The sequence below is a fragment of the Lactuca sativa genome, chromosome 4 (genome assembly GCF_002870075.4).
Source record: "Lactuca sativa cultivar Salinas chromosome 4, Lsat_Salinas_v11, whole genome shotgun sequence".
Taxonomy (NCBI): domain Eukaryota; kingdom Viridiplantae; phylum Streptophyta; class Magnoliopsida; order Asterales; family Asteraceae; genus Lactuca; species Lactuca sativa.
Window position 1 is genome coordinate 325,675,677 of NC_056626.2, and position 66,421 is coordinate 325,742,097.

The 66,421-nt window shown below is 39.9% G+C and overlaps 4 protein-coding genes across 5 annotated transcripts; 3 read left to right on the forward strand and 1 right to left on the reverse strand.

Moving 5' to 3' along the window:
• Positions 1-18,257: 18,257 nt before the first annotated feature.
• Positions 18,258-19,256, reverse strand: LOC111909151 (uncharacterized). Its single transcript, XM_023904940.1, has one exon. The coding sequence runs from the start codon at positions 19,254-19,256 to the stop codon at positions 18,258-18,260; it is 999 nt and encodes a 332-aa protein (XP_023760708.1).
• A 15,536-nt stretch (positions 19,257-34,792) lies between these two features.
• Positions 34,793-41,157, forward strand: LOC111909163 (uncharacterized). Its single transcript, XM_023904951.3, has 25 exons — positions 34,793-35,008; positions 35,101-35,262; positions 35,363-35,528; positions 35,617-35,733; positions 35,815-35,945; positions 36,038-36,197; positions 36,281-36,348; positions 36,468-36,566; positions 36,649-36,764; positions 36,845-37,019; positions 37,099-37,206; positions 37,311-37,386; positions 37,470-37,613; positions 37,710-37,820; positions 37,905-38,017; positions 38,109-38,191; positions 38,280-38,404; positions 38,512-38,632; positions 38,723-38,957; positions 39,043-39,168; positions 40,103-40,195; positions 40,286-40,391; positions 40,467-40,600; positions 40,683-40,769; positions 40,862-41,157. The coding sequence occupies exons 1-25, from the start codon at positions 34,850-34,852 to the stop codon at positions 40,982-40,984; spliced, it is 3,138 nt and encodes a 1,045-aa protein (XP_023760719.1). The 5' UTR covers positions 34,793-34,849; the 3' UTR covers positions 40,985-41,157.
• A 2,307-nt stretch (positions 41,158-43,464) lies between these two features.
• On the forward strand, positions 43,465-45,134 carry LOC111909162 (ADP-ribosylation factor-like protein 2). Of its 2 annotated transcripts, none has more exons than XM_023904949.2 (5): positions 43,465-43,752; positions 43,827-43,937; positions 44,358-44,520; positions 44,629-44,709; positions 44,846-45,134. In XM_023904949.2, exons 1-5 carry the CDS (start codon positions 43,688-43,690, stop codon positions 44,981-44,983), a joined length of 558 nt encoding a protein of 185 aa, XP_023760717.1. In that variant the 5' UTR covers positions 43,465-43,687; the 3' UTR covers positions 44,984-45,134. The 2 variants fall into 2 exon arrangements, with proteins under 2 accessions (XP_023760717.1, XP_023760718.1); XM_023904950.2 differs by having other exon boundaries at positions 44,878-45,134.
• Positions 45,135-47,458: 2,324 nt separating this feature from the next.
• Positions 47,459-48,706, forward strand: LOC111909150 (uncharacterized). The gene has a single exon (XM_023904938.2). It carries the CDS (start codon positions 47,459-47,461, stop codon positions 48,704-48,706), a length of 1,248 nt encoding a protein of 415 aa, XP_023760706.1.
• Positions 48,707-66,421: the final 17,715 nt, after the last annotated feature.

The following is a 66,421-nucleotide window of genomic DNA, read 5'->3' on the forward strand; positions in this document are numbered from 1 at the left end:
TGCATAAGCTAGATCTGGAATTGAAACTCCAGATCTGAGCTCTTTTTGGATCGAAAATGCAAAAAGCCATGTTAGTTGCTATGCAAAAGCCTTTCCCCATGAGTTGAGTTCCTCTCTAGCTTGTTTTTGGTATTATGAGGCAAGAAGCACGTAAAGTTAGCAACTTTATGTTGCTAATGGACTCTAGGAACCCATATCTATTGTTTGGAGCAAAGGAGAAGCTCTGTGACTCGAAATTATGGAAATGCACGTATGGACTCGGCGAGTCTGGGAGATGACTCGGCGAGTCAGGCTAGATATCTGTGACAACCCAAGTTAGTCCGTTACATTTCTCCGTTACCGTTAATGAAATATTCCAGTTATAAAAGTTCCGTTAATTAGAGGTCGTCAATTTAATAAACATTTCATTTGTTTATATTTAATAGGCCGTTAAGTCGTGATAAATGCGAATAAAAACACATAACACACATTTCCATTTAGTTGGAAAATGTTAAGTTTTATTATTACGACCACTAAATCGGGTGCGACCAAAAGCCCCGTCTGACGGCAGTATCGGGTAGAATTCCACTGAGCTCCAACTCCCACCCATATATAAAGGGGAGTAAACTCCATTTGGAGCTTTTCCACCCTCTCTCTCTATACTCTCTCTCTAGACCCGTTTTCGCCCCAAATCCGCAACCAAACGCTTCCAAATCGTAAGTCCACTTACCCTAGCTTATTCTAAACATATTGATTTGTGTTATAGCTAAAAATTCAGACTTAGAAGCTGTTAGAATGGAGTTTACGGCCTAAGCTCCTTCTTAGGCCGTAAACCCCTTAAACAAGGCCAAAAGACCCCAAACTTGTCCCTAATGGCTTGGAAATAAATTAGGGATTTAGCCTAGGAGTGTTTGATCAATTAAAGCAATCAATTTAGGGGGTAAAAGAGAGTTTACGGCCCAAGCACAAGCTTAGGCCGTAAACACCTCTAAATCTTGTTAAAAAGCCCCAAAAACACTCCCAAACCACCCTAGGGCTTAATACATAAATTAGGGGCTTAACATTTCGGGTTTAAACCATTTAAACACAATGAAATGAAAGGGAAAAAGGAGTTTACGGCCCAGGTATATACCAAGGGCGTAAACACCCCTAAATGTGCCAAAAATGTGGTTTTTGCCCCCCAAATGGCCTTAGACTATTTCTATAAAATGCTAGGAAGGTATTAAGGGCTTAAAATCAAAGAATGGTGGGTGTATGAGAGTTCACGGCCAAGCCATAGAGCTTATGGCCGTAAACTCTCAAGGATTGGTCTTTTGGACCATAAACCCTAAAGGAGTGCCCTTTTGGAACCCCAAACACCCCCCTATAGCCTTGAATAATTACTAGAAGTCAGTTAAGGGCTTAAAACTTCATTAAATCCATGATATGAGAGTTTATGGCCGTAAAATCCCTTGGGAGTTGTCCCTAGGCAGTAAAATCCAATATGATGCCCTTAGAAGCCTTAAACCCACTCATGCCTTTTTGGAAATGTACTTAGAAAAATCCCATGAACAAGCTAGAAGCCTTAAACACGCTAGATACCCTCACCATGAGTTTACGGCCGTAAACTCATGGTGAGATGTCCCTGGGCCGTAAACATAGCTTTGAGAGTTTACTCTTGGAGATTAAACTCCATTCCTTAGCCATACACACCTTTAGACGCTACCCGGGACACCCAAACACTTAACCAAAGTGTTTTCCGCTCCTTTGAGCGCATATATTTGTTTAATTAGTATTAAATATACTAATTGTATGTGAACATATGTTATCATATGTTAAATAGGTCATTGTGTGTGTTCGAGTCCTTACGTGACACCGAACGCCCAACCGGCACCTTCGTCGGACCTACTTACGCCAGGTGAGTTCATACCCCTGAATGAACCTTTTAATGTTTTTACATGTTTTATAGGGGGGATACAAGTTAAACATGTCAGTTATCATAACAATCACATGTGATTGATAACCCGCATGCACAAGATTTTACCACACTTTACACTGTTTTACCGAGTAGGACACTATAATGATTTTTAATTGTTTCAAAACTCTTACTTATACTGTTTTATCTAAATTCATTCTAAAACTGGTTTATGAAAGATTTCCAAAGGTTTTTAAACATATTTTACAAAAGAATACAAATTGTGATTTTCCCCGAGTATAAAGGTTTCATCAAAGTTCCCTTTCACGACGTATACTTTTACTTGCTAGATACCGTTGCTTCGCTTTCATGTATTTTAAACTCCTACTCGATAACGCTTTCACTTCGTGATGCGTTTATACACGTTATTGTCTCTATGTCGCTTATACCTGTTATTATCTCTATATCGCTTATACCTGTTATTGCTTCTATATCGCTTATACTTGGTACGCTTATACTTCACGACTCGATTTATCCACACTATATGAATTCACACCATAATGATATGTTTCCACTTAATACACACCCAGTCGTAGTTAGATGTATGTCTGTGCGTTTATAGATACATATAAGTAATGATTGAAAGACTTAGGAAGGCTCGTCCGCCTTATTTCCTTTTCTTCGTTGAGATGTGGTCTGGTGGGATCGGATGGCCGTCCGAAGGTCGTTTGATTTATTAGTTATATATTATGTATATGAGTATGGACATACAGGAATTCTCTAGGCAGTTCAGTTAAGAGACTCTACGTCTAGTCTACACTTACATTAGAAACACACTACCCACTATTTGGAAGTCTCTACCTCTAGTTCAGCACTTACACACTACCCACTATTTGGAAGTCTCTACCTCTAGTTCAGCACTTACACACTACCCACTATTTGGAAGTCTCTACCCACTATTTGGGATGCATCTTCAGGACACGGCCTTCTCCGTCGTCTAGTTGGTAACCAGAATCTCCTGTAGGGAGAGCGGACATTGTGTGTATAGATCTATACAGGATTGACAACCCCGCACCCAGACTGCTAGCTACAGTCCCGGCCTACCAAGCCAACGGGTGACAAATGTCATATTTTAGACGCTTGTAGGGCGTCTGGTACTCTAGTCAGTAGGGTTACGAGTATCCCGGGTTACCTTATAATTCTTTGGCCTTAAGGTAACGGCATCACACCGGCAATTTACACTGTATGTTGGTAACACTTTTTCAAAGTCACACTGTTTTGACCTTACAAGACGTATCTTTCATTTGATAATGTCTGGGGTCTGTTTTCTCTGTTTGACCTTACAAAACGTATCTTTCATTTGAAACTGTCTGGGGTCTGTTGTCTCTGTTTTGACCTTACAAGACGTATCTTTCATTTGATACTGTCTGGGGTCTGTCTTTCACTGTTTTCGACCTTACCAACTGTACCTTCCAATTGGTACCTTTTGGGGTCTGAGTCTCTATTTGTTAGACTGAACCAGGCGTGTCGTTTGTTCGATACTCTCCTGGAGTCTATGATCCCTTGCCTTAGTCAGCAGTCCTCACTGCTGAGGCATATGTTATTCCCTGATGTCATTTGCTTTCCTCAATAATCAAATTCAGTATTTTGATAATGATAGCAAGTTAGGGAAAATGACTTTTTACCACATAACACTGACCAGTCTTGGTAGAAGGCTGCTTTTATTAAAGAAAATATAGGATTTTCTGGGAAGAACTCTAATACACAGAAAACACTTAAACTACTACATATTAAAGTTATTTGATTAAAACGTCACTAAATGCTTATGAACTCACCAACATTTGTAAAAATGCTGATACTCGCTTTTCAAATAACTTGTATTCTCAGGTTAGCATTAGACAGGTACACCCTCGGAGCTGTTGATGAAGATAGTTTAGTACCACGTTGTATTTATTCTATTACTTGTATTACTTTGATGTATTGTAACGTAACCATGTAAAACTGTTACTATTAATGCAATGTTTTGTTGTACTTTGATTACTATAATGCATGTGTTGTGATACTTGACATGACGTCATCCACCCAGAACGTTTTCGCCGTTCCGGTTTTGGGGTGTGACAATATCAGACTTAAATCGCGTAGCAACTCGGCGAGTTGGATGGAGATAGGCAGGAACTCGACGAGTTAGAAGAACAACTCGGCGAGTTTGTTGAAGATTGCCTTGAACTCGACGAGCCTGTTCTTGGACTCGGCGAGTCAAGTCGCGAAACCCCAAACCCTTCAAGTTAAGACTCGGATCAGTGAGTTGAGTGGGGACCCAGTGAGTTGGACAGGTCAGGACTCGGAAATCAGTAGACTCGGCGAGTCATGGTCTGACTCGGCGAGTCGAGTCGAGAAGGGAGGAGGTTTCTGAGCTCATGAACTCGGCGAGTCAGTAGGCTGACTCGGCGAGTAGGGTCAGTCTGGAAGGTTGACTGTGACCAGGACTTTGACTTTGACTAGAGTTGACTTAGTTGACTTTTGGAGGACTGTCAAACTAAGTGTCATGTTGATATTGGTAGTTCAGAGAGCTAGAGGAGCAGCGGCTTAGAGGGTTGTCGGTTGGCAACCAGAGGGTTATCAGCAGAGCTCAGCAGTTAAGGTGAGTTTCCTTTCAGTAGGAACGGGTCTAAGGCCACAATGCCGACCCGTTTAGTTAGCAGTAGTTCCGGACTTCGGTCCGACGCAGTAGTTCAGTATGCTTGGTGTCTCTATGATTCAAGCATGTTTATGTGTTATATGTTCCGGACTTCAGTCCGATGCAGTATGCAGTATATGTGTTTATACTAGTTGATATGTGTTTATGCTATGCTATGATTAGTCAGTTCTGGACCTCGGTCCGATGCAGGGGACAAGGTCCCAGTTAGTCCGGGCTTCGGCCCGATGCAATTTCCGGACTTCGGTCCGATGCAGGGGACAAGGTCCCAGTTAGTCCGGGCTTCAGCCCGATGCAGTTTCCGGACTTCGGTCCGATGCAGGGGACAAGGTCCCAGTTAGTCCGGGTTCCGGCCCGATGCAGTTTCCGGACTTTGGTCCGATGCAAGGGGCAAGGCCCCAGTTAGTCCGGGCTTCGGCTCGATGCAGTTTCCGGACTTTGGTCCGATGCAGCGGGCAAGGCCCAGTATGTGTTTTATATGTTATTGTATGGTATGTGGTAGTTTGGGGGAGCTTACTAAGCTTCGTGCTTACAATTTCAGTTTTTGGTTTCAGGTACTCAGTTTTTAAAAGAGGAGCTCGGAGAGGTTGCAGTGCACACACCATAGTCAGTTAGCCTGTGAATGTTTTACTCTGATAATAAGTTATGTTTGGAATTAATATTATGAAATTATGTTATGACTTATGATACGGTCTTTATAAATGTGGTTTTAGTAATGTTTTTAAAAGAAAATTTTTAGTCGTGAAAATTGGGTCGTTACAATTATACATATATGTATAAACATAAATAATCATATATGATCATGGTTCTAAAAAATGCGCCTCAAGGCATGCCATGACACTAGGCGTGACCTAACCGTTACGAAAACGTCAAAGACGGGTTTGTTAAGCGTGACACCCAAATAATGTGTCAAGACGCGCCTTATCGCATTATGACGCGACTTTTTTTCAAGGCGTATGTTTTTGTTTTTTGATCGACCCTAAAATAATTTAGCTTTTGTTAACTTTTTGATACTAAATATTAATATAACACTTCAAAAACTTGATATATTTGATAAATTCAACAAATATATGATTTATCTTTTTTAATTTATATAAAATAGTCACGCCTTGAAAAATGTCATGGCTCGCTATTCGCCAAGGCATGTCATGACTTAATTTTGCCCTTGCCGCCAAGTCCACGCCTCACGTTATTTTGAACCTTATATATATGATTATACCTCTTTGTCATATAATCATTTATGATTAGGCATACCTCGTTGCTGCCGGTACGCTGAAGCGTTAGAGCGACAAATGAGAAATATGTGGATGATGTTGAATCTCAAGATCTTTTTTTTTTTAAATCTCAAATGAACCGTCCATATATATATATATATATATATATATATATATATATATATATATATATATATATATATATATATATATATATATATATATATATATATATATATGGTTGAGATCGGTTGATAACTCATAGTTTCCCAAGAACCCGAGAACTAAAAGTCGAGCGTTAAATCAAAATTAACTCATTAAGGGCATGATCATCATCTTACCGATCTCATTTAATGTTTATTATTATTATTTTTTTGTTATTGGAAATATTAATAAAATGTTCTAAAAATTAACATAATAAATCAAATTTTAAAATGTTTTTTTTTAATTTTTGTTTTTTTTAATGGAGATTTTTTTCTTTTTTCAGAAAACATGAATTTAAAAAAAATGATTTTTTTTAAACTGCAATTTTTTTTAAAAATAAACAACATTTAAAGAAAACTTAATTTTTTTTCCAAAAAACTACAATTTTTTCAAAAAAACTACATTTAAAAAAAAAACTGCAACTTTTTTCAGAAAAACTGTATTTTTTATAAAAAAACTGCATTTTTTGTTTTTTGATCGACCCTAAAATAATTGAGCTTTAGTTAACTTTTTGATACTAAATATTAATATAACACTTATAAAAACTTGATATATTTGATAAATTCAACAATTATATGGTTTATGTTTTTTAGTTTAGATAAAATAGTCACGCCTTAAAAAATGTCATGGCTCGCCATTCGCCAAGGCATGTCATGACTTAACTTTGCCCTTACCGCCAAGTCCATGCATCATGTTATTTAGAACCTTATATAATCATTTATGATTAGGCATACCTCGTTGTTGCCGGTACGCTGAAGCGTTAGAGCGACAAATGAGAAATATGTGGCAGAGGTTGAATCTCAAGATCTTTTTTTTTTAAATCTCAAATTAACCGTCCATATATATATATATATATATATATATATATATATATATATATATATATATATATATATATATATATATATATATACACACTAGTGGGGTACCCGTGCGATGCAGCAATGCAATATAGTTTTTTCGACGAACATATTCCTTTCATCGATTTATTTCCTCTTGGCTTAGATAGTTCCTTTCGGCCCTTTAGCAGACAATTTTATGTCAGATAGTTTCTTTCGGAATATAGTTTCTAATAGGTTCGCAGTATCGTGATTTAATGTGCGGTGAATAGTTTTCTTTCAATAGCTATTTATTGTTGTATTTGTTGGTATATTATTATTTGGTATGGATGTGCATAAAACAAAACCGAGAAAAATCAAAAAAAAAAGTTGGTTTTAAAAGGCGATGAATAGTTTTCTTTTCGGAGCTATTTATTGCTCTAATATATGTTTATTTGGTATGGATGTGCATATAATAAAATCAAAATAAATAAAATCAAAAAACAATTTGTTTTGAATAACCAACTATCTAAGTGTAACGACCCAAATTTTCACATCCAAAAATTTTGTTTAAAAACGTTACCTTAGAAAATATTAATAACTAAAAACATCGTTTGATCAACCATAACATAAAGTGAACCATGTCTGAAAACCAAAACATACAACCAATCAAAATATCAGAGTACAAATCCCAGTGAAGCTCGTAAATTGCGGAAACCAGAGAGTGTGTGTGTGTGACATGCTGCTACCGCGCCGACTCCTTTCCCCTAGCTGAGGAGGTACCTGAAACCAAAATTGAAAACTGTAAGCACAAAGCTTAGTGAGTTCCCCCATAATACCCCATACCATGCAAACATATAACAACCCATGTTCAGCTAGGAGTTACGGGCCTTGCCCACACTCGGGAAGATACGGGCCCTGCCCACACTTCGCTAGCCGGGAGATAGGGGCCTCGCCCACACTTGAGAAGATACGGGCCCTGCCTACACTTCGCTGTCTGGGAGATACGGGCCTAGCCCACACTCCAACCTCGGAGAGATACGGGCCCTGCCCACACTCAACCGCTAACCCATAACATACAAGTATCACGCAGACAACAAGTATAAGCAACTCTATCATATTATCACATATATCATACTTGACTAAACCCTGAGATACAGGCTCGGCCCACACTCTAGTACTAGCATCTCGTCTACACGGGTCGGCCTTGGTGCCTTAGACCCGTTCCTACTGGAAAGGAAACTCACCTCGAAATTGTTGCTGGTCTGTGTGGGAATTGATCACCTGCTACTGTTGCTGCTGCTCCGGAAACCCTCCGGCTGCAATTCCCACAACATACTCAATCAAACACTGTTCACTGACCTTTGGGTAAAATGGCCATTTTACCCCTGACCACGCCCTAAGTCAAAGTCAGAGTCAACTTTCAGTTGACCCGACTCGCCGAGTTGGCTTTCCAACTCGCCGAGTCCCTACCCAAACGACTGCCCTGAATCCCGATCCTACCCGTCGAGTTAGGCGATGACTCGACGGGTTCACCTTCTTAACCAATATTCAAGTCCTTCATCCTACTCGCCGAGTTGTATGAACAACTCGTTGAGTTCATCTTCATCCGATGAACACTTATGCTAAGACTCGCCGAGTTGTATGAACAACTCGTCGAGTCCATCTTCATCCGAAGAACACTTATGCTGCGACTCGCCGAGTTGTATGAACAACTCGCCGAGTCTGTTCTTGATCTAAGGAGATTGCCTTGAACTCGCCGGGTCAGGGCATTGACTCGCCGAGTACCTCCATAGATGAGTTAAGCTTCCGACTCACTGAGTCACACCCCGACACTACGAAAAGGGGACAAACTCGGAGACTCGCGAACAGACTCGCCGAGTCATAAGAACGACTCGCCGAGTCGTTGCCATGCACCCACTAAATACACGGATTTGCTCGATTCCAGTCCATGCCATTCACAAATCTGGACTTCTAGGACACGAATCACACGTAAAGTTTCCAACTTTACGTGTGGATATTCACCAATATGGACTTTAGGGCTCAAAATGCCTCAAAAGGGTAGATCTAGGGTGAACAAGCAACATGGGGCCATAAAGCTAACAGATCTGAGCTGCTGGAGCTCAATCTTGCCTAGATCTAAGGGCCAATCAGCCTATTACGAAATAATTTGCACATAAAAACTTGGGGTTTGGCTCAAGAATGACTTACATGAAGTAATAAGCATAGAAACAGGGGAAAAACATATTATACCTCAAAGGAACTGCTGAAAGAGTGCAAAGATGCCTGGATTCCTTTCCTTCCTCTTGATCTACTTCCCCTTTTTCCTCAAAACCTTCAAGAACACACACAATAGCCTCAAACTCTCAAGGAACAAGCTTAGAACGAGGGTTGGGAGCTCTAGGGAGAGAATGGGGGCTGGCCTGGGCGGATAAGTCCTTTAAATAGGGTGCAAACCCCTGAAACTTAGGGTTTCATCCAACAGCTGTGACTCGCCGAGTCCAGGATATGGACTCGCCGAGTCGCCAACTTAAACGTGTTCCGGGTCCCGCATCCACTCGGCGAGTCGGACCTATGACTCGCCGAGTCCAAGGCTAAAAGAAAGGAAATACTCAAATAACATTTACGTACCAGGAACCGGGTGCTACACTAAGTATTGTTTGTATTTAATGTTGGTTTACACCAAAGACATGTGGAATTTATTCATTTATATACAAAGACTTCATTTACATAATTTTAGAAATATTATGCTCATTGTTTCATTTTTCCAATTAAATTTCTTCCAAGTTTTTTGGATGAGCGAAAATCATGGTAATTTTAGGCTTAACCATTCATTTCGGTGATTTTTGTTTCGGGTGATGAATAGTTTTCTTTTAAACTATATCGGGTGGTCTCGGTTGATCTTTTCCATACCAGTCTTTTTTTTTATCTGGTTTTTTTTCTAAATTTTTTTTGTTTGGTTTCTTTCTAGCCCAGTTTAATCAAACGGTCTTTTTTGTTCGTCATTTTTTTCAAATTCAAGTTTTTTCTTGTGCCCATCAAAGAAAACTTTGTAAACCTAGAAAACCTTTTAACACTTATTTAATACTATGACTACTAAATATGTGCAAATATTAATATAAATTAGCTATGCACACATAATATTTGTTAAATTAATCATTAAATGCTTTAAATAGTTGATACAACACGTAGAAGGTTATTTCTCAAAATATATGAAAACAAAATTGAAATGTCTTGTAATCTTTTTTAAAATTTGTTTTCATTTAAATAAAAGAAAGTTCATTCATGTTTTGAAAAATGGATGTCTCTTTAGCCAACTTCTTCTTATTTCCTAGTCTAGTTTCGTGATTTATCTTTTTAGATTTTTTTTTTTTTTTTTGTCATAATAAATAAAGAAATATCAAAGAAAAAAATAGTTGATTGTACGGCTATAATAGCGCAACACAATAAACTACTACAATTATCTATGTTTATTTATTCTTTTTTACAATTATCTATGTTTATTTATTCTTTTTTATTATACCTTTTGTGATATGTAAAATGAAAATAATATGTATTTGAGTTTATTCATATTTTTACGTAATATAAATGAAAACATTTATAAATTTCAATCTAAAATAATCAAAATACATTTTCAAAAGGATAAATACAACATAAAAATATAATAATAATCAAAATAGTTTGTCCTTCCGTAAATCAAACAAAAAGAAAATTAGTTTTTAACCATAATCCATTTTCTATTCAATACTATTTCTTTTTGGTGTTAAGACTATTGCAATTATATACTCAAAAATTTGAAATTGATCGAAATTTCTTTTAAATATTATAGTGTTTGATATTTCAGATAAAATAATTACATAACACTTAGTTGCATTCTAAATGAACTAAAACATCTTAAGCATAAAACATAATTATACAACAAACATGCTTAGATTTCAATTTTTCAAATATTTTAAACATCTAGATGATAAAATGGTTCGAAAAAACATCCATGCTTTTGACATTAGTTTTTTTTTTTTTTTTTTCACTTATTATGTACCTTACTTATTGACCAAAATTATAAACTTATTCGTTTTTATAAATTATCTTACCAATTATCATATTTTTAGCTTGTGAACCAAAAATCTCGTATGCATCACTCACTTTGTATATAATCTATTTTTCTTATATAGACTTTAAATGAAAAACAAAATATCATACATCATTAATGAAAGATCAAAATTATTTTTCCTTCAAAACTTCGTAACTATAAAAAACTTGCAATCCTTTTAAACTCGTAAACGAACACGTACATTTAATTCAAAAAATAGATGTGTATCCAATATATTGGTTTTAACTCTACCGACAGACTTTGTATTTGCAAAAAATACATGTACCCAAACACTCAAACAACAAAAATCACACACAAACCGAAAAACGAACTAATATGTATCAACAAAAAATAACAGCCAAAAAAAAAATTCATTTTAATCATTCCAGATCTGAAAAAAAAAAATGGCATACACTCTTCCTGTTAATACAGAAGTACACAATCAACAAAGTAATGAAATAAAACAAACTAAATTCAGATATATTCAATATACAAGAATCAAATTTACAGAAAACATACTTGTTTGATGATTACATAGAAATATAACTACGAAATTGAAGAGATTGAGGTATGCTTTAGCAGTGTCATAAGACAGAAATTTTCCTGGGATGGGTCTGTCTTGAGGATACAACAATCCAATTCAAGAACAGATCTTGAATCTGTCGAAATTCACCATGATCCCTTTGGAAAGATAGATGATTTTTGAGAGAAAGATTGTGTGTTTATTAGCCTTCAAATTCTGTCTAGATCCTTTCATTTATAGGCTTCTAATGGTGGTTGTAAACCACCAACCGAAATTAACTGTCAAAAACTGTCTGCAGTTAATCCTTTATTTAACAGAATTTGTTTTTCACTGAATTAATAAAAAGATTAATTAAGGACTAATTAATTTCGGATTATATATTAAAAAATATTATTTAGTCAAGAAGAGCCCCAAGGCCCAAGGCCCTATCTTTGACCATTAATATTTAATAATCCAAGCTAGGGGTAAGCAAACCCAAACCAAGAAATCGAAAAACCGACTAAAACCGATGAAACCAAAACCGAAAAAACCAAAACCGAAGCAAAACCGACGGTTAGGATATGAATTTTCTAGAAACTGAAAAGTCGGGTTCGGTTTCGGTTTTTACCTAGAAACCGACCCATCTAACCCAAGAAACCGACCCATACTTAAAACCGACAAACCGCCCCAAGAAACCGATCCATCCAACCCAAGAAACCGACCCATACTTGATTGTCTTTTTGTTGTAATAGACTATTTGGGGCTTTGGTTGTAACTTATAATAGACTATTTGGTTATAAGACTCATGTTTCTTAAAGTATTTAACTTCAATTTGGTGTTTTTTGAAGTATTTAACTTCTTGCTTTATTTTTGGAAAATGGATTTGAACCCAAACCCCAGGGGTTTAAACCCAGAACCCGTCAGTGTATGGATTGAACCCAAGAAACCGAAAAACCGCCCAAATTGACCTCAGAACCCAAGAAACCGAACCGATCAGAAACCAATCCTATTGGATTCTGAAAACCAGAAACCGACCATTTATGGGTTGGGTTGGGTTTGGGTCCAAAACCGACCCAAACCGACCCATGCACAACCCTAATCCAAGCCTACTACTAGCCCAATTAGACTAGTCCAACACCACAACCCAAACCCACTTTGCTTAACCCATTACTTGGTCTATTTGAATAAATGAGTGGGACAAGCTTTATAAGGTGGGGAAAGGTTTCCTCTTCCACCAATGTAGGATAAGTCCCATATTGTAATTTTATAGAGAAAAGTTCCAACACTTCCAACCAATAGTCAAACTATTTGAAGTTTTCAACATAGAGCAGAAAAGACCAAGCTAATATACAAATACTTCACTACACGTTCCTTAATTTTCAAGCTCAAGACAAAGAAAAAAATGTGAAAACCGAAAAAAATAAGATGAGAGAAGTGGGATTAGATCATATATAATCAAATCTTGGAAGAGAGCACATCCCTACAACAGATATGTCATCATGATGGCGATGAAAATGACGAACCACCTTCTTATCTTGAATTTGACACATATCTGTTCCAAGAAAACCTATACCAATCTTTGGACCAAACCAAATCTGCCTACGTATATCAATGATGGTTTTTAGAAAGAGGCAGCGATAAGGGAAGAGAATAATACAATGACTACCGGTAATGGTTGATATTTCGGTATTGCTAAAGGATTTTTCACTAATGGGTTTTTAGATCCAAATACAATGACTACCGGTAATGGTTGATATTTCGGTATTGCTAAAGGATTTTTCACTAATGGGTTTTTAGATCCATAGCTTTTCGCAGTGGTAAGGAGAATGGTTGTTTGAGATCAAAGATGGATTTAACGGTTTAGGTGAATGTGGTCGTTGGGAGGACGGTGGAGGAGGAAGGTCATATTGGCGGCTAAACTTTTATAGTTTTTAGAGAGAGTATTGTAACATCCCCCTCTGGCACGTATCACAATATTGTCCGCTTTGGGCCACTCGGCACGAGGACTTCCCAGGGGGTCACCCATCATGGTACTACTCCCGCCCGAGCACGCTTAACTGCAGAGTTCTTATGGGATCTGCTGCCCTCACGGCTTTAAAACGCGTTGTGATAGGGAAGGTATCCACACCCCTTATAAGGAATGCTTAGTTCTCCTTCCCAGCCGATGTGGGATCAGATCTAACCCACTTTCACCCCCCATTATAGGGTTCGACGTCCCCGTCGAACACATCGACCCGTGTCCTAGCTCTGATACCATTTGTAACGCCCCAAATTTCAAATACCAAAATAACTTAACATAGTCCCAAAACTTCCAAAATTCAAGATTTAAATACTAACGTAATTATTAATAATAATAGCGGAAGCAAATAAAAATTTAATTAAACACTTGGTACGCTACGTCTTCCTCAAAACTTGTCGCCTTCTTCAAGTCTGAACTTTATCCTTTCCATTCCCGCTGCCACTTGCTACGTTATTTCCTGGGTTGTGTGCATTTAAAGATTCTAATGGGTAAGCCTAGGGCCTAGTGAGTTCGTGGTTTTCATGCATATTGACGTCAATAAAATAAAATAATGCAACAATTTATCAATATAAATCTTTTCATTTCTTTCCACCCTTGGTGACACATTAGGGAACTACTGTCACTTCCAGGGAACGAGTCCCTCCGCCGGGCACAACAAATATGCTTACGGCTAGATAAACAGAGCGTAAGCTCTCCGCCGCGTACTAACACCCCGTACGACGACTAATAATAAGACCGTGTAAATACACCTGTTCCCTATATGTCACCCACCACTTTCACCCTTTTATATGAAATAATTCACAAAATTTCACACAAATATTCATAGCAATAACAACAGTAACATATAATTACAAATAATTTAGAATCAACTTTTCATGCAAACAACCACAAAATTCACACGAAACTCACCTGGTTGGCGTTTAGGTCTTAACCAAAGCTTGACACGCTACACGCACCCTACATTCCACCAATAATTTTTCCTAAGATAACAATCCTAGAAAAACATCATATGCGATCATTTTGGTTCAACTGTCTACGTGTCTCATCCAACCAACTAATAGTTATAATTTTTTTATTATATATATTGCAATACTTTTTTAAATAATAATAATAATACTTTAATATGAAATAGAAAATAACTCCAAACTAAACTAAAATATTTTTATGGCACCATTCGGCAACTTTCAAAAAAAAATATTTTTAACTATGCAATATAAAGGTACATAAGATAAAAATAATCGAAATGCATTCATTTCCATAACTTCAATTTAATTAGGAATTTGTATAACTCACGGGGTAGATCTAAAATTCGTGTTTTCTTTGATGATAGCCAAAATTAAATAGGACTGAAAGTTAAGGGTTAAAAATATAATAATTGATATAATAAAACGTCAATAAAGGTATGAACAGTGACCTTCAACCATTCACCCATATTGCCCATTTGACTAATAAAGCATATTTGACTTTCAGTAAACGGATTGTACCAAGACCCGTAGTGCTTCTTCTTCACCCGAGAAAAACATTTTATTTTCTGCTACTTTTTAAATATACTGAAGTTTGATTTTTCTCAAAACGAAATTAAATAATTTAATAAAAACCACCATTATTTATCTCCAATTTTGGCTAACCATAACCCATAAACAATTATCTAATTTTCGCTCTATAACCCAATTGATTTAACAAATTATTGCACAAAAGTGTTCCTTATATTTTTTCCTTGATTTGACACCGATTGGAACGAATTGAGACACTGAGTTGAACCAAAATATTTTTAACACGCACATAAATCTATTTAAGCAACTAATCAAGCTTAAATTGAGTGCTCATACCTTAATTTCAAGAAACACTCCGGAAACCTTTAAGAAATTTCACACCCGATTTCTCCCTTGATTCTTCGTCTTTTTTCACAATTCCAGTGGGGTTTCCACTTGATTTTTCATGCTATATATAATGCCTAAGTCTATAACCTGCGAAACCCTTTCATTTGCTCGTATTTAACTAGCCTAATCAAGGTGACGGTTTTGATCATTAAGCCTCATAATTTGTATATAATTAACCCATTAATTGTGAACTAATCCTCTTTCTTTTAAATTGATATAAACAGATTATATATATTACATATATTTTATTTTGACACAAGTTATTACAAACTCCCCCCCTTAGAAAAATTTCGTCCTCGAAATTTTGAACTAATCAAATAAATAAGGGTATTTAGTCATCATATCTCGCTCGGTCTCCCATGTTGCATCTGAACCTTTATGATACTTCCACTGAACTTTCACTAGAGGTATCTCCACGTTCCTTAACTTTCTGACCTTTCGATCTATAATTGCAACAGGTTCTTTTGTATATCGTAGCTTCTCATCAACCTTAATTTCTTGAAGTGGCACTTCCATGGCGGCGTCCGCTAGACACTTCTTTAGATTAGAGACATGGAACGTGCTATGAATGCCCTGCATTTCCCTTGGTAACTCCAATCGATATGCTACTTCTCCAACTCGTTCCTTTATTATAAAGGGTCCAACGTAGCGAGGACTTAACTTCCCCCGCTTACCAAAACGAACAACGCCCTTCCATGGGGACACCTTTAACATAACTTTATCACCGACCTGAAACATTATTGGCTTTCTCCGCTTATCTGCATAATTTTTCTGCCGATCCTGAGCAACCTTACTGTTATCCCTAATCACCTGGATTTTGTCGGTAGTTTGCTGAACAAGTTCAGGTCCAGCCAACTGTTTCTCCCCCACCTCATTCCAACATAATGGAGTTCTACATTTCCTGCCATATAGAGCCTCATATGGTGCGACTTTTATACTTGCATGCTAGCTATTGTTGTAGGAAAACTCTATTAACAGCAAATGAGTTTCCCATGACCCTCCAAAATCAATAACACAAGACCTTAACATGTCTTCCAAGGTCTGTATTGTTCGTTCACTTTGCCCATCTGTTTGCGGGTGGTATGTCGTGCTCAATTTTACTCGAGTACCCATTTCTCGTTGGAAGCTACCCCAAAATGTCGACGTAAAACGACTATCCCGATCCGAAATAATAGATAATGGAACTCCATGCAGTTTCACTATCTCGTCAATGTATAATTTAGCTAGCCTTTCTAACGGGTACGTCTCCTTAATCGGAAGGAAGTGCGCCGATTTGGTTAATCTATCCACAACTACCCAAATCGCGTCATAACCTTTTGGTGTCCTTGGTAACTTAGTCACAAAGTCCATTGTGATGTGATCCCATTTCCACACTGGAATCTCCATTGACTGTAACTGACCGTATGGCCTTTGGTGTTCAGCCTTCACCTTCAAGCACATCAAACACCTTTCAACAAAATAGGCTATATCCTTTTTCATACCAGGCCACCAGTAAGATTTTCGTAAGTCTTGATACATCTTGTTTGTTCCCGGATGGATTGAGTACTTTGACATGTGCGCTTCCTTGAGAAGTAAGTTACGCACTTCACCCACTCGTGGTACCCAAACCCTTCCTTGGAAGCACTTCACCCATGATTTTTACAAGCTCGGCGGTCGACTGGGGTCAAGCGATTAATCGGTTTGACGGGGATTAATCGGGGACCATAAATTACTAATAAAACTATTTTAAAACTTAATATATCCTAAGAAAATATAGTATTTGAAAATTTAAAATTTTTAAATTTTGAATTTTTGAAATATTTGGTATAATATCTGAAATTTTGAATATTTAAAAATTTAAAATTTTGAAGTTTTGAAAATTTGAATTTTTTAAAATCTTCCCGCCAAGGACCGCCTAGCCCGAGTTTGACCGATATTGACCAATTTCCGCCTAGCACCCCTAATCGTAATCAGTTGCAGACCGCCTAGCGCCTAGGCGCCGCCTAGGCCTATATTTACAACACTGATATTTTCTATAAAAAAGTGAGAAGGATTAGGCTATGGGGGAGTGATCACACCCACCCCATCGGAAAAGTGCTGCCATCTATGCGACACGTCAGCTTCACACCCAACCCACCACCAACCCACTAAACCTTGGAAATGGTCACCACTAACAATATTTATTTTTTTAATTTTAAGACATTGGATTAAATTAAAAAAAAACATTATTGTAATTTGAATTAAATCATATAAAATGTGCATCCGGTTGTCTTCTTCGCTCGATTTCTCTGTAAAAGGGGTCCATCCCTTTCTTCTTCTTTTTTTTCGCTTTTTTCTAATTGGATGGATTAAAAGCAAAACACCGGAAATAAGGGGCAAAAAAGAAGCAACCAATAGGAAGCTCCGTCTTCTTCCCTCTTCCGATCCACGCCACACCAAGAACACCGGCATTAATTTTTTAAAACATAAAAAAATAAGAGCACATTTCATTAATTAAAACATAGAAATTTAAAACTTAAATTAGTAAAATTAAACATTACATTGTCTAAATAAAATAAAAACATAAAAAAACATAGAAAAATAACATTACATTGTCTAAATAAAATAAAAATTAAAAAACATTAAAAACATAGGAAAATTCTAATCGTCGTCGTTGTCGTCACCGGTATCATCCGCCTCGTCTCCACCATCGTCGTCTTCACTGTCATGTTGCCCTTGAAATTGTCGTTCCCATATGTATTCGGTCAAATCATGTCGTAGATTGTGATGTGTTTCACGGTTTTGTATTTCCAAAACCCTTGAGAAGTATGTCGGACTCCCAACTTGTATTATTGCGGGTGGGTTAAGTATATCGTTTGTGGTATATGAGCAAATAGCCCTACCCTCTTCTTCTATTATCATGTTATGTAAAATAAAACAAACAGTCAACACGGTCCTCAATTTTTCTCTGTCCCATGTTCGTGCCGGATGTTTGATTATGTGTCATCTTTGTTTGAGGACTCCAAACGTCCGTTCTACATCCTTCCTTGCAGATTCTTGTGCTAACTTGAACATTTTACGTTTATCGTCGGCCGGAAATGTGTATGACTTGACAAACGTAGCGTATTCTGGATATATCCCATCACCTAGGTAATACCCATATTTGTATTCATTTCCATTGACAACATATGGCATTTCTGGTGCTTTGCCCTGTAAAATATCGTTAAATATCGGAGACGCTTGGAGCACATTCAAGTCATTGTTTGACCCGGCCATACCAAAGAATGCATGCCAAAACCATAGGTCATTTGAAACCACCGCCTCCAAAATAACAATCGGCACCCCATGATCACCTCGCGCGAACTGGCCATGCCACACGTTCGGACAATTTTCCCACTCCCAATGTGTACAATCAATGCTACCAAGCATCCCTGGAAAACCATGTTTCGCTTGATGTACGACATACAACTGTTCGACATCGCTTTTAGTCTGATGTTGCAAGTATATGTCACGGTAAAGCTCTATGACATACTCACAAAATAAATATGTACACTCTCGACCCGTCCTATCAGACATTTTCAGATACTCATCTAATGCGTTTGCGGTTATACCATATCCCAATTGTCTAAGAGCGGCCGTACATTTTTGTATTGTGGTAAAATCGCGTTTACCTCTAGCATCCCATCGTAATTGAAAAAATTCATAATTACGTGCCAAATCTCTAGCGATACGTAAAAATAAAGTTCTACTAATACGAAAACGTTCTTCAAATTTAGATAGATCATATAAACTATCAACGGCAAAATAATCACGTACCAAAAGTTCATGTGCCGCCTCTCGATCTCGGTTGATCCATTTTCTATGCTTCTTGTCGACGTTTGAACTTTCGCACCTCTCACATACCACGTCTCGTGCCGCGGATAACAGCATATACAAAATAAAATCGTCATCAGAATCGTTATCATCGGAAGACGGAATAATTGGAGGTGGAAAATTATCCATTTTTTTGTTTGATGTGTGTTTTTGTTTTGAAAAAATGTGGGTGTGGTTTAGTGGAAATTGTGAATAAAGTAGATGTATATATAGAGAATTTGAAAAAATGAATTTTTTTTTTATTAATGCAAGATAACGGTCGATTGCAAGGTTCGAATTTTATTAGCCAATCAAAGCCCTCGTCTTCGTCCGTCTTCAGCCTCACACCACACGCAACCCACCGGACTTGGGGGCGGTGTTCATGCGTGAGAGAGGCTGCCACCTCAGCCCAAGACGCGTGAAAACGCTCCTATACCGGGTAGCCTTATGTATGAAGTTATCAGTGGTGTTATTATTCTGAATTTATAATGATGGTACTTTTTTTTGATTGATTAAGCCAATTTGACATGGATCGCCATTAATAAATCTAAACCACTCATTTTGCATTCAAAGGTCATGATCTCATCTCCTTGTATTTTAAGACTTTGTCTTATACCACTAATATGTATGTATTATAAAGTAGTAAGATATATATATATATATATATATATATATATATATATATATATATATATATATATATATATATATATATATAGGGTTGCGATCAGTTGATAACTCATAGTTTCCAAAGAACCCGAGAACTAAAAGTGGAGCGTTAGATCAAAATTAACTCATTAAGGGCATGATCGTCATCTTACCGATCTCATTTAAGGTTTATTATTATTATTATTTTGTTATTGGAAATATTAATAAAATGTTCTAAAAATTAACATAATAAATCAAATTTCAAAATGTTTTTTTTTTTAATTTTCGTTTTTTTAATGGAGATTTTTTACTTTTTTCAGAAAACATGAATTTAAAAAAAAATAATTTTTTTTAAATTGCAATTTTTTTTAAATAAACAGCATTTAAAACTGCAATTTAAAAAAACTGCAATTTTTTTCAAAAAACCTTCATTTAAAAAAAGAAACTTTTTCTAAAAAAAACTGTATTTTTTATAAAAGAAACTCCATTTTTTAAAAAGTAAATATATAAAAATCAGTAAATTAAAACCAAAACTAGAATATTTAACAAAAAAAAAACTCTAATTTTTTAACCAAAAAAATCAATGTTTTAGGTACATATATGCATATTTTTTCAAATGCATATATACATATTTCTTATACTATAATATTCGTAAGTAAATCATAAAAAATCTCATTTTTATTAATCAATCTATAAACATAATAATACAAAATTTTTATTTGATACAAAATAAAATATAAAAAATAAAAAAATGCTACAAATATTCACAGTGTTGTAATTTCTTCATATCAAAATTTTCATATTTTCTTTAATGTATCACTTTTCACATCTTCAATATTTTCCACAAATTCTTCAAAATCTACAATAAAATTTAAAAAAATGATCAATGCAAGAACACTCACAAAAATGCACATGTATATATATCATGTAAGATTCACATGTGATTATATCATGTAAGCTTCACATATTGATTATATAATGTGAGATTCACATGTGATTGTATATTTTAAGATTTAAATGTGAGATTGACAAGAAAAATTTTAAAAATAATTAACGAAGAACACACACACCCAAAATGCATGTGTGCATATAGACGTAATTCATATGTGGTTCACTTGTGATTTACATATAAATCACATGTAATTTAAGATTTAAATGTGAAATTGACAAGAAAATTTTTAAAAATAATTAACGAAGAACACACACACACACAAAATGCATGTGTGCATATAAACATAATTCATATGTGGTTCACTTGTGATTTACATGTGAATCACATTTAATTTATATGTGATTTACATGTGATTCATATGTGAATTACATGTGAATCACATGTACTTCATATGTGAATTACATGTTATTTATATATGAATCACATGTAATTCATATGTGTTTCACTCGTTATTTACATGTGAATCATATGTAATTCATATGTGAATTACATGTGAATCACATGTAATTCATATGACTCGTGATTTACAAGTGAATCCCATCTGATTCATATGTAAATTACATGTGAATCACATGTAATTCATATGTGTTTCACTTGTGATTTACATGTGAATCACATATGATTCATATGTGAATTACATGTGAAACACATGTAATTCATATGTGTTTCACTTGTGATTTACATGTGAATCACATATGATTCATATGTGAATTACATGTGAAACACATGTAATTCATATGTGAATTACATGTTATTTACATTTGAATCACATGTAATTCATGTGTTTCACTCATGATTTACATGTGAATCACATGTGATTACATGTAATTTACATGTGAATCACAGGTAATTCCTATGTGATTCATGTATGATTTATATATAAACTAATGAATTTTAGGAATTAAAAATTAGAGAAATGTCCAGTACCTAGAAATCTAAACATTGAAAAAAATTATTGGCAGTAATTTCTTCAGGCATTAGAATAAGTAATAAGCCATCAAAAAATTCATGGCTTGAATGTAATACAACAGATTAACATCATTAAGCAATGTCATTACATTTCACATAATTTATAAGAATATCTAAAGAAAATACAATATTAGTTGTCAATGAGCTGAATGTTGACCTGGCAGTAACCAACAGAGGGGTTATGGCGAGCATATGTTGTGAGTAAACGTCTCAAAACATTTCTACCACCTTCATCTAAAGTAGGGTTACCTGGAAAAGTCCAAGGCAAATCCTATAAAAAACAAAAACGATATATTTGGTCTGATTAGGAATTGTACAAAAAACTAGGATTAATGTATCAAGACACTAACCCTTTAACATATTTGATGAATATCATGAAGGTTTATCCAGTCATACATCATTATAAAAAAACCAATAACTCAAATTTCAGCCACTTTAAGTAGAATGATATAGTTAGTACCTGTGTGATGGCTTTATTGGCAACGAGTTCATCGACATTTCCGATGTTGACTTGAATCCTAAATTGGAATTGGTTCATCATTCATGAAGTCAAAGTGAAGTTAACATGTGATATTTACCATTGAGGCATTTCATCGAAGATGTTGAGTGTAAACAAATATCTATATTTTTCAATAACACAATTGTTTATTTTTATACCTACAATCAACACAAGAATTTAACTCTTTTTAAAAACATATTGACTAAACTGGTTCAACTTAACAATTAGGCAAAAACAATTCATAAAGGTCAAACAAAGTGTGACAACCCGATATTTCAACTCTTTGTAACGACCAAAATGGGTCAAGTATTGTAACCACTTCTGAATAATAAAAATTTACTTTCATAATAAAATGTACAAATAAGTTCTATTTAATTTCCTTCTATGATTAAATGTCTTTGAACCATGATCGTACGTGAAAAGAACGCCCAAATCCGACTTCATATAGCGAAGTTATGATTTTTCCAAGTTCGGCTTAGCAACAGACAGCTAAAAACTCGAATCGGAAATCGAGCGACTTTTGGCCGGAATGACCTAAACGAGAATCGAAGGTCTCGACAATGGTATTCCAGCAGTAAAAAGTCTGGCAAAAACCGACATCAGATAAAGAAGTTATGAATTTTCTAAGAAATTCCTTAAACGCGATGGATTTTTAATAAAAAAATAATTTTGGAATTTGCCGACGGAGTCTAAACGAAAGTTGTAGAGCGTAGTCTCACCTACGCGAGGATATAAAAACCATCGAAAACGGAGTTCGTATGAAGAAGATATGAATTTTTGAAGTTTATTAAATAAATTAATTATTTATTTAATTCAAAATTCGGATATTATCCGAAGGGGAGTCAGCATCCTCCTCCGAGGTACGCGCTGCGTACCCCTGTACGCCCCGCGTAACCGAGGGGATTGGCCTCTGATCGTCCACGTCGCACTATCCGAAGAAACCGACCCATCCGACCCGTCCGAAGCCCCGACCCGTCCGACCCGACGTCCCATCCGACCCGGCGTCCCATCTGACCCGCGTACCCAGCAACCCGTCCCATCCGAACCGAGGCAGTCGAGGCTTCGGTCACGCATGACGTACGCGTACGCGCTGCGTACAAGCGTACGCCCCGCGTACCGAGGCAGACCAGCCTTTCTATAAATAGGATGCGAGGGTTTCCAAAGAAAGGGTTCAATTCTCTTCTCTCTCTCTCAACATTGCCTCGTTTTCCGTGTCCGTTCAAACCCGAAGCTCTGGTCTTTTTGGCTCAAGTCCCGAAGGTCGATTTTACTCCCGAGATTCCCGAGAATCCCGAGGAAAATCCGTTTCCCGAGACGAAACTCTGCCCGGTTTTCCATCTCGCTATCTCCAAAACTTTCAAGTGAGTTTCATACCCCTTAATCAACCGTTTTAATTATTCTAAATACTTTTATATGCTTTCAAGGGGGGGATTACAAGTAAAACACACGAGTATTATCGTGTGTTACATAAAGAAACTCTTTTATATACTATTATATATTCAAATCACATGCGATTTATAAACATTTAAAGGAACTTTTATATATATATAACATATGTCACAATAGCATTTTACCTTTTAAAATATAATGTTGTTGTAATGCATGTATAAACTAAACTGTTCTTAGATTTTTCTTGTCTATCCTAGACTCTACACCAAAAATCTATACTTTCATAAACAAGTGATTCCTTTTCTCAATATTTCTAAACAAACAAGACACGCTTTTTGGAAACTATAATAGGTATAGTTTTACGAACAGATTTCTAACTCTTATGTACTAGAAACACATATTTCAAGAAGTTTACTTTCGTATACAAGAACAAACGTAACATTTTAACAAGCAGATCTGTTTTTATACCACGGTTTTGTGAGACACTAACTTCATGTACGTTCGAGTACACATTTCAAGTCCTGTATTATATACCAGAATCCCTTGGAGGGGGAGCATGGTGTTTGTGTATAGATCTATACGGGCTTGACAACCCGCACCCTGACTGTTAGCTGCAGTCCACCGTTTGGGGTGACAAACGTCATAACATTCCAACGCCTGAAGAACGTTGTGTATAGGCATTCAGAGTCAATAGTATGGTTATAAAACTCACAAGGGGTATTAAAAATGCATTGATTTACAAGGTTTTCAAACTCATTGGTTATTTTACATTTACATACATTTTGGAAACAAACATTGGCCTTGAGTGAAGGCTACTTTTATACCAGTAGAAAATATAGGATTTTCTAAACGCAAACAAACAAAGATAAAACATTTCATTTCATTCAAACATTGTCACTTAAATACTTATGAAATTCACCAGCTTAAATGCTGATCTACTCTTTCAAAATTACTTGTATGTCCCAGGAAATCAGTAATTTCAGGTATTCATTTCGCTTTTGTTGAAGGGATGCTGCGGCGCCAGTTTAATCTCGTATTTTGACATCATATTGTAATTGGGTTTTGAACATGTAACTCTTGACAAATGTAAACTTTCAATTATATATATGATGGTTGTATTGCTTTCTTTACTATGTATTCATTTGTTACGTTACCACATGAAGTCATCCGCCCCCGAACGTTTCCGCCGTTCAGGTTTGGGGGTGTGACAGATTGGTATCAGAGCAATGTTTATAGTGAACTAAGTATATCGAACCACATAAGATATACAAACTATAAATGCTTAAGGGACTAATACTCTCTGACAAAACAAATTTTCTTTTTACACTTAAGCAGCATTCCGTTCAACTTAAATTGATAGTTCATTTAAGTACAATTACATGCATACCACAAACTATTTTCATGTTATACAACTATACAAGTATTTAGACAAGTTGACACTACGATTGAGACTCGATATATGTAATCAGATTTTGGACAAATATAGCATGATCAACTATATTTGCCCAAGATTGGACCAACGTATATCGAGGAATGATCGTAGTAAGCAACAAGTCAAAACTTACCAAACCATTACAAGAATCAAACACAAGAACTTAAATACTATAGGAGTATTTACTATCTAAACTAATTAAACTTACATGTTTTACATGTTCCGACTTTATTCAATTCTTATAACCCCATTTCTCGTACAGTCAAATGGCTGGATTTCACCACCCTGGCGACCCCTACTTTCCCAACCAAGGCAACGGAGGATGGATCGAAGATGATCCCGAAGAGGACGAGGAACCCATAGAAGTGGGTGATGACTCCGGTACCGACTCAGAGCCAGAAGTTATCGATCCACCACCCATTCAACCTCCCGTCTTCGTAAGGAACTTTCAAGGACCGACTCCCGTCTGGGGAAGTCACCTCCACCATTGGAGCCAACAGCAAAACCTACGCCCTCCCTACGGCATGTGCCGGGACTTCTATGATGTCCGCGGCGGAGGTTCGGCTGATCGAGCACTCCCGGTAATGGTGGGTAAGTTAGCCAATCAGTCCTATCAGTCTGGAGTACAAGCTAGTCGACTCCGGGATATAAACGTAGAAGTGCAGGTTCACACTTCTGACATCCGTAGGCTGGACAAGATGCAAGACAACGCCCAATTCCAAGCTGAAGCGTTTCAAGCGCAAATGATTGCAGCCCTCGCCGAACTAAGGGAACAACAAGCCGCTTTCGATAGGCGTCTAATGGAGTCAAAGCAATCAGATACGGAGTCAAGCTCCAAGCGCAACCTTCGACGCAAGTAGTGCTTGTCTAGGACTCAAATTTTGTTATAGCTTAGGACCTCGGCTAAAAGTCTTTAAATTTCTCGAACTTTGTAATCGGAGACCCTTATAGGGGTCAAATTTTCATGATCGTTGTAACAACTTTTATATTAATATAAGTGGCACTATTACTACTATGTTGATTATTTCGTTCGAACCTTGAATGGTCTTTGTGAACCCAAATACTTGTTTCATACCTTCAGTCTTACAAATAACTTTCATTCTTCTATTTTAAGACTCATACTATCATCTGTTGTTGAACTATAAACGATTTAGTTCATGAGACACATACATTTTCCATTCTATGAAATTCTTATCCTTGTCTTTTCAATCTATAGTTGAAGGATGCCTCCGCGTAGGAATCCGAGGCGAAACAACGGTGAGGAAGCACCTATACCACCACCACCTCCACCACCCCAATTTGATGCTGTAATGTTTCAAGCAGCAGTCACCGCAGCGGTGGCAGCTGCCATGTCACAGATCAATAACTCAAGTGCTAATGGCTTGGGATCTGGCACACACCCATCCAACCATGGTGAGAGTCATGGACCACCTCGAGAATGCACTTATAAGGACTTCACTAATGCCAAGCCCCGGATGTTTTATGGTACTGGTGGTGTGATGGCCCTGAGGCAGTGGATTGAAAGGACGGAGGCAGTCTTTGAAATCTGCTCCTGCCCCGAGCACAGCAAGGTCAAATTTGCAACTTTCACCCTTCTCGATAAAGCTTTAACTTGGTGGAATGGCCACGTTAAAGTACTTACCCTAATCGTGGCGAACTCCATAAGCTGGGAGAGCTTGAAGGCCATGATGATGAGAGAATACTGTCCACGGGGAGAAATTCAAAAGCTTGAACACGAGCTATGGACTCTCGGAATGGTGGGTACCGACATCGCTACTTATACCAACAGATTCTGCGAACTGGCAATCCTTTGTCCTGATATGATTGCTCCCGAGAGCAAGAAGATAGAAAGGTACATCTGGGGACTGACGCCCCAAATGCGATCAAGCGTGTTAGCTTCTAAACCGGACACCTTTGAAAGTGCTAAGGAACTGGCACAATCTCTGATCGACTACGGAGGTCATCAGAACTCAACCACTTCTGCACCAGCACCTCAGAAAGGAAACAACAACAACAACAACAACTACAACAACAACAGCAACAACAACAACAATGGCAGGAAGAGAGCGTGGATTAAAGGGAAGGGTGGGTCTTCCCAAGAATCCGCAAAGAAACAACTGGTGTCAGTAAATGCTGCCATTGTACCTGCTACAGCCCCTATAAATACCTACCCAACAAAGCCTTATATAGGCAACCTCCCAAAATGCACCAAATGCAATTACCACCACCATGGACCTTGTCGAGATATGCAGTGCGCCAACTGCAGCAGGAAAGGACACACAACCCGTTTCTGCAAGGAACCCGCAAAGCCGATCACTCAAGTTCCCGGTGCGGGTGTAGGGCAGGCTTGCTACGGTTGTGGCGAGGTGGGCCACTACAAGAGAAACTGTCCTAAGGCAGCAGGCACCGGAGGTGTGGGACGAGTTTTGGCAATAGGCCACGACGAAGCTGTAGCTGACCCAACTATAGTTGCTGGTACGTTCCTTCTCGATAATTCATACGCATGCATATTATTCGATAGTGGAGCGGAGAGAAGCTTCATGAGTCAAAACTTTATTCATTTACTTAAACCTAAACCTAGCAAGTTAGAAAAATCATTCACTGTAGAGATGGCCAATGGAAAAACCGAAAACACAAATTGCATATACATGGGTTGTACGTTAACATTAGATGGTCATTCTTTCCCAATCAATCTCATGCCGGTTCAAATTAAAAGTTTCGACGTCATAGTCGGCATGGATTGGTTGAGTCTTCTTCGCGCCGACATCATGTGCTTTGAGAAAGCAGTCCGTCTTAACCTCCCAAACAACGAAACATTAGTTATCTACGGCGACAAATCTAGTGCAAACCTTCGCATCGTGCATCCTAGCTCGAAAGTGCTTGCGGAAGGATTGTCGAGCATTCCTAGCGCAATCGTCGATACAAGTCAAGAACTGAGGGACATCAAGAGCATCTCGGTAGTACGCGACTTTCCCGATATCTTTCCAGAAGAACTACCAGGATTACCACCGCAACGCCAAGTCGAGTTCAGAATCGACTTAATTCCAGGAGCTACCCCAGTAGCGAAGTTGCCTTATTGTCTTGCACCAGCAGAGATGCAGGAACTTTCCAGTCAGCTTAATGAACTCCTTCACAAAGGATTCATAAGACCAAGTTTCTCACCTTGGGGAGCACCGGTCTTGTTTGTAAAGAAGAAAGACGGATCGTTCCGTATGTGCATCGACTACAGAGAGCTGAACAAACTTACTGTCAAGAACCGCTATCCTCTACCCCGTATCGACGACCTATTCGATCAACTTCAAGGGGCGAACTACTTCTCCAAAATAGACCTGCGATCCGGATATCACCAATTACGAGTTCTAGAGGGGGACAGTCCAAAGACAGCCTTCCGAACTCGTTATGGACACTATGAATTCGTGGTGATGCCGTTCGGATTAACCAATGCACCAACAGTATTTATGGACCTAATGAATAGGGTATGCCGCCCTTACTTGGATCAGTTTGTCATCGTCTTTATCGATGATATACTTATCTACTCTCGAAGTGAGGAAGAGCATAGTCAACACCTACGAAAAGTCCTAGAAACACTACGAACGGAGAAACTCTATGCGAAGTTCTCTAAATGCGAATTTTGGATTCGAAGAGTCGAATTTTTAGGTCACGTTGTTAGCGAGGAAGGTATACACGTGGACCCCTCCAAAATTAAGGCTATTGAGAACTGGTCGGCACCAAAGACACCTACAGAAATTCGTCAATTTCTAGGTCTAGCTGGCTACTATCGCAGATTCATAAAGAACTTTTCGAGCATTGCGAAACCTCTTACTTCATTAACCCAGAAAGGTGTGGCCTTTGACTGGGAAGCGAAACAAGAAAAGGCATTCCAGACACTAAAGCAGGCCTTGTGCACCGCACCGATACTATCCCTCCCCGAAGGGATAGAAGACTTCGTAGTGTATTGCGATGCTTCAAACCAAGGACTTAGATGTGTTCTTATGCAAAGAGGGAAGGTTATCGCTTATGCCTCCCGACAGCTTAAGACACACGAAGTGAACTATACGACACACGACCTCGAGTTAGGAGCAGTGGTATTTGCTCTGAAGATCTGGAGGCACTACTTATACGGAACAAAGAGTACTATATTCACCGATCACAAGAGCCTTCAACACATTTTCGATCAGAAGGAACTCAACATGCGACAACGACGATGGGTTGAGTTACTGAATGACTACGAATGCGAAATTCATTATCATCCTGGCAAGGCCAACGTAGTAGCCGATGCCCTCAGTCGAAAGGAATACTCTGGTCGGAGGGTCAAATCTCTGACCATGAATATCCATTCCCACTTATCCACACAAATTAAGGAAGCACAAATGGAAGCTTTACAACCTAAAAATGTGGCGGGTGAATCCCTGCGAGGAATGGAGAAGAATTTAGAAGTCAAGGGTGGCGGAGCCTACTATCTCATGGACCGAATCTGGACCCCAAATCATGGTGGTTTCAGAAATGTAGTCATGATCGAGGCTCACAACTCAAGATATTCCGTTCACCCGGGTTCAGATAAAATGTATCTGGATCTTAAGAAACTGTACTGGTGGCCTAACATGAAAGCAGAAATTGCTACCTTCGTGAGTAAATGTCTTACTTGCGCTAAGGTTAAGGTCGAGTATCAGAAACCGTCAGGACTACTACAACAACCAGAGATACCAGAATGGAAATGGGAGCGGATTACTATGGACTTCATAACCAAGTTACCCAAGACGACAAGTGGACTCGATACCATATGGGTCATTGTCGACAGATTGACCAAATCCGCACATTTCCTACCCATCAAGGAGACTGACAAAATGGAGAAACTTACAAGAACTTACTTAAGGGAAGTAGTGCGACTGCATGGTGTTCCGATATCCATTATCTCCGATCGAGATAGTAGATTCACTTCAAGATTCTGGCAGTCACTACAAAGTTCCCTGGGAACTAGGCTAGACATGAGTACAGCCTACCACCCACAGACAGACGGACAAAGTGAGAGAACAATACAAACTTTAGAAGACATGCTGAGAGCCTGCGTGATTGACTTTGGAAAGGCATGGGATATTCATTTACCCCTTGTCGAATTTTCATACAACAATAGTTATCATACAAGCATAAAGGCTGCTCCGTTTGAAGCCCTCTATGGTCGAAAGTGCAGATCCCCTCTGTGCTGGACTGAAGTTGGCGATACCCAGTTAGCTAGAGGAAGAGTTCCTGAAAGCACTCTCACAGGTCCGGAGATCATACGTGAAACAACAGAGAAGATCGTTCAGATTCGTGAACGATTGAAAGCCTCAAGAGACCGACAGAAAAGCTACGTTGACCAAAGGAGGAAACCTTTGGAATACCAGGTGGGAGACCACGTCTTATTAAAGGTCTCACCGTGGAAGGGTTTAATACGATTTGGAAAGCGTGGGAAACTAAATCCAAGATACATAGGGCCTTTCGAGATTCTTGCCAGAATCGGCCATGTGGCTTACAAGCTTAACCTACCGCGCGAACTTAGTAACATCCATCCAACCTTCCACGTCTCAAACTTGAAAAAGTGCCTGTCCGACGAGACTCTTGTTATTCCACTCGGCGAGATCGAGATCGACGAGAGCCTCAACTTTGTGGAAGAACCAGTAGAAATCATGGACCGAGAGGTCAAACAAACAAAACAAAGTCGCATAACCATCGTGAAGGTTCGCTGGAACGCCAAGCGGGGACCCGAATTCACATGGGAACGCGAGGATCAGATGAAACAAAAGTACCCTCATCTCTTTCATGTTCACTAGTATCTTTACTACTTTAAATTTCGGGACGAAATTCTCTCTAACGGGGGGATGATGTGACAACCCGATATTTCAACTCTTTGTAACGACCAAAATGGGTCAAGTATTGTAACCACTTCTGAATAATAAAAATTTACTTTCATAATAAAATGTACAAATAAGTTCTATTTAATTTCCTTCTATGATTAAATGTCTTTGAACCATGATCGTACGTGAAAAGAACGCCCAAATCCGACTTCATATAGCGAAGTTATGATTTTTCCAAGTTCGGCTTAGCAACAGACAGCTAAAAACTCGAATCGGAAATCGAGCGACTTTTGGCCGGAATGACCTAAACGAGAATCGAAGGTCTCGACAATGGTATTCCAGCAGTAAAAAGTCTGGCAAAAACCGACATCAGATAAAGAAGTTATGAATTTTCTAAGAAATTCCTTAAACGCGATGGATTTTTAATAAAAAAATAATTTTGGAATTTGCCGACGGAGTCTAAACGAAAGTTGTAGAGCGTAGTCTCACCTACGCGAGGATATAAAAACCATCGAAAACGGAGTTCGTATGAAGAAGATATGAATTTTTGAAGTTTATTAAATAAATTAATTATTTATTTAATTCAAAATTCGGATATTATCCGAAGGGGAGTCAGCATCCTCCTCCGAGGTACGCGCTGCGTACCCCTGTACGCCCCGCGTAACCGAGGGGATTGGCCTCTGATCGTCCACGTCGCACTATCCGAAGAAACCGACCCATCCGACCCGTCCGAAGCCCCGACCCGTCCGACCCGACGTCCCATCCGACCCGGCGTCCCATCTGACCCGCGTACCCAGCAACCCGTCCCATCCGAACCGAGGCAGTCGAGGCTTCGGTCACGCATGACGTACGCGTACGCGCTGCGTACAAGCGTACGCCCCGCGTACCGAGGCAGACCAGCCTTTCTATAAATAGGATGCGAGGGTTTCCAAAGAAAGGGTTCAATTCTCTTCTCTCTCTCTCAACATTGCCTCGTTTTCCGTGTCCGTTCAAACCCGAAGCTCTGGTCTTTTTGGCTCAAGTCCCGAAGGTCGATTTTACTCCCGAGATTCCCGAGAATCCCGAGGAAAATCCGTTTCCCGAGACGAAACTCTGCCCGGTTTTCCATCTCGCTATCTCCAAAACTTTCAAGTGAGTTTCATACCCCTTAATCAACCGTTTTAATTATTCTAAATACTTTTATATGCTTTCAAGGGGGGGATTACAAGTAAAACACACGAGTATTATCGTGTGTTACATAAAGAAACTCTTTTATATACTATTATATATTCAAATCACATGCGATTTATAAACATTTAAAGGAACTTTTATATATATATAACATATGTCACAATAGCATTTTACCTTTTAAAATATAATGTTGTTGTAATGCATGTATAAACTAAACTGTTCTTAGATTTTTCTTGTCTATCCTAGACTCTACACCAAAAATCTATACTTTCATAAACAAGTGATTCCTTTTCTCAATATTTCTAAACAAACAAGACACGCTTTTTGGAAACTATAATAGGTATAGTTTTACGAACAGATTTCTAACTCTTATGTACTAGAAACACATATTTCAAGAAGTTTACTTTCGTATACAAGAACAAACGTAACATTTTAACAAGCAGATCTGTTTTTATACCACGGTTTTGTGAGACACTAACTTCATGTACGTTCGAGTACACATTTCAAGTCCTGTATTATATACCAGAATCCCTTGGAGGGGGAGCATGGTGTTTGTGTATAGATCTATACGGGCTTGACAACCCGCACCCTGACTGTTAGCTGCAGTCCACCGTTTGGGGTGACAAACGTCATAACATTCCAACGCCTGAAGAACGTTGTGTATAGGCATTCAGAGTCAATAGTATGGTTATAAAACTCACAAGGGGTATTAAAAATGCATTGATTTACAAGGTTTTCAAACTCATTGGTTATTTTACATTTACATACATTTTGGAAACAAACATTGGCCTTGAGTGAAGGCTACTTTTATACCAGTAGAAAATATAGGATTTTCTAAACGCAAACAAACAAAGATAAAACATTTCATTTCATTCAAACATTGTCACTTAAATACTTATGAAATTCACCAGCTTAAATGCTGATCTACTCTTTCAAAATTACTTGTATGTCCCAGGAAATCAGTAATTTCAGGTATTCATTTCGCTTTTGTTGAAGGGATGCTGCGGCGCCAGTTTAATCTCGTATTTTGACATCATATTGTAATTGGGTTTTGAACATGTAACTCTTGACAAATGTAAACTTTCAATTATATATATGATGGTTGTATTGCTTTCTTTACTATGTATTCATTTGTTACGTTACCACATGAAGTCATCCGCCCCCGAACGTTTCCGCCGTTCAGGTTTGGGGGTGTGACACAAAGGCCAAGAGTCAACAATAGAAAAAGATGATACCTAAATTTTGATCGACAAGGGATCATCTTCTTCGTTCAGGTCTTCAATCCACAGTGGAGGCCGAGATGAAGTCGGTGATTACGGTGTACTATGGGGAACGAACTGATGGAGGATTAAACGATTCAAAATCATATCATCTTCACTGGAGTTTTTTCTATGAATAACATGAGATCAATAAGTTCCGCAACAATGAAACTTCGATCGTTGGGGGATTTCATATTTCATATAGATTGATGACCGACGATGATAGTTTGATCGATTGGGATCTGGAAATCAACGATAAATGTGGTTTGTCATTTATCTTCACCGTATTCATGTGAGTAGAAGCAATTTCAGAATCCAAAGCATGGAATTGGATGAAGGATTGAAGGCAATTCGACGGAGGTGAGTCGTCGGAGGATGGATCGTAGGTTTGAACGAGAGAGGAAAACGGAGAGGAGAGAGAGATGAAAATTTATTTTATCAGATATTAGATTTAAGAAATCATTTAATCATATTTTTATTCCTATAATATCCCTGACTGAATTAATTAAGATACCTCTCCTTCTTTTTTTGTCTACTTATTTACAAAAACGCCACTTTGCATCTCGACCCTTCTTTTTATGATCCAACGTTCCACCTTTAGTTCTCGAGTTCTTAGGAAATTTTGAGTTCTCAAATGATCCTTTCTCTCTCTCTCTCTCTCTCTCTCTATATATATATATATATATATATATATATATATACACACACACACATACACACTTTAAATTAATAAATTCGTTATATTTAATTAGTTTAAAAGATAACAAAAATTTTAAATGTATATAATAATAGTAAAAATATTCTTTTATTATATAATATATGGTATTTTCATGGTTCAGGTTCATTTGAGACCATTCTAATTTTGTGAGACCGTGAGACCAAATCTAAAAATAATTTTAAAATGCAAAATAAATGGAAAATCCAAAAATTCTTTTTTTAAATATTATTTTCAGAACTTGAATTAACTAAAAAAAATAAAAAAAAATCCCGTTTTTTTTTTGAAAAATACGTGAAATATTCTAAATAGAATATTACACTGACATATTCTAAAAAATAATTTTAAAATGCAAAATAAATGGAAAAATCTAAAAATTCTTTTTTTAAATATTATTTTCGAAACTTGAATTAACTAAAAAAAATAAAAAAAAATCTATTTTTTTTGAAAAATACGTGAAATTTTCTAAATAGAATATTACACTGTACATATTCTAAAAATAATTTTAAAATGCAAAATAAATGGAAAAATCAAAAAATTCTTTTTTTAAATATTATTTTCGGAACTTGAATTAACTAAAAAAAATAAAAAAATACGTTTCACGGTCTCAAAAAATAAGGCCATCTCAAATGAACCTAACCCGTATTTTCATAATATAATTACAATATGATTGGTATTAAAAAAAAACTAATTGGGTTATTTGGTAAATCATGGGCCTGAAGTTGCTTCCATTCGTACTTATAGTGTTTATATTAATATGACCCAATACGAGTTAAAAGCTATCCATGAAAGCCCAATATATATGAACGTCAGTTAAAACCCCTTATACAACCGCCAATCTCATTCTCTCTGCCGTTTCTGCCACTACTACCGACCGCCATGGCTGCTTCCGATGACTACACAGACACCATGAACTTAAAAATCGCAGAGCTAATGAAGGAAGTCCAGCTCGATTACTCTTCTACAACTACTAAAACCATCAACGACGCCATTTCCTCTATCAAAAAACGCATCAATAAAATCCCTGAAGATATACAGGTGCTTAAACCTTAACCTTAAACCCTAAACCCAAACTATTAGTTTGTGATAAATTGGTATTAATTTTTTTTCTGAATTTGTGAATTTGCTAGGTTAAGGCCGATTTGGCTCCGAAATTTATTAAAGATATTGGTGCAGACAAGGTCGAATTCAAGTTCAAAAGGCCTACATCGATTAATGTTGGTGGAAGCTATTCGATTCAATGTATCGTGAAGCCTGATGTAAATGTTGATCTTTACATACGGTTGCCGAAGGTAATTATATGTATTGTGCTAATACTAATTACTAAGAGCAGTCATGTGAATTTATCTGTTATAGTTCTGGAGAAAATAATGCTGTATTTATGTTTTGCAGGAGTGCTTTCATGAGAAAGACTTCTTGAATCATCGGTACCATGGCAAAAGATACCTGTATCTTTGCATAATCAAGAAGTATTTGGAATCTTCTTCCATAGCTCAAAAAGTAGAATGGGCCTTCTTTCAAAATGAAGCCAGAAAACCTATTCTTGTTGTCTATCCTGGTGATTTCTCATTCTATCCTTCTGTTTTTAACTTCTCAGTCTTTTCAACACTAGTTTTGTTGATAGAAATGTTCTCTACATATTGTAGTTGTGAAGTCTACTGGAGTTCCAGGGTTTTCTGTAAGGTTGATTCCAACAGCTGAATCCCTTTTTAATGTCCAAAAGTTAAACATAGAGCGCAACAATCTTCATGTTTTGAGCCAAGGTAGAACCTTTTATCATTTAAACACATCTTAACTTATCATTTTGCGATTATTTTCACCTTATGAACTTATCTACTCTTAAGGTGATTCTGAAGCTACTCCTGTGTACAACAACAGTATATTAGAGGACATGTTTATAGAACATGGTGCAGAATTTGTCAGCAAGGCTTTCAATGGATGGAAAGCTTTAGGAGAGGCTATAGTTTTACTAAAAGTATGATAACCTTCATCTAAATTCTAACTGTTCATGCACCATATCCATGATTTTGTGAAAGAAATTTATCTTTTTCTTTTAAATGATTTCAGGTGTGGGCCCGACAGAGAAGTTCTCTACACGCTTATGACTCCTTAAATGGCTACCTTATCTCAATCTTAGTAGCATACCTTGCCTCAGAATCTGGTAAATTTCGCATTAACAAAGCAATGACAACAATGCAGATCTTTCGTATCACATTGGACTTTATGGGTATGTTTATCTCCTTATGGAAATTCAGTAATTTAATAGATTCTAAACTTATATTGCTAAAGTTCTGATTTCGAATTTTTCAGCCACCTCTAAGTTATGGGGCACTGGGATTTTCTTCAAGCCTCAAGGAGGAGATGATATGTCAAAGGAGGTATGATAATATCAATGATAACAAGTTAACAACACTCTCTCATGTTCTTGAGATTTTTCTTGTTTTGTTTTATGTAGAGTTTTATTTTGCTCTCACAGTTTGACTTTTTTATTTTGTAGGAAAGGAAGAGATATGTACAGTATTTTCCTGCAGTTATATGTGATTTATCAGCTCATTTCAATCTAGCATACCGCATGACAAAGAGTGGTTTGATTGAGGTACACCTAACACCTCATTATCATTTTTATATGCCCAAAGACAAAAGACATATACACCCCTAATGTTTTCTCTGAGTTTCAGCTTCAAGAGGAGGCTGCTTTGGCACTCAAATGTATTGATAAATGCAAAGAAGGGGGATTTGTTGAGCTATTTATGACCAAGATTGACTTTCCTGCTAAATTTGACTATTGCATGAGGTAATTCAATCATACCCTTTTCTCCATTTCTTCCAATATTTTGAAATTCTCCATCTATTCTTTTATCTATGCTGTTTTAGATTGAACTTAAAGGGGAAGGCTGAAGTATCTACACAAGGGTTCTGTTTAGATAATGAATCTTGGAGATTGTATGAGAGCAAGCTTCATTCTTTGCTTGTAGAAGGCTTAGGAGAAAGAGCAAAGTTTATACGTGTGACCTGGCGAAATACATCATCAACACACAATATGAATGATGTATGTTATTTGATTGATTGATTTCATGTATGTGATTATACTTATAATTACAATAATGACATCATTATTATAATTTCAGGGTTTGTCAGTGCTTGATAAAGAGCCGTTAATAGTTGGAATTTCTGTAAGCCTGCCAGAAGCCTTTGATGAGTATACACGTGGGCCCTTTTTTGGGAACAAAGAAGAGGTATTTGATTATTTTGTATAATGAATTTATATTGATAGTTTGATACACACAATCACAATCACATATGCTAATTGTATCATTATCTTTATTTTATATTTTTGTAGGCTTTGAAGTTCAGAAAGTTTTGGGGAGACAAAGCAGAGTTGTATCAATTTAAAAGTGGCACCAGGGAATGTGTTTGTAAGTAATTTCCTTCAAACTCTTACAACTTTTTTCTTTTTTCTTTCTGCAACTTTAATATATAAAATTTCCTATTTTGATAGTGTGGAAATGCAAGCCATCAAAGAGATATCATATTATAAAATGGGTTACTGAGTATGTGCTTAATCGACACCTGTCATTGACACAAGAAAACATTTCACATGCTGTTGACCAACTTGACTTTTCATTGGTTCATGATGATGGAGGTAACAATAACAATAACATTAACACTTATCAATATTACACACACACACACACAATTTCATCATTCCAAATATTCAGATTTTCATCATGTGATACAGATTTAGCTTCAGATGGAAGTTTGAATGAAAGCTTTGGAACTCTGTCTAAACGTTTACGCCTTTTAAGTGATGTTCCTTTGTCAATCACCAGTGTGCAGCCTCTAGACTCAGGTTAATTTTGTAATTTTGTAATTTATAATTTAATATCTAAATCTTTATCTCAAATTTCATATATTTCATATGTAATATTCACAGCTTTTAGACATACATCTGTTTTTCCTCCAAGACCTCATCCTGTAGCAAATGGAACAAAAGTTGGAAATAAAATCATATCAACATGTATACCATCTCTTGAAGTTATGATTCAGGTTCTGAATTTGAGAAATTACTTTTTATTTTCTTCATATTTGGATAATCTTATGGAGTTAAATTTAATTAATTCTTTTGTGTAAAATGTAGTTGGAAGGTTCAGGAAACTGGCCAATGGATGATGTGGCAATTGAGAAAACAAAATCTGCTTTCTTGTTAAGAATTGGAGAATGGTGAGTTGACAACTTGAAATATTATGTTTCTTTTTTTTTAAGTATGATATGGAAAATGATTTTGATTTATGTTGTATTTATATTTTAGTCTTGAGAAGGATTATGGAATGAAATATTCTCCATATGAAGAAGGTGTTGATGTTTTCTTGTCTGGATACGTTTTTCGTTTGAAGATTTTGCATGAGAGAGGACTCGATTTGTTAAATGGACAATGTAAGAAAATGTTTTTCATTTTCATTTTGAAATTCAATGAAAGGTTAAAAATAAAAACTTGGTAGAATTTAGAAACATAATGATTTGGATTTTATCTTTTAATGCAGCTGAAAGTTATCAAGTAAAGAGAGTTTCATCAATTGACAAACATCTTTTTCTTAGAAGTCAACATTCTAGCATGATTAATGGTCTTTCAGGTCGATATCCTTTATATGGACCAGTTGTTCAGTAAGTTTCTTCTTTTTTATTAACAAGGGCAAATTCGTAAAAAGTTGAAGACTCATTTAATGGTTTTAATCTTTGTTTTTTTCTATAAAGGTTAGCAAAAAGATGGGTTTCTGCACATTTATTTTCAGCTTCTTTCATGGAGGAAGCAATTGAGCTTGTAGTTGCATCAATTTTTCAAAACTCATTACCATTTTCAGCTCCTTGTTCACGAATTTCTGGATTCATGAGGTTTTTGAGACTTTTATCTGATCATGATTGGATGTTCACTCCTTTGATTGTTGATATAAATGAGGATATGACTCCAGATGATGAAAAAGAGATCAATGTAAGCAATCTGCAATCACTACTTTCTTATTTGTTTACTATTTCTGGCAGAAGTGATAATAATTATTTTTTATTTTAATTTACAGGAAAAGTTTTTGTTAAGTAGAAAAGCTTATGAAGAAGGGACTGGAAGTGTAACATCTGCCATGTATTTAGCCACTGCTTATGATAAAGCATCTGAAACATGGACCACTTTGTCTCCAACTGTATCAGTAAGTGGCTTTTCACTTTTACTTATTTGCCCTTTTTTTTCCTCCCAACTCCTCTTATATTAAAATTGAATATTGTGAAATGTGTTTGCGAAGGTAAGGGTAAAATGGTCATTTAGTCTCATTAAGACGGTTTATACAGTCTAGAAAAGAAGCAAACATTTCATATCCATAAATGGCTTTTCACTTTTACCTATTTGCCCTTCTTTTTTTTCCTCCCAACTCCTCTAATATTAAAATTGAATATTGTGAAATGTGTTTTCGAAGGTAAGGGTAAAATGGTCATTTAGTCTCATTAAGACGGTTTATACAGTCTAGAAAAGAAGCAAACATTTCATATCCATAAATGGCTTTTCACATTTACCTATTTGCCCTTCTTTTTTTCCTCCCAACTCCTCTCATATTAAAATTGAATATTGTGAAATTTGATATGGGTAAAATGGTCATTTAGTTTATAGTCTAGAAAAGAAACAAACATTTTATATCCATAAGTGGCTTTTCACTTTTACCCATTTGCCCTTCTTTTTTCCTCCCATCTCCTCTCATATCCATTGTGAGATTTGTTTCCGAATGTAAGGGTAAAATAGTCATTTAGTCTCGTTAAGATGGTTTATATAGTCTAGAAAAGTAACAAACATTTCATATCCATAAGTGGCTTTTCACTTTTACCTATTTGCCCTTCTTTTATCCTCCCACCTCCTCTCATATTAAAATTGAATATTGTGAAATGTGCTTTAGAATGTAAGGGTAAAATGGTCATTTAGTTTCATTCAGACGGTTCATACAGTCTAGAAAAGAAACAAACATTTCATATCCATAAGTGGCTTTTCGCATTTACCCATCTGCCCTTCTTTTTTCCGCCCAACTCTTGTTTTGGAAGGTAAGGGTAAAATGGTCATTTAGTCTCATTCATCTTTTTGAAATTTTGATGTGATAGGAGGTGAAAAGGTTGGGAGTTTATGCAAGAAGTAGTTCAAACTTGCTGACTAAACTAATTATGCAAGATCAAGTGGATTCTTATGGATGGGAGGTGAGTTTTGAGTTATTTACTTTTTATTTATTTATTTAATTTAATTTATTTATTTATATGTTAATGAAGATAATGAATGTTGTTTTGCAGTGTATATTTAGAACTCCATTGAACAACTATGATGCAGTGATTCTTGTACATAGAGAAAAACTGTCTTACCCTGAACGCCTTCTCTTCCCATCTGAACTTAATCATGGTATAATAAATCTCTTCTTTAGGTATGATGGAATCAGGGAATGAATGGAATGACTGATTCCATTCCTTTGAACAGGGAAGCTTGTGGCGCAAGGAAAAGCAAGCAACTCTTTTCAGCCTCTTTTATTGACCACCAGTAAGACAAAGGATCCTCAAGATCAGTTATACATCAACTTTGATCCCTTAATGTGTTATATCAAACACTTGGAGGCAAGTAACAAAAAAAAATCTTTAAATTCATTTTTAAGATTTATTTTAATAACTGATTATTTTTAATCATTGCTATTTGCAGAGTGCTTTTCCAGACAAGTTTAAGTTGTGGTATGATTCATTAGGTGGTGATGCAATTGGGCTCACTTGGGAAAAAGAGAGCTCAAAGGTAAATTAATATACATGAAAAAACCACTTTTTTTTTTGCATAAATTGGTTAAAGGGTGGATAATTACGTATTTACCCTTATTGGTTTTTCAGAAGAGGAGACGAGAAGATGATGGGGATGTAAAGAAGAGCGTGAGGGATACTTTGAAAGATGTTGGTGAAGTTGGAAAAGGATTTGTGAAGAGTGTTTATTTGCTAAAAGAACCAACAAGGTAATAAGGAGATTGAAGGAGGATACATTTATTTACCACCGAGTTAATGTTGTAGACTTGTAGTAGTAGTAGTACCCCGATTTTGAAATATTGAAGGGGGTGAGTTTGACTATAATTTATTGATTATATGTAAAAAAATTGGTGTTTTTGGAAATTTTACTTGAGAGGTTTTTACAAGAGCATGGCAAGTAATGATCCGAATGTTTTTGAGTAAGATTTAAATAATATTTTCATCTAATTTCAACTATTTGTATTAATATTATGCAAAAATATAAATAGACGTGTGACACACGTGTCTTGTCAAAATAGTAAATGGGTTGACAGGGCTTGACTATAACCCGATTAAACAGATTGTATCAATCCGTTTATTTTTATGTCGGGTTTTAGATTAGTGTTAGTATTTGTGTGTAAACATGTTGAAGGAGTGGTACTTGGATAGGCAGACAGGAAAAAATAGCAGTTGGGAGTCGGAGTGACTAAACTCATAGTAAGTTTAGAGAGCAAAATGGAAAGAGTATTAGTTTTGGGAGGCGGAGGGGTAAGATTGTGAGGAGAGAGTGGTTGATGGATTGTTTAGTTTGGGGGAAAATGGAAAAACTGAAAATGAACTTTTGACGTAGGTGATTAAGTCGTTTCTACATTATAAAATGACTCAATCCGACGATTTTTCTTTTAGATAAGGGTTTGGTTTTGGTTTTGGGCCATTCTATTTTATCTAAAGAATTAAAACTTGTATATAAATAAACATGTTATTTTTGAGTTATAATTAAGTTGAAATTACTCTAACTTTGTACTTTTAATTAAACGAGTTGAAATATCTTACTCAAATATGTTTTATTTTCTGTTGAGTTTGTGTCTCTGTGTCAGTTTTTGCCCACTCTGAACATAAGAAAAGGATCATCCCACATTGCCTGGGTTTTCAAAAGAAAATACGGATTTACAGAAAAACAAGCGTTTGACATTTTTTGTCATGTCATCAATATATTATACTTGCACATTTTATATGTGTATTTGAATGATGTCAATGATATAAAAATTATTAATTTGTATTGTGTTATCATAATTCAATTCAGACGTGACACCTATTTCTATAAAAAAAATATATATTTTATAGTATAATGTCTTACTAAAAAGTATTTTGACAGGGTAAACAATAGACAATGAGAGGGAAAAACGGTATGTTGAGTGTTGAGAATTCAAAAGTTTTTTGTTTTTAAAAAAAATATTTTCATTTTATTACACCTATAATAAATACTAACCAACTACAACTTAACCCTATAAATATTATATCTTCTTTATACAACTTTCACACAACTATTTTACAATCTAAACATTTTACACAAGCACAATTGAAAATTTGGAATGTTTTTCATCTCCATTTTCAGACGACGATGATATGTTTTCAACACATTTTCAAATGAAACCAGACTGTACAAATTGTATCTGGTACCCTATGCTATTTCACAACACTTTTGAAAATACAAAACAAAGAAGCGCTCATCAATCTTCGTCAAGATTTGACGGAACATATATACCAAATGTAAGGGCCAACGACAATGAAACTCACGACAACAAGGAATACAATTTTTTTTATTATGTAATGTAAAATTTTAATTTGCATTATCTTATTTTTTTTAATTTTAAAAATGCAAAATTACTATGATATTTTTATGTTTAATTGATGTTATATTTTATGAAAGTCATTTCTTTTATCTTATATAAATGTTGTATTTAAACAATATTAATACAAATAATATATATGATGTGGAGTAGTGAATATTTTCTAAGTATGCGATGTAGAAGTGAAAATAATATGATACCGAGGTGACAACATTTTTTAATGTGGGCGGAGAGCATGCATTCTCAAAGCCTTAGGCCGACCGATATACTCACAACAAAGTGAGTTTGTGGGCATGGTGACAGGTCACCATGAGCGTGCACACCATTCCAGTGCATTGTGGTTGTCATGGTCGTGATGGATTGTGATCACCACCACATGTGACAACGCTTAATGTTTTTTTTGTCCTTTTATCTTTTATTTCTATTTTCTACGTCTTGATCGTAATATCTAATATGTAAACCATTGATGGTGTAGAAGAAAATGATGGTGATGGAGGTTGAGATGGTTTGTGGTTAATGACATAAAATGACCCCTTATAATAATCGGAAAAAAATTCTCTTTTCATAGGGTGTTTGTAATTGCTTATTTAACTTAATAGATATTTTTTTGATAAAAATACTTATTAGCTTATGTAATGAAAAAAAATTTATATTGTTTGTTTAAAAAATGTTCATACAAGCTTATAGTCATTTTGATAAAAATAAGTTATAAATATTTTAAAAAAATAAGGAGAAAGTTAATTTTTAATAAACTAATTTTTTAAGATTGTAAAAAATTATTTTCAAAAACACTTTTCAATTTTCAAAAACATTTTTTTAGTAAAGTCGATAAAATAAATTTAAATTTACGAGGATCAAAAGTAGAGACAATGAAATCACATCCAACCTACGAGCTTATTACAGGTTAAGAGGGTGGCTGCCTCCCCTGCGCCTGATGCTCAGCGATTGTGCCCAAGAACTCCCCGATTTCAACCCTCAAGATCGATTGAAGCCCCTGCGATCCTCGGCATCTGGATTTTTTTCTGCGACTGCGATTCTCTCCATCTGATTACCTCCGATCCTTTCCAGCGAGGGTTTTTCACCTAAGATGGGGCTCCTCAGCATCATTCGGAAGATCAAGAGGAAAGAAAAAGAAATGCGCATTCTTATGGTGTATGTAATCGTTTTCTCTCCTAATACAATTATACGTTTCTTTGTGTTAGTATAATTCATCATTGAATCAACAGTGGACTTGATAATTCGGGGAAGACAACAATCGTATTGAAAATCAATGGCGAAGACACCAGTGTTATCAGCCCTACTCTTGGCTTCAATATCAAAACCATGACCTATGATAAGTATAAGCTCTCGCTCTCTGTTATACACACACACACACACATTTCCTTTGATTCTGTGATTCGCTGCTATTTTACCTGTTTTTCTTTTCATTGCTCCATGTCTTTGTGATTGCAGAATGAACACTTATGCACAAAATCTTTGAAAATTGCCAATGTCATCTCATTCCCCCATTGTATAATGTTATTTACAGAAGTTACTACAAGTACATTGATGATTGAAAATGAAAACTAATTCACCCTTTTACTTTGAAATGATTAGAAATCAGAATCATATAGTAGCTAGCAAAATCAATTTAGAGTGTTTTTCTCTCTTCTTTTAACTAACTACATGAGTTACCGATTACTGATTAGTTTGAGCATTAGCTTCATCATTGTATCCATGGAACTTGGTTTATTGTATTAACTAAAAGTTAATGGTAGGTATACCCTTAACATATGGGATGTTGGAGGTCAAAAGACAATAAGATCTTACTGGAGAAATTACTTTGAGCAGACTGATGGATTGGTTTGGGTTGTAGACAGTTCGGATCTTAGAAGGCTGGATGATTGTAAATTTGAGCTGGATAATCTCTTAAAGGAAGAGGTAATTTTTTTACTTTCAAGTTTCATCTTGTTCCAAATTAGTTATTGCATGAATTTGGAAATGAATCAAATCTTTATGAACCATTTCTTTTTTGTGATGTTGATGCAGAGGTTATCAGGAGCTTCATTACTTGTGTTTGCTAATAAGCAAGATATTCAGGGTGCTCTTTCACCCAATGAAATAGCTAAAGTAAGCTCCCTCTTTTTTCTGGATAAAAATTCTCAACTTTATGTATTAAGTCAAAAAGAAACACCCAAAGTTTATTGGAAGCATTAATTAAAACTTAAATTTGGGTGATTGATAATTGTGTGTAAAATCTTTAAAGGTATTGAATTTGGATGCAATGGATAAAACTAGGCATTGGAGGATTGTTGGGTGCAGTGCTTACACAGGAGAGGGATTGTTGGAGGGATTTGATTGGTTGGTTCAAGACATTGCTTCACGTATTTATGTTCTTGATTAGTGGAAAACTTTGAAATGAAATTTGGAATTTATGTGGAGTATGATTAGGGTTTTTAGCTTTGCTCAAATTGTTGAACATTAATGCAAATCTTGTAATCATGAAATATGGAGGAATCTTGAAAGTTTATTACAAATGGTGCAACTTGTGTAAAGATTATTGCAACGGCTCTTTCATGCTTCCATCTTCATTTGACTTTTTTCTTATTTTTCAACTTTACATAAAAAAAAACCCTAGAAATGGATTTTTTAAACGCTTCATCTGTTTGAAAACCAATACAAAGTGTTAGTACTTTAGTTTTTTGACATTGGGTTTAAAGTTCACTCCATCCAATCATCATATACTTATATTATATGTTGTTATTTAGGCTGTTTTTGATGTGCTTAAACTAATTTGTGCATTTGAACTTATTTCAACGAAGTGTTTGATGTGAACAATAAGTACTTTATATGTTAGATTTTTTTTTTTAATTAATTAATTAATTTATTTTTTTAAAGTTGTTTGACATGTTATTGATAAGCTCTTAATAAGTTTTCCAATATACCCATATACATTAGTTTTTAGTTTTATATTTAAATATCATTTTATATTTGTCATCTAACTTATCAGCTACCTAGTTTATTCTACATAAGCTAGATATCTAGCTAAAAGTTAATTTGCTATACATAAACTTTTACAAAAAAACCATAAATGAGCACAAATCCTTGATTTTGTAAATAGGATTTTTTTTTTCACGAAAAATCATCTCATTCTTTTAACTCTTGAACACGGCCGGTCCATTGATTTTCAATGCCCGGGGCGAGATAATAAAACCGTGCCCCCTTATTTGTGCAGGTTTGCTTTACGAAGGACCAAACCCAAATATAAATATCTTATAGAAAAAAGAGAGTGATAGATTATATAATCAAACAGAATCTATTAGCACAAACAAAAACCTACAAAAACCATCTAAACAAACAAAATTCATATTAACACAAACAAAAACTATCTTATTAGTAATTGCATTATCATAGCCGGATATCATACGATAATCAATCACATGTTCTAGTAGTTCCAAATATATATTTCAAAATACTTTGTATATAAAAGCAACAAGAACATAAAATACAAAGGTTTTACGTCAGGATTTGCACAATCTATTAAAAATGAGTCATTTGAATCCAAAGGACTGATTAGAGCTTTAGTGCAAGCAATGATGGTGTCAAGCAATCTCATAATACCCTATGCATACAATTAAACATCAAAGTCGTATTATTATAAAATATTTAAAATATATACTGATGGCGTGCCTAGGGCAGCACAACAGAGTTGCATCCAAGCCCTAGAACCGGGCACACCAGCCAGATCCAGCCCAGCAGGCTCAGCGCCTGCTGGCGCCCCCGGGAGCGGAACGCCCAGGCGAAAGGCTTGCGCCCGCCAAGTGAAGCTCTTCGCTCCAAGACAAAAGTACGGCCAGGAGACAAACAGTGGGATCAGAGCATTACCGTCAAAGCCAATGAGAGCGCTCTGACAGCGGAAGGCGCATGACCCTCCAATCAGCTCCTTTGATCCTGTCTCCCCAAAAAAGCGATCCTGTCTGGTACGGACCAGGCAGGGGCGCTAGGTATAAAAGGACGCATTCTCATACTAGCGAGGTAAGCTCCCCAACCGATCTAGAAAGAACAAACAAAAACCCTAAAGCCATCCTAACTTGACCGTCGGAGCGTTCTCCCGGGAACTCCTCCCGGGAAGCGGCTGATGGCCCTTGTTCTTTGTGATCTTGCAGATACAACCAGACAACCAATAAGGTCCCATCCCAGAGTCAGAAGCAAGGTCTCATCAAGAGAAAGGTTCCATCATTTGGCGCCATCCTTTTGTGAGACGAAGAACACAAACAAAAGCACGAAATCAAGCATCAATGGCGTCCAACGGTAGCGAGGGACGATCAGTTAGTCCCATACGTCCCATGGCGACGTTGGACGAAACGCCACCGCCTACAGCGACCAATAGGCCAGTTTTGGGCGAAGGAAGTTCTACAGCAGCCGCCGGAAATATTTCGCAACCGTTGTCTTCTCAGCAAAGAGCAACTCCGGTGGAGCTACTTTCGCCCACACAGCTTCAGACGCCACCGTTCTTTGCGCCGCCGCTGCAACACACGCGGACAGTCCACTCAACTGCACCTCCATCGAGCCACATTTTCAACCTTTCACCGTCGTTTGTAACACCTACATCGTTCCAGACGACTGGTGGACAGACTTCCGCAAGCTATTACCACCATTGGTGCAAATCATGATGAACAACTCACCACCCGTATACCCAACGGTCGGAGCATGGACTGGACCGACTATTCCCCCGAACAACAGCTTACAACAGCCGATAATGATCAACCCTGTTACGTCCATGCACCCTTTCTCCACTAGCCATCCCCTCCAGTTACCATTCCAACCATACCCCTTTTATGGACCAAGCCCAAGCTACCTTACGCCCCTACGGCATGGAATGAGTTCGCAGTACCTGCAAGGGACGTCAACTGCTCCAAACCAGGATGGTTTTTCCCGGAGTGTAACATCTCCGTTTGTTAAAGAGCTGCTGGATTACGAAATACCAAACACTGCGAAGCTCCCGACGCTTAAAACGTACAATGGAACCACCGACCCAGATAGCCACATTGATACATATGAATGGACGATGACGTCGTTAAAACTTAACGAGAAGTTTTGGTGCACATACTTCCCGACGACGCTCAATGGCAACGCCGACACATGGTTCAAAACGCTACAATCGAGCAACATTTCAAACTTCGCTCAGCTCAAATACCTCTTCCTCACCAACTTCATGCAACTATGTAAATACAAAGGTGATTCTCATTCAATTATAGGCGGCAAACAAAGGGAGGGGGAGACTGTTCGAAAATACTTTACAAGGTTCATAAACGCTACGCTGGATGTACCGGGGCATGACGAAGGGCTCATCGCTGGTGCTTTCACATGGGGACTCCTGCCTGGACCCCTCTCGCAAAAACTCATGGGAAAGAAGCCTCTAACACGAGCTGAGTTGAAAGAAAGAGTGGAGCGGTACCTACGACAGGAAGAGGGTGAGGCAGCCAAGCAGGCCTACTTGAAGGCTATGGCGACTAGACATCACCACCCGACCCATACGGACTTCCGAGGGGGAGGAAGACACTATGGCCAAGCAAGAAGACCATCACCGCGTTTCCGACCATTTATTAAAGACGACAGACGGGGTCGCCGCCCAGAAGTATACGCAGTGTCTGAGAAACAGCAGCCGGCCAACTCGTCTAAGAGTCGGTACTGTGAGTACCACAAAAGCAAAACGCATGATACAGCTATCTGTTCGGTGCTAAAGAAGGAGATGGAGGAGAAACAACTTAAGGGAGACCTGGTGGAGGTGGCGCGAAGCCTACGCTCCAAATTCGATGCTGAGAACGCCAAGGGTCCATCCCGCGAAGGAATTCAGCCCAAGGAGATATTCATGATACGTAACAAAAGAAGTAGGGAGGAACAACGAGGAGAGCAAATCATTGTTAAACCGCCAGCACGCGCGCTCACGTTCTCCATACAGGATCTTCGGCCAGACGGTTGGAAGGGCGACAACCCTCTGATAATACAGGCATCCATCAAAGACGTGACTATCCATAGGGTCTATGTTGACACCGGGAGCTCAACAGACATCATATATGAGCACTGCTTTCGGTTTCTCCCGGATCGCTTGAAAGACAATTTGTGATCTACGACGGGTAGGCTGGTGGGATTCACCGGCCACAGCCTGTGGCCGTTGGGCACGATCCACCTCCCCTTAACAATCACTAGCCACGACAAGCAGCGGAAGAAGACTGCCCTGATAGACTTTGTGGTCATTCGGCACCCGGCGGAACACAACATCATCTTGGGAAGGACCGCCCTCTTGAATCTAGGGGCCGTACCTTCAACCATGCATGGGATCATGAAATTCGACACACCAAAGGGCGAAGCCACGATTCTGGCCACTCCGCCCAGAGAATTGCGGTGCTATACGATTATGAAGCCAGCAGAAATAACCAAAGGGCCCAAGAGGCCCAGGGGCAGTCCGACAAAAGAGAAGGAGGTAATCAATGAGGGATACCCCGATCAGCCGATCGATGTTGGAAGCGACCTCCCAAGCCACACAAGAAGAGCACCGGTCGACCTGATCAAACGCTACAAACATGTATTTGCTTGGACCCCCACATATATTGTGGGGGTAGAAAGGAAGGTCATCGAACATAAGATGATGATCAAACCGGGGGTAAAAGAGGTTAAGCAGAAGAAAAGGGTACAAGGAGGAGACCGTAACAGGGCGATCAATGCAGAAGTGTCTAAGCTGACGGAGGCCGGAATAGTAAGGGAGGCGACATTCCCAACATGGATCGCAAACCCAGTTATGGTCCGTAAGTAGGATGGGTCGTGGCGCATGTGCATCGACTTTTCTGATCTAAACAAGGCATGCCCTAAAGACTACTACCCACTCCCGGAAATCGATCAGAAGGTAGAGTCGCTACAGGGATACAAGCTAAAATGCTTCTTGTACGCATACAAAGGGTATCACCAGATATTGGTGAGCAAAGAAGACGAAGAGAAAACAACCTTCTATACAGACCATGGCACGTTTTGCTACACCAAGATGCCTTTCGGGTTAAAGAACGCAGGGGCGACATACCAACGATTAGTTGACTCGATATTCGCCAAGCAAATTGGAAGGAATATTGAGGTATATGTAAATGATATGGTGATCAAGAGCCCAAATGAAGAAAAAATGCTGCAAGACATCGAGGAGACTTTCAAAACATTAGAGGTAACCAAGATGAAACTAAACCCAGCCAAATGCACGTTTGGAGTGGAAGAGGGGCAATTCTTGGGTTACTATGTTACTAGACAAGGCGTCCAGCCCAGCCCGATCAAGGTCGACGAATTCATCAAGACGCCAACCCCAAACTCTCTTAGAGATGCACAAGGTCTGAACGGGAAGCTCACAGCTCTAAGTAGGTTCATCTCAAAATCTGCTGACAAGGCTATGCCACTGTTCCACACCTTAAAGGGATGCATCGAGAAAAACAATTTCCAATGGACGAATGAAGCTGAAAGCGCGCTCCAGAGAATCAAGGAGGCACTACACAAGCTGACGACCCTGGAAACCCCCATCCCGGGAGAAATATTACAAGTGTATCTATCGACGTCAGGTGAAGCGATATCATCGGTATTGGCTGTGGAAAGGGAAGGAGAGCAGAGACCGATATACTTTGTTAGTAGAGCGTTGCAAGGACCAGAACTCAATTATCCTGTAACACCGTGAATTTAAAAAATATTTTTTCGCATAATATAAAAAACATTTTCATTTAATTTTCATAAAACATCAAGTTTAAAACTCCAATCCATATCATAAAAAATCCCAAGATCACATATCATAAAAATCCCATGCGTGTGTACAGATCAAGCAGGCGCCTTCCCACGGTCATCACTAGTACCTGAAACAAACAACACTAACACTGTAAGCACAAAGCTTAGCGAGTTCCCCAAAATACCACACATAACACATATTAGCCACTCGAGGCTATAACTCTGTGGGTCCGTAGACCCTACTCTGTGAACCCACTGGTTCTAACTCTGGGAACCTTCCGGTTCCAACTCTATAAACATGCACAGCATAAATCACATAGAAATGATGCAGTACAACACATAACATACATATAGCATACAAATACTCTGTCACATAACTCTGATTACCTACTCAAGGTAAAGTATAGTGAGAAGACTCACCTCGTATATCTCGATAACTCGTGAATCCTGGAAATTACTCGTGCTCGATCCTCCGAGCTATAATCCTCCTATAACATCATATATCTCTAATTAACACTTTTATCACTAAGGTTGACTACCCCTATCAAGTCAACACTGGTCAACTCTGGTCAACAGTCAACGGTCAACTTTGACCGGACTCGGCGAGTGCACTAGGGCGACTCGGTGAGTCTATACGTGTTCACTGACTCTCTAGGATCCTCTCCTGACACGTCGAGTACACCCCAACTCGACGAGTCCCACCTGGCATGAATCGCGGGGTCACCACGACTCAACTCGCCGAGTCTCAAGAACAACTCGGCGAGTTCCAGCTCGACTCAGTCCACCTGTCAATCCTCTCTAACTCTCCCTGACTCACTGAGTCAACCCTTAACTCGGCAAGACCACTCACTGAGTGGTTAAGGACAATCTTCATGCTACTCGTCGAGTCTGTTCTTCGGACTCGGCGAGTCCATGCCATGCATCAACTCAATCTCGCTTCTGAGGTCAGATCCGCTCCATCAACTCATAGATCTGGCCCTCCCAAGCTCATTCATCACGTAAAGTCACAGTCTTGGCTACCATGCAACACCTACAAGGCTCCTTTTGAAGAAATGACCTCTAAGATGGCAACCCTAGTCTCCAACCCAAAAGGAAGGACATAAAGCATGGCATTTAGGACTCTCTAGACCTACTAAGGTCCAGATCTAGGTACCATATCCCCATGGGACCTCTCACACTCCAAATACAAGGCAAACAAGGCATGAAGAAATCCTAGATTTGACCATAACAACAAAAACACGAGAATAAGCTCTGAATGATACCTCAAGAAGCTTCCTCTGACGAAATAGAAGTAGATCCAAGCTCCCCAACTCTCCTAGCTTGATTTTCCCCTTCCTTTCTTGCAAATACACACAAAATTGGTGAATAATGGCCTCTTATCTCACTCACAAGAACTCTCAGCTGTTTATGTGCTCTCAAGGTCAAGGTAGCCGCAATGAAGGGCCATAAGGTCCTTTAAATAGGGCTTAGGACTGGGAAATTAGGGTTTCATTAAACAGCGCGGATTCGCCGAGTCCATTCCATGGACTCGCCGAGTCCAGACGCGAACCCGCGTCCAAATCCACGATCTTACTCGGCGAGTCTAGGCTCCAACTCGCCGAGTTCTCCTCACAAATTATCAAAATAAATAAATAAACAATACCTGGGAATCCGGGCTGTTACAATTCTCCCCCACTAGCTGGCACTTATTTATGCTGCGAGAAGATTAAGGCGATACTTCCAGGCACACCAAATCGAGGTACTCACAAGCTACCCCATTAAACAGATCTTGCTTAAGCCGGAGACGTCGGGTCGACTGGCCAAGTGGGCAATTGAACTGGGAGAGCATGACATAAACTACCGCCCAAGAACAAGTATCAAAGGGTAGGCGTTGGCTGATTTCCTACTAGAAATTCCTGACGAAGGGAATCCGGCGAAAGAAAAGGTGTGGGTAGTTGAAGAGGCCCCTACCGGCGATGGTTCATGGACCTTGTACACGGACGGAGCGTCCAGCGGGGAAGGCTCAGGGGCGGGGCTGATCCTGACTAGCCCAGAAGGAGAAGAGGTAACCTACGCCCTCCGCTTCAACTTCCGTACATCGAACAACGAGGCGGAGTATGAGGCACTGCTCGCGGGATTGCGACTCGCCAAACAGATGGGTGCGAAAGCTGTAACAACGCTAACCGACTCAAGGTTAGCAGCGAACCAAGTCAATGGGAGTTTTGAGGTAAGAGACCAAAGAATGGGAAGATATGTAAAGATGGTAAAGCAACTGGTAGGATCATTCAGCCAATTTACAATCAAACAGATACCCAGAAGTGAGAATAAGAGGGCAGACGCTTTGAGCAAGCTAGCGTCCACTTGTTTCGACCACCTGTCAAAGAAAGTTTTAGTGGAGGTGCTCCGGGAGAGAAGCATTGATGAACAGCAGGTGAACATCCTGACCCTCGCAGGACCCACATGGATGACGCCGTTCCCGGAATACCTCCAGAGAGGGGTGTTGTCGGACGACCATGACTGTGACATCCCCAAAATCTCGGCCAGAAAAGACCGTTTTCATTTATGCTTTTTAAAACATTTTCAGAGTAAATCCATTTGATTTTTAAAAGAGATGCGGAATTTGTTCCCAAAAACAAAACATGATAAGATAGATATTTATCAAAACATTTCATATAGAAATATGATTTCATTTCATAATCAAAAGTCGGGATGTCATGTTCCGATACAGATCACAAAGCATAAACGATTACATTACAAATCATTCAACAACTATATACATATGCAGACTTGTAAACAAAAATGACTTGATGATTCGCCCATCTTAAGCTCTTGCGCCACTTCCTGTAATACAATTAAACTGAGTGGGTCAGGCTTGGGAGCCTGGTGAGCATATAGGGTTTTCAAACCCACAATAATTATATTTAATTTCATCAATCAACAATAAACCCAATTACCCAGTCCCGTTATCCTCACCTTACGTTCCTAAAAATAACGTCTATTATAAGGAACTTATTTCAGGATTTTCATCGGGACGGACATTACTGCAGAGGGGCTTCCTCAACAATAAGTGTCCTAAAGGCAACCATGTGGGGGATAGAGTACACCGGTGAACACGTCGTTCACAACACCTACAGGTAATGAGCCTGCTAGTGTTCCACAGGACAGTCTAGAATAGTCTGTGGTCGTCATCCATACTCTGCTGAATGACTAGAATAACACCAATAACACCGAGGCCTCTCATCTGTTTATTACACACCAATTATTTACCCATGTTCTACCCAACATATTAGTAGATAAAAATATACATTTTTATACACTGTTTCATAGAGAATATACATTCACACATATAACCACAAAATATATACACGTAGCACGTATTTTATATTAAATACTTCATAATATTGCGTTGGAGAGAAAATAACTACACACTCACTTGATCAGAAGATGATCCGACAGTACTACGGCTTATAGAAGTAGCGTCTCTCCGTAGATCTGGAAGACCTTCACAAAAACCGGCTCCTCCCGGGCAGGGCTTCGGCTCGGGAATAACGCTCTTCGGGATTCTCGGGGCTTCGGATCTCGCTTCGGGGCTCGGGAATAATACCGGGGCTTCGGGATATGATTGGCACGCAAATCGAGGCAAAACTTAGAGAGAGGGAAGAGTTTGAATAAGAGAAAATGGCTGATTTCGAGTTCTATTTATAGGCTGAGGGTCTGGGATTACGCAAGGCGTAATCTCAAATTACGCAGGACGTACTCAGTACGCGGGGCGTACTCGGTTACGCGGGGCGTACTTTGACGTCACTGCGTGCGTCGACTGGTGGCACTCGAGTATTGGTCAGACAAGTTGCATCCGACTGAGTACGCGGGGCGTAATTGACTCGTCGAACTTCTAAATTGCGTAACTTTCGCATACGAGCTCCATTTTCGACGTTCTTTATATCCACGCGAAGGTCAGACCATACTCTACAACTTTCATTTAGACTCCGTCGGCTAATTTTGACTTTTATTTTTATTATTTATTTTTAGAAGGCCGGGACAGAAAAACTTCGTTATAAATTCATAACTTCTTCGTCTGACGTCCGTTCTCGCCTAACTTTTCATCGTTTCGCTACTAACAACGAGATCTTCGATTCTCATTTAGATTGTTTCGGCTAAAAACCGCTCGATCTCAAATCGAATATTTGGGCTGCATACTGCTAAGTCAAAACTTAGAAAAATCAAAACTTCCTCATACGAAGTCAGATTTGGGCGTTCCTTTTATGCACGCTCTTGGTTTAACGAAATCTACGACTTTCGTTTAGATCGCTAAGGCTAAATATCGCTCTATCTTAAATTCATATTTTACGTCACTCGACGTCGTGCCGGTTCTGTCGCGAAACTTCGACAGGTCATAACTTCTTCGTTATAACTCGGATTTTGGCATTCCTTATATCTCCGGAATCCTTGTTTCAACCACTACAACTTTATGCAAAGATATCGGGATTATCTCACACTTTAATTTTGACGCTTATTTTATTCTTAATTCATTAAATTATAATAATTAAGAAAATAAACACATAAATCACATAATTCACATAATTCACAAATAATTCATTTTTATTATTTCAAATTGGGGTTACAATGGCTAACCTAGACTATTTCATTGCTAAAAATGGCAAGCCTAGAAACACGGGCGTTATAATGACGAAGCCAGAAAAATACATATAAAGGCACCCTCATACGCAATGGTGAACGAGGAGTTGTACAAGAAGGGGTTCACGTCTCCATGGCTAAAATGTTTAGATCAAGCCAAGGGGAGAGAGATATTGCAGGAAGCACACTCAGGGCAGGTAGGTGCACACGAAGGAGCGAGGGCTTTGACTGGAAAGGTGCTACGAATGGGGGTATACTAGCCAACGATACATCAAGACGTAGTAGAAGTAACCAAGAAATGTGGGGAGTGTCAATCTTACGCCCCAGTCCAGGCGGAACCCCCGACGCCGCTAAGCAACATATCCAGCCCATGGCCTTTCTACCAGTGGGGCATAGACATAGTGGGTCCATTCCCAGAAGCACCAGGGAAGCTGAAGTATATGGTGGTAGTCGTGGATTATTTCACAAAGTGGATTGAAGCTGAACCATTGGCATGCATATCTGGGAGGCACATGATAAAATTTGTGTGGAAAAACATCATGACAAGATTTGGAACACCTAAGGTTCTCATCAGTGACAATGGTTTGCAATTCGCTGAGAACCCGTTCAGAGAATGGTGCACTGCCAAAGGGATAAGCCAACGCTTCACATCAGTGGCACACCCTGAAACAACCCAAAAATACGACCCAAAAATTTTTGTTTTTAATATAGTCAAAACTGCAATCAGAGCATCATATAATAAAACCATACGTGATGTATTCCAAAACACAATAAAATACTGTGCGGAAAAACTATGTCATACTACATCAGATCAAACATCTAAATCAATCCCAGGCTAAATCTGAGGCGGTGGTGTGTGCGATGCCGTCATCCAGAGCTCCTCCCTTTGCTTGCGGAACTACCTGAAACCAAAACTGAAACTGTAAGCACGAAGCTTAGTGAGCTCCCCCAAATTACCACATACCATACAATAATATATCAAGCACATACGGGGCCTTGCCCCCTCCATCGGACCGAAGTCCGAAGCTGACTGACCGGGACCTTATCCCCTACATCGGACCGAAGTCCGAAGCTGTCACCGGACCGAAGTCCGAAGCTAACTGGGACCTTGTCCCCTACATCGAACCGAAGTCCGAAGCTGACATCGGGCCGAAGTCCGAAGCTAACCGGGACCTTGTCCCCTACATCGAACCGAAGTCCGAAGCTGACATCGGGCCGAAGTCCGAAGCTAACCGGGACCTTGTCCCCTACATCGAACCGAAGTCCGAAGCTGACATCGGGCCGAAGTCCGAAGCTAACCGGGACCTTGTCCCCTACATCGAACCGAAGTCCGAAGCTGACATCGGGCCGAAGTCCGAAGCTAACCGGGACCTTGTCCCCTACATCGAACCGAAGTCCGAAGCTGACATCGGACCGAAGTCCAAAGCTGACTGATCATAGCATAACATATCACTTAACATGAACACACATAATCTTGTCTGAGCCACAAAGGCATCAACATGCTAACTACTGCATCGGATAACATCCGGATACTACTGCTAGCTAAACGGGCCGGCATGGTGGCCTTAGACCCGTTCCTACTGAAAAGGGAACTCACCTCGAAAACTGGCGGCTGAGTGTGTGTGCCTGAAAGCTACCGGCTGCTGCTTCCGAAACTCCTCGGCTACAAGTCCATGAACACACTCAATCAAATACTAAGCACTGCACTTGGGGTAAAACGACTCTTTTACCCTTGGTCAAAGTCAACTTACTGATGGGGCTGACTCGCCGAGTTGGGCCACCCAACTCGCCGAGTCCTACTCTCACTTCTCAACTCTACATGCTGCTACTCGTCGAGTGTGGCATCGACTCGACGAGTACCCTCTTGACCCAAGAACTCAGATGATCTTCATCCGACTCGCCGAGTCAGATGAACAGACTCGACGAGTTGTTCTTAATCCCCAAGGAGATTGCCTTGGACTCGCCGAGTTGTATGAACAACTCGCCGAGTCCCTTCATCACTGAGTCTACCCTCAACTCACTGAGTCCACTCTCTAATTCACTGAATTCACTCGACACTGATCAAAATGAAGGACTCGGGAACTCGCGGCCCAACTCGCCGAGTCGTTGTTCCCGACTCGCCGAGTTGCCGCCATGCAACTGATTTTTACTCGATTTTGTTTGAATCCAACACATGCAATTGATAGATCTGAGTCCAATAAGCTGATTTACCACGTAAAGTTTCCAACTTTACGTGCACAACCTCATGAATAAGGGAAATAAGGCTAAAAGATGCATAAAATGGGTAGATCCATGGTTAATATGCAATGAAATCCCAAAAAGGTAGCGGATCTGGACTCTACAACACCCCAACACTCAGATCTAAAGATATCTCGGCTTAATAACACATTCAAGCAAGCATAAAGCTTGGAACAAGCATCAAGTAGCCCCAAAAGAGCTCTAATGGAAGTTTAAGCATGAAACCAGAAGGGAACTCCGAAAATACCTCAATAAGTTCACACTTGACCTTGGATCTTGGCACTAGAACACGTTTCCTTGCTTCCTTCTTCTTCTCCTTCTTCACCCCTTCACAAAATGGAACAAGATCACATATAAGCTCTCAAGGGAGGATTAGGGTTTTCTCACTGGGTTCTCAGGGTGAGGGAGGCGAGAATGGGGCTATAAGGTGGTTTAAATAGTGGGCAACCCGGGGATTTAGGGTTTCACCCAGACGGATGGACTCGCCGAGTCCAGGATATGGACTCGCCGAGTCCCCGGCTCACGCGTGCTCACAGGCACGACCCTACTCGGCGAGTCAGGCTATGAACTCGCCGAGTCCCCCTTGCAAAACTTACAACGATTACCAATAAATTAACATACCGGGAGCGGGTCGTTACAATTCTCCCCCACTTGTTTTAGACTTCGTCCTCGAAGTCTGCTACGGCTGGGTCTGCAAATAACTCCGGGTAGTGCGCTCTCATTTCCTCCTCAGCCTCCCACGTCCACTCGGACCCCTTCCGGTGCTGCCACTGCACCTTTACTAACTGAATTTCCTTGTTCCTCAATGCCTTGGTCTTCCGGTCCAAAATCGCGACCGGTCTCTCAATATAATTCAGGCTACTATCAACCTGAATATCCTCTAGGGGAACAACTGCTGATTCATCCACCAAACACTTCCTCAACTGAGACACATGGAAGGTGTTGTGGATCTGACTAAGCTCTTCAGGAAGATCTACTCGATAAGCAACCCGACCCACCCGGGCCAACACCCTGAAAGGACCAATAAATCTGGGGCCCAATTTGCCCCTCTTCCGGAACCTGATGACACCTTTCCAAGGTGAGACTTTCAGAAGAACCATGTCTCCCACCTGGAACTCCAAGTCTGAACGCCTCCTGTTGGCGTAGCTCTTTTGCCGACTCTGCGCAGTCTGCAGTCTACTACGGACCTGCTGGATCAGTTCCGTCGTCTTGAGCACCACTTCGGTGCTCCCCATGACCCGCTGACCGACCTCGCCCCAACAAATCGGGGTCCTGCACTTCCTGCCATATAACATCTCAAAAGGAGGTCGATCAATGCTCGCATGATAGCTGTTGTTATACGAGAATTCCGCTAAGGGAAGATACGTATCCCAACAGCCCCCAAAATCCAGAACACATGCCCTAAGCATGTCCTCAAGAGTCTGAATCGTCCTCTCACTCTGCCCGTCAGTCTGAGGATGGAAAGCGGTGCTGAAATGGAGACGAGTACCCATCTCGTCGTGAAACCGCTTCCAGAATCTGGACGTGAAGCGAACATCTCGGTCAGACACTACCGATACCGGCACTCCATGACGTGCCACAATCTCTCGCACATAGATATCGGCTAACCTTTCCGCCGATATACTTTCCTGGATCGGAATAAAATGGGCACTCTTCGTTAACCGATCCACCACTACCCATATCGAATCTACTCCACGTGCGGTCCTGGGAAGTTTGGTGATAAAATCCATGGTGATGTCCTCCCATTTCCACACGGGAATATCCAACGGCTGCATCTTGCCGTGAGGTCTCTGGTGCTCCGCCTTGACCTTCCGGCAGGTCAAGCACCTCTCAACGTACCAAGCGACGTCCCGCTTCATGCAGGGCCACCAATAATCAGGTCGAAGATCTCGATACGTCTTCGTCGCCCCTGGATGGATAGAAAATCGAGACTTATGAGCCTCGTCCATCAATACCTGCCGTACCCCACCCCAGTACGGTACCCACACCCTCCCATGAAGCGTCATCAAACCCCGACTGTCGTAATCAAACGAAGCTACTCGACCCACTATCCTCTCGCACCTCTGCCTCTCCTCCTTGAGACCCTCCATCTGAGCCTCCTTAATCCGTTCCAACAAAGGAGTAATCACCGTCATCCTCATACACAAATCCCGGATGGGGGCCGCCGACACCTTGCGGCTCAGGGCATCGGCCACCACGTTGGCCTTCCCTGGATGATACAGGATCTCACAGTCATAGTCCTTCAGCACGTCCAACCATCTCCTCTGCCTCATATTCAAACTCGGCTGATCCATAAGGTATCGTAAACTCTTGTGGTCCGTGTAAATAGTACAGCGGACCCCATACAGGTAATGCCTCCAAATCTTGAGGGCAAATACAACTGCCCCCAGCTCCAAGTCGTGGGTAGGATAATTAGCCTCGTGAGGCTTCAACTGTCTCGAAGCATAAGCCACCACATGGCCTCGCTGCATCAACACTGCCCCCATACCTGTGATCGAAGCATCACAATAGACCACGAAATCCTCAACACCCTCTGGCAAGGTAAGGATCGGGGCCTCGCACAATCTTTGCCTGAGAGTCTCGAACGCCGCCTGCTGCTCAGGCCCCCAACGAAAAACTACCGACTTCTTGGTCAGTCGGGTGAGCGGCACTGCTATCTTGGAGAAATCCTGAATAAATCTCCGATAATACCCTGCCAGCCCTAGGAAGCTCCGAATCTCAGATGGAGACTTCGGGACCCCCCACTGCATCACGGCCTCTATCTTGGCCGGATCTACCAGAATACCCTTCTGATTAACGAGATGCCCAAGAAACTGCACCTCGCGTAACCAGAACTCGCACTTGGAGAACTTAGCGAACAGTCTCTCCCTCCTCAAAGTCTCCAGCACCTCCCGCAGGTGTTCCTCGTGCTGCTCCTGAGTCTTGGAATATACCAAGATGTCATCTATGAACACTATCACCGACCGATCCAGCATCGGTCTGCACACGCGGTTCATGAGATCCATGAACGCGGCTGGGGCATTGGTGAGCCCAAATGGCATCACCACGAACTCATAGTGACCATACCGGGTCCTGAAAGCAGTCTTCTGTACATCCTCATCTCTAACCCTCATCTGATGATAACCGGAGCGTAGATCGATCTTGGAGAACCAAGACGCTCCCTGAAGCTGATCAAACAAATCATCTATCCTCGGAAGTGGGTAACGGTTCTTCACCGTTACTTTGTTCAACTCCCGATAATCAATGCACATACGATGCGACCCATCCTTCTTCCTCACAAATAGGATCGGCGCTCCCCAAGGCGAACTGCTCGGTCGAATGAAACCCTTGTCTAACAGTTCCTGAAGCTGTGTAGACAACTCCTGCATCTCAGGGGGAGCAAGTCGATATGGTGCTTTGGCTATCGGAGCCGCACCAGGAACCAGGTCAATCCTGAACTCAACCTGCCTCTCAGGAGGTATCCCCGGCAAATCCTCGGGAAACACATCCGGGTACTCTCGAACAATAGGGACATCATCGATCATCGTCTTGCCCTTATCCCGGGCATCCAAGACGTAGGCTACGTAACCGGCGCAACCCTGCTGAACGTAGCGCCTCGCCCTAGCGGCGGAACAAAAGGTCGGTCCTCGCTGTGGCCTCTCGCCCTGAATCACCAACTCTCCCCCACTGGGAGTGCGAACCCTCACTAACTGAAGCTCGCAATCAATCACCGCCCCATTGGGGCTTAGCCAATCCATACCCAAAATAACCTTATTCCCTCGCAGAGGAATAGGTACCAAATCCACTGAAAACCGCTCATCAAATAACTGAAGAGAACACCCTCTGTGCACTCTGCCGACCCTCACGGTCCTATCATCCGCTATCTCAACGTCTAATGGACAATCCAGCTCCCCTGGAGCTCTACTGAACCTCTTGCTAAGCGCAAGAGATACGAATGATCGGGTAGCCCCCGAATCGAATAATACCAAAGCAGAAATGCCGTTCACAGAGAACGACCCTGAATAAAACATACAACCTTAAGCAACATTAAATCAATAATAATTAAGAGATAAAAGGGAAGATACATACCCGTCACCACATCAGGAGCCGCTCGCGCCTCCTCTGCTGTCATCTGAAACGCCCTACTCTTCGCCACTGGCGCATCAGCTCGGCCCTGCCGGCCGTCTGTAATCCTCAAGGTAGCAGGGACAGGTGCAGCCACCTTCCCTGCTGGAGCTATACTCGGACATTGGGACTTTTTATGTCCCCTCTGATTGCACTGAAAGCAAATCAGGTCTGACGCAGCAATGACAGTAGCAGGAGCCGTACAATCCCTACTCAAATGTCCAACCCGACCGCACTTGAAGCAGCCGGAACTCCCTGCCTTGCACGCTCCCTCGTGCATCTTCCCACACCTACCACATCGACCGTAGTTCGGCTGTCCCCTGGGCCTATGATCCGAAACCCTGGGCTTTTTGCCCGAACCACCCGAACCCGAAACCGCCTCCGGTTTCCTCTTCTTCTCCATCTCGAGGTCAATCTCCCTCTCCCGAGCTCTAGCAATCATGTCGTCCAGTGTTTTGCAACCGGACCGGCTCACAAACATACGAATGTCGCTCCGCAACATCTCGTGATAACGGGCCTTCTTCATCTCCTCGTCCGCTGCATACTGAGGAACAAGAAGGGCCCGCTCCCTGAACTTGGCGGTGATCTCCGCCACTGTCTCGGTAGTCTGGGTCAGATCCTGGAACTCCCTGGCTAACTGTTGCACCTCAATGACCGGTGCGAACTCCGCTCTGAACCTGGTAGAAAAATCAGCCCAGGTCATGGCATCCAATGCCGCATCATCCCCGATGGTATGTCCTACCTCCTCCCACCAGTCACGTGCCCTGTCCTTCAGGAGACAGGACGCCAATCTGACCTTGTCCCCCTCGGGACATCTGCTAGTGCGGAATGCGTTGGCCACATCCGCCAACCACCTGGTACTTGCTATGGGGTCCCGTGCCCCGTGGTAGTCAGGAGCCCCGCACGCCCTGAACTCCCTGAAAGTGAGTGTGCGCGACCCCATCACGGCCGCCATCTCAGTACGGAAAGTACTCAGTCTCTCATCCATCATCTCCAAAATGCCCTCCTTGATCGAACCGAAGATCACAGGAGTCTGCTCAAGTATGATGCGAGTAATCTCAGAGGAAAGGAACTCTCTGGTCTGCTCATCCATCTGTCCGACCTCCGGGTCGGATCCCGATCCTGATCCTCCCCCGGCATCTGAACTGCCGGCTGCTGGCCTCGGACGCAAAACTACCATTCTGACACATATCATAACAATATCAGAACATTGAAATATTTTCAAGGGATCATAATACGACTACTAGCTTCCTGGTCTAATCTTGGCCTTCCTTGATTCGAGTACGGATCCTCTGTTTCCAGTAGTATGGGCCCCTACTACCTTCCACATCTATCCGTACTTTCCTCAAGAACTGCCTCGACTTCCCCAAGTCACTTCTACCGCTGCTATTTTCTGCTACTCTCACCCTAGACTTGCCCTAGAGAAAACTCGAGCTCAATACGACTGGTCCTCAGCTGCTGTAGGTCTCCTTGCACTGCCAGTTGGCCATTACCTGAACACCATCACATGTGATGAGGGTCGGATAATCCTTCAAGTAAAAGATCCGTCCCTACAACGGTTGGACTCAAACAAGAGCTGCGCAGTAGGGCCAGTTCCAGCACTCTGGGATTATTCAAACCTGATTACATGTGGTGTGACGTGTCCACCTAATGGCTAACTCCCATTACTCGGAGTCCCACAAAGCACAAAGCAAGCAGCATTCGGATAAAGGAGACATACTCAGGCAAAACTATTCTCATAACGAGAAACTACACTAGCATACAATGCTAAGCTCGTGCTACCAGGCATAACCTAAACAGGCTATCCTACTGCTGTCTACTCAATACTAGCATGCGATTCTCATAAAACTGAACACATAAAGCAGGCACATAAGGCATTATCTTAGATCCTTAGTCCTATTCTAGCATGCTGTTCTACTGAACTGAAATTGAACAAATAACTTGTATGGGTAATTTGGGAGTACTTACTTGAGCTCGGTTGACCGCATGCACACACCTCTATCTTAAAACAATTCTTTTCCTTCTAAGTGTTTTCAAAAATTCTTTTGTAAAAACATTTTATTAAAAATCTTTTATTTCCCTTTAGTTTGAGTTCAGATACACCCGAGAGTGTATCCGAATCCCTCAAACCAGGGCTCTGATACCAACTTGAAACAACCCAAAAATACGACCCAAAAATTTTTGTTTTTAATATAGTCAAAACTGCAATCAGAGCATCATATAATAAAACCATACGTGATGTATTCCAAAACACAATAAAATACTGTGCGGAAAAACTATGTCATACTACATCAGATCAAACATCTAAATCAATCCCAGGCTAAATCTGAGGCGGTGGTGTGTGCGATGCCGTCATCCAGAGCTCCTCCCTTTGCTTGCGGAACTACCTGAAACCAAAACTGAAACTGTAAGCACGAAGCTTAGTGAGCTCCCCCAAATTACCACATACCATACAATAATATATCAAGCACATACGGGGCCTTGCCCCCTCCATCGGACCGAAGTCCGAAGCTGACTGACCGGGACCTTATCCCCTACATCGGACCGAAGTCCGAAGCTGTCACCGGACCGAAGTCCGAAGCTAACTGGGACCTTGTCCCCTACATCGAACCGAAGTCCGAAGCTGACATCGGGCCGAAGTCCGAAGCTAACCGGGACCTTGTCCCCTACATCGAACCGAAGTCCGAAGCTGACATCGGGCCGAAGTCCGAAGCTAACCGGGACCTTGTCCCCTACATCGAACCGAAGTCCGAAGCTGACATCGGGCCGAAGTCCGAAGCTAACCGGGACCTTGTCCCCTACATCGAACCGAAGTCCGAAGCTGACATCGGGCCGAAGTCCGAAGCTAACCGGGACCTTGTCCCCTACATCGAACCGAAGTCCGAAGCTGACATCGGACCGAAGTCCAAAGCTGACTGATCATAGCATAACATATCACTTAACATGAACACACATAATCTTGTCTGAGCCACAAAGGCATCAACATGCTAACTACTGCATCGGATAACATCCGGATACTACTGCTAGCTAAACGGGCCGGCATGGTGGCCTTAGACCCGTTCCTACTGAAAAGGGAACTCACCTCGAAAACTGGCGGCTGAGTGTGTGTGCCTGAAAGCTACCGGCTGCTGCTTCCGAAACTCCTCGGCTACAAGTCCATGAACACACTCAATCAAATACTAAACACTGCACTTGGGGTAAAACGACTCTTTTACCCTTGGTCAAAGTCAACTTACTGATGGGGCTGACTCGCCGAGTTGGGCCACCCAACTCGCCGAGTCCTACTCTCACTTCTCAACTCTACATGCTGCTACTCGTCGAGTGTGGCATCGACTCGACGAGTACCCTCTTGACCCAAGAACTCAGATGATCTTCATCCGACTCGCCGAGTCAGATGAACAGACTCGACGAGTTGTTCTTAATCCCCAAGGAGATTGCCTTGGACTCGCCGAGTTGTATGAACAACTCGCCGAGTCCCTTCATCACTGAGTCTACCCTCAACTCACTGAGTCCACTCTCTAATTCACTGAATTCACTCGACACTGATCAAAATGAAGGACTCGGGAACTCGCGGCCCAACTCGCCGAGTCGTTGTTCCCGACTCGCCGAGTTGCCGCCATGCAACTGATTTTTACTCGATTTTGTTTGAATCCAACACATGCAATTGATAGATCTGAGTCCAATAAGCTGATTTACCACGTAAAGTTTCCAACTTTACGTGCACAACCTCATGAATAAGGGAAATAAGGCTAAAAGATGCATAAAATGGGTAGATCCATGGTTAATATGCAATGAAATCCCAAAAAGGTAGCGGATCTGGACTCTACAACACCCCAACACTCAGATCTAAAGATATCTCGGCTTAATAACACATTCAAGCAAGCATAAAGCTTGGAAAAAGCATCAAGTAGCCCCAAAAGAGCTCTAATGGAAGTTTAAGCATGAAACCAGAAGGGAACTCCGAAAATACCTCAATAAGTTCACACTTGACCTTGGATCTTGGCACTAGAACACGTTTCCTTGCTTCCTTCTTCTTCTCCTTCTTCACCCCTTCACAAAATGGAACAAGATCACATATAAGCTCTCAAGGGAGGATTAGGGTTTTCTCACTGGGTTCTCAGGGTGAGGGAGGCGAGAATGGGGCTATAAGGTGGTTTAAATAGTGGGCAACCCGGGGATTTAGGGTTTCACCCAGACGGATGGACTCGCCGAGTCCAGGATATGGACTCGCCGAGTCCCCGGCTCACGCGTGCTCACAGGCACGACCCTACTCGGCGAGTCAGGCTATGAACTCGCCGAGTCCCCCTTGCAAAACTTACAACGATTACCAATAAATTAACATACCGGGAGCGGGTCGTTACACACCCCCAAGCGAACAATCAAACGGAGGTGTCCAACCGAACCATTGTCAATGGGATCAAAAAGAGGTTGGGCAAAGCAAAAGGGAAGTGGCAGTGAATACGCTAAGGGTGGCCAACCAAGATGAAGAAAGCAACATACAAGGCCTGAGGATAAACTTAGATATCCTAGAGGAGAAGCGCGAAGAGTCGGGAGTACGCCAAGTTGCATATAAACATGCAACAGAAAGGTATTACAACCAAAGGGTAAAGGAGAAGGCCTTCAAAGTGGGCGAGTATGTTTTGAGGAAAAATGAGGCCAGTCGGGCACAACCCCAGGGAAAGCTAGGCCAAACGTGGGAAGGCTCATACAGGGTCACAGAGGCAAACAGGAACGAGGCATATGTGTTAGAGACGATGGAAGGAAGACCCATTCCAAGAACATGGAATGCTAGGAACCTAAAGAAATATTTTTTCTAAGGAAGAGGAAAGATGTAACTCTAGTTGGTTGATGTCCCATTGAGTATATTGCACCTTAGAAGTAATTAGAGTACATTTATCCATGCTAAGTGACATGAGAATTGATACTCAGTGTATTCCTATATTTAAAGGCATGAGTTTAGTACTCGACATATATAAAATTTCATGCATTAGCGACATGAGCTTAATACTCAGTGTATTTAAAAAACCCGCGGTTAAATAGTAATGCAATTGCAGATTTCTCATACTTAGTGTAATAATCTCCAACGATTGAATGATGAGTGCTAAGCGCACTCAATGTGAACACTTAGCGTGTC

What these genes read in the sequence shown, in the direction of transcription:
- LOC111909163 (XM_023904951.3), top strand. Translation starts at nt 34,850, where the DNA reads ATGGCTGCTTCCGATGACTACACAGACACCATGAACTTAAAAATCGCA. An exon ending in AAATCCCTGAAGATATACAG is followed by an intron (nt 35,009 to 35,100) that starts GTGCTTAAACCT and finishes TGAATTTGCTAG; the next exon opens with GTTAAGGCCGATTTGGCTCC. An exon ending in TATTCTTGTTGTCTATCCTG is followed by an intron (nt 35,529 to 35,616) that starts GTGATTTCTCAT and finishes TACATATTGTAG; the next exon opens with TTGTGAAGTCTACTGGAGTT.
- LOC111909151 (XM_023904940.1), bottom strand. Translation starts at nt 19,256, where the DNA reads ATGGATAATTTTCCACCTCCAATTATTCCGTCTTCCGATGATAACGAT.
- LOC111909150 (XM_023904938.2), top strand. Translation starts at nt 47,459, where the DNA reads ATGAGTTCGCAGTACCTGCAAGGGACGTCAACTGCTCCAAACCAGGAT.
- LOC111909162 (XM_023904949.2), top strand. Translation starts at nt 43,688, where the DNA reads ATGGGGCTCCTCAGCATCATTCGGAAGATCAAGAGGAAAGAAAAAGAA. An exon ending in AAAACCATGACCTATGATAA is followed by an intron (nt 43,938 to 44,357) that starts GTATAAGCTCTC and finishes AGTTAATGGTAG; the next exon opens with GTATACCCTTAACATATGGG. An exon ending in ATAATCTCTTAAAGGAAGAG is followed by an intron (nt 44,521 to 44,628) that starts GTAATTTTTTTA and finishes ATGTTGATGCAG; the next exon opens with AGGTTATCAGGAGCTTCATT.